Raw genomic sequence first — 60,948 nt, 5'->3', positions numbered from 1 at the left:
ACAAATTTCTAACAAAATCTTCTGGACATTGGCTGCACAAATCCACAAGGGACATCATGATTTTAGCAAATGAAGCTGGATTCGTATTAAGTAAGTACAAATATTATTCCTCTTGAGGTACTACATCATCAGCAGCTAGATATTTTGGTCTTCTGAACTAATTCTTTCCATTCTTTTCTTCTACTCTGTACAAATTAACCAATTATTTTCATAGATTTAAATCTTTCTGGATATCATCTTCCTATCCAGGTTTCGGTGTTTCTATTTAAATACCTTTTTTTTTTAATTGATCTCTCATCTTTCATTTGACGTATATGCCCAAACAGGTGAACTTCCAAAGCTTTAGTATGGTATTATGTTTTTGTATTCAGTGAAACATTATTTAGCATGTCAACTCTGTGCCAATTTCACAGAGTGCCTCCACTCTGTTCTGTATGTGGCCAGATGTTCCCAGTTGACAACCCACATCTACAGGAAGTCTTTCACGATCCTATTTTTCCATATACTCCTTCGTCTTCATGGGGGTATTTTCATTTGAAAGTATTTAAATATACCTTCTTTACACGTTAGCTATTATCCATGCACACAACATATTTTTGTATTGGATTAATTAACTGATTTCATTATTAGTTTTGATTTTCTGTGTAATATCCAGTTCATTAGTTGGTCCAAATATTCTCTTTAAAAGTGTTTCCCACTCCCCGAATATCAATAGTTTCTGTTCCTCTGCTTCTTTTAAGACTCGAGTTTTCACTACATTTTATAAAATTAAGTCTATCTTATTACAAAGAATGTTTTTTGTATGAAATTCAGAAAACGAACATTTTTAATGCTAAGGGTGATTTAGTGTGTTCTAAAGCATTTATTTGTTTTATGTTTTTGCATTTGTGTTGAGTCATGTTCATATTATGTTTCCGTATTTGTGTTATTGTTTTGTAATTGTGTTGTATGATTTGTTTGCATGGCGTGTTGTGTTTTGTTTTGTATTTGTTGCTTTTTGTGTAAATTGTGTTTACTCTTGTACTGTACAAACATTACCAAGGGTATCTGCTCAATTGAATTGAATTAGGTCACACAAAAACTAAGCCAATTGTTCTAAAGAAAGGAGTCATGCAAGGATCTCCTCTGTCGCCAGCTTTATATAATTTAGCAACAGATCATATTTTAAATGAGTTATGCGAGCAGACAATAACATCAACTTTTGGATTTGAACTTGTACCAGGACTGCCTCCTTTAACTGTTCTCGGCTTTGCTGACAATACCGTAATTATTGGTAAAGACGAAGTTTCCGCTATTGAACTGACAAGAATGGCTGATCAAAGATTTACAGACATTGGGCTAAAATTAAATCCTAATAAATCCGTAATTATAAATATCTCCAAAGGTAAGCTTGTCGACACAATCTCAGTATATATCCTGATTTTGAAATTAAATCTATTGGTACAAACGACTCTATTCGCTATCTGGGAGTAAAACTTCTCTGACTCAATAGTTTTCAATCCCCAGTCAACATTGAAAGATCTAAATAATAAACTTGAAACTCTTACCTCGTCACCTTTTCTTCATGCAGACCAGAAATATTGTGTTCTAAATACCTCCATCTGTCCTTCCTTAATATATTAATTTCAAACCATCCCTTCTGAACTTATACCAAAAAAGTTCTTGGATGACGCTGACAAATTAATAAAAAGTGCACTGAAAGAGGTACTGAATCTGCCTACAGACATTCCTAATGCATGATTTATAGTCCCAGGAAGTACAAAGGACTAGGAATTTTTCGAACAAAATGGGAAGCACTACTACAACAAATTAATGCCCTTCGATGTTTACACAAATCTCAAAACCCATACATCATACAAACACGTCAGGTTCATGAGTAGAGCGTTAGATGTGCCCAATCTCTGAACATTGTTCCAGAAGATGCCTTATTTCATAAAAATGAACGTTTCTTAAATGTTACAAAGATTCGTAACCTTCTGAGGAACAGAGAATTTGATATTTGGTGTCGTCATCCACAGAAAGGGAAAGGCGTAGTTTTATTTAAACAATATCCTGGTGCCAAAAAATGGATTTGTAAACACGAAGGTCTCTCCAACAGCGAATGGCGTGATGGCATTAAAATGGTTGGAAATGTTGCTGCAGTACGTGCTGTGCTGGGAAGATCTCAGGACAACCGTTGTAGGCATTGCCACAACGAGGTTGAAACTCTTGCACATGTCCTGGGATCCTGTCCGCACGGCGAAGCTCTGCGAAACGCTAGACACCACCAAGTACGATCAATTATAGCCACTGCCCTTAAAGATGCCGATTATAACACCTTTGAAGAAGTACATGGTATCTCCGTCACTGGCAGTACACAGCGCATAGATATAATAGCTTTCAAGGAATCTACAAGATCTGGATACATAATTGATCCCACTGTGCGTTTCGAAAAGGATGAGGAACAGCCAGCAGAAGTAGATAATGAAAAAAAGAATATCTACAATCCTACCATTCACTAAAAAAGAATATCTACAATCCTACCATTCACTATTACCTCAAAAAATACCAGCTAAAAGAGCTTGAAGTAATCAGACTTCTGGTTGGAGCAAGAGGTACCGCTACTCTCTTCATGAAAGATGTGTTTAAGAGGCTTGGAATACCTACATCTATTATTCCGATTGTAACCTTAGCTGCATTGAAAGGATCAATTGCTCTCCTGAAGAATCACCTATATTCGAAATTAAACTAAGTTCAGTAGCATTCTTTACTTTTTTGTAACACTTGCCTTTCTAACAATAGGTATATTTCCACTAATCTCAAAAAAATTATTTGCAGCTATGTACTTGTAAGAATTTCATTGTTAAAACAAAATTAATGGTTTTTCATGAACTTGTAAAAAATTTCTATGGTTAAGCTTAAGTACTCTTTGTCCCTTGTGGCAGCTCACAAATGGTGAGAAGATATATAAATTTATAAAATGTAATAAATCATTCATTCATTCATATCTTGGATACTATTAATGATATCTAGTAATTATTTCACAACAAGAAAGAGAAATAATTATTCTATAAAGAATACGAATTAATTAAAAAATATTATTTATTTACGCATAAAGCTGTACCTCTTCCTCTTTTACGGGGAAAAAAAAAGAGAGGGGAAAGATGGGAAAAGTTCATTTTAAGTAAATAAATGTTGGCACTTAAAAAAAAAAAAAGCATTAGGAATGCTGGAAATATGTACTACTGTAGCAGTATCGAAACTGATTATATATTTTGTATTATGACAACGTAAAACATGTTCCAATAATTGAAAAATATATTTTTAACATTTAAGCTATGATGCATATAAAATCAATAGTGAACACAAAAGTTGCCTTTTATTTTCTTTCTCATCATATTTAAACAATTTTAAATTACACAATATTAAAGATGAACGTAATAAATATATATATGCGATACCATAAACGTTGTACTAACAAGATGGCCTCGATTTGACAAGTTAATGAATATAAAATATAGATCGTGTAAAAGCACTAGCGAGAACTTCTCAATTAATTTGAAAAATCAACATGGGAAACAAGCCTAAAGAGCATCGAGAAAGAAATTATCACAGAACGTTTTAAAATAAAGACAATTATAATATATAAATATATCGTATATGCATTGTAAAACCATCAATTATTGCTTTCTTTCCTAGTTTTAAAAGTTCACACAGCACAGTTAGGCTAACAAACCACAAGTGAAAGATATGCTATAAAGTTGAACATTTGAAAGCCAATGAAGGTTTTTTTCAGATTTATGAGCATCATTTTCAAAAACATTATAATTATTTTTAGATTCGTGCACTATAAAGAAATGGAATGACAATAAAGCCATTTTGGCACAAAGAGCGAAATGTGTACAACAATGCAAAATATGGAAGCTGATATCAAGGAGTTAATAATTGTGCAAATTATACAAGGGATTATAATTAAATTGACGATGTTCAGCATGACACAGCACGGACTGTAATGATCATAGGAGTGTGAAATCTCGTAGGTATGCTAATTAAGCAATGCACTCGCGATTTATGCAAAAAAAATAGTTCCAAGTCTTGCCACCAGCTGAAAATTTGGCGCTGTAAGCAGTCAGGACGTGGTATGGGTGCAGGAAAAAGGCAAGAAAGATCAAACACATGAACACCTCACGGGCCTGTTATGTGTATAGTGATAGGGACCTGCTTGTGATTCCAGCTTTGAAGAATGCAATTGTGACCACACTATTATTTAGATGCAAGATGGGGTAACACCACATGTCGCTCGCCAGGTGAAAGATTTGCTGTGAGAAACTTTCAGTAACGACCAATCATCTCTAGACAATTTCCAGATGTGTGCCATTCAAGATCGCCCGACCTAAATCCATGTGACTTCTGGTTGTGGGAATATTTGAAAGATCATGTCTATCAGGGACATATCCGGTCTCTGCCTGATCTAAAGGATCTAAAGACTAACATACGACATGTCATTCTGATTTCACCAGATATGCTGCGAGTAACTGTTGTCCATGTCGTGTTACGAATGCAACATGTTGCTGAGGAGGGAGGCCATGTTGAACAGTGTTTGTAACCATAGTTCCTAGTAAACGTGCCAGAACCATCGTTATCATGTGTTTGATCTTTCCTGCATTTTTCCTGAGCCCATACCACGCTCTGACTGCTTACAGCGCCATATTTCCACCTGGTGGCAAGATTTGGACCTAATTAATGTTTTTATAATTCGCGAGCGCATTGCTTAATTAGCATATCTACGATCATTACAGTCCATGCTGTGCCATGCTGAACACAGTCAGTTTAATTATAACCACCTGATATTTCCGATAGATTAACATAGATGTTTCAACATTACTGTCACAACACAATACGAGAAATATAGTAAAGCAGCATATCACAATTAGAAATAGGCGTGCATGTGAAAACTTGCATTATTTGATTTGTTTTCTACTCTCTTCCATTCACCTCAATACTGATAATAAATAATCTAAAATACAGTATAATAGTGTGGTCACAATATATAATGTAGGTAAAAAGCAGTTTAATTGTTATGCATTTCAAATATTCTGAACTTCTTTTCATTAAAAACAGTGTCTACAAAACGATAAAATCATTGTGATGTTAGTTTTGGACACTTCATCCATATGTCGAAACAAAGTGTCCGATGTTTCATAACTATACATTGCATTCAGGACCACCCACAGGAATTGTGGGTCTTTCCACAAGCATATTTTGTCTCAACAATATTTTAACGAGTGTTTAAATTCATTATCATTACTAAAACAACAACTTACGAAATGTTATTACTATATGACAACCTTGTTCGTTACTGAAACTGAAATATTATTTGGGCAAGGGAAATTTAAAAAAACCCTCTAATTATAAACGTGTTCAATAATCAGTCTTACGGACAGTAAAAACATGAGATGCAATTTTAAAAATGCAGGCATAATTTAGTGAAAATATTTAAAACATAATTATTTATATTTAACACAAATTATTAACATATAGATGTAACTAAGTCAGTGTAGTCTAATTCTTATAGTATCATAACTGAAACATCACATTTATAGAAGATCTTGAGAAGAACTTTAGTCTTAAGCCTTCAATAGTAGCCTACGTCTTAAAAATTGCTGAACAAGTGAATTATTATTTCAATAATTTGTGATTTAACAGAATTCTTCTTTGAAGTAGAAAAAGTTTCGTGAATATGTTGTGTCTTCCTCGCCATAAAAAATTTATAAAACTCGGGCTGGGCACTCCCACTCAAGTGATGTACCCTCATGGGCGGCCCTGTTGGATTTGTTACATCCAGATATGCATGTTGGCATATACAAGATCATGGACACAGTCCTGAATACGAAACCAATAAGTAATTCCAAAGTATTAGGAATTTCAACACTAGGTTCAAACACACATAAACTACACAACCACCACTGATAAAATTCGTTGTAATTCTTAAAATGTCATAGACATTTCAACTTGTTTCTTTCTCCAACATAACAACTTACTTTTCCTCTACAATTGATATACATAGTAAACAGAACTTCGCTACTATTACTATCTCTCAATTTTTCCTATCTGCAGCTACATTAACACAAGAATTATAGAGCTACCGGCGTAGCTCGGTCAGTTAAGCGCTTGCCTGCCGATCTGAAGTTGCGCTCAGGTGCGGGTTCGATTTCCGCTTGGGCTGATTACCTGGTTGGGTTTTTTCCGAGGTTTTCCCCAACCATAAGGCAAATATCAGGTAATCTATGGAGAATCCTCGGCCTCATCTCGCCAAATATCATATCGCTATCACTAATTCCATCGACGCTAAATAACCTTGTAGTTGATACAGCATCGTTAAATAATCAAGTAAAAAAAAGAAATACAGCATACAATTATAGTAGGAATTGAACGAAGAACATGTTTCTATCTACAGTACCTTTGTGTCGGCATGTCTGCTGATAAAAAAAATTACATCTAGTCATATAACGAAGTTTTATTTATTTTGTATTACTAAGTTCAGTAATATGTTTCAACACTATTTACATATAACACAGTCACAACAGCGACCTGCTCTTTACAATATAACATGACTAGCCATAACTAGACATAGAATGCTTTACATCTCTTTAATTACTTTTAAACAGAAGACATTTTGAATTTAAAATCGTTCATCAAGGAATATAAAATAGAAGCTAAAGGAAAAGTCTCACATTTCAATGCCCTTAATTTTTCTTTTAATGAGCTGTCTTTGAAAAATAAATTTATTCAACCTAAACTTTAAATATCTAAGAAAACAGATGTAAACTGATACCATTACAGTTGCTTTAAGCTTTTAGTAGTCAATTATGTAACTACAGAATCGCCATTTTTCTGTCAGCTGTCATCAGCTGCCATAATGATTCTCTTATTTGTGAATTTGTAGCTACTGGTGTGATAATTTGAGATGGAGGCATATTACTCGTTGTCTGTTCTCTTCAACACCCGTACTGAGAGATACGAGATGTGATATTCTTGGAAACTTTCCTCTCGAAATATCAATTATAATTCTAGGAAATCTCTGGATCCCAAAATGCTGCTATCTGCAGCCATGGTTAATAAGACGTGCCTAAGTTACTGTTCTACAGATTCTACTCTGCGCAGAAGAATCAAGCGACAGATCGCCAAGGAGCAACGAGAACGTCTCAACTCATTCACAGTGACTGTTGACAGATAAGATCGCAACAATTTACGACCATTCACGTCGGTGAATGTTCATCGTAGAGTAACATTTACACCTGTATCGAACTGACCATCTCTGCATCGCGGAAACTTCACCTATCATCTCAGCATTGATTAACATAGTTTGTCCAGGACCGGCACACTTTCAGCAACAAGTGATCTGTCAGGTTACGGTTGCATCTCTATCACAAGCACAAGGAGAGAAAAAGAAGAAGAAATTGGTGAAGTAGGCTGGTAAGAGCACCAGATTACCCGTGACAAGAATGAGACTGTAAAAGGAATTAGTAAAATATATCGAGACAATGGCGAGAATGGAACAATGAAAATGAAGAACTAGATTAATAAAATAATTGTTGGTGATAAATAGTTTAGAATGATGGCATGAATGAAGAGTTTTCTAGTTTTTATTTAGTCTCACTTACTTGAAGTTCTAAATAAATTCAATGTTTCTAGTAATTCATGTATGTGAATAAAATTTGTACATAACTAATGTTAGCCTATGAGACAATGTATGTGTTTGAAAATACAAATGAGGCGTATAGTTGCAAAATCAGATACATAACTTTTTTTTCGAAAAACAACTCCAATAGATTCTATGAGATTCCTCGCTAATATTAACAGCATCAAAATGACAATAGAAGAAAAAGCACTGATTCAATATGAAAAACTTATTAGATTACCAGGAAACAATTGGCATTCATACAGTCCTCTCTGTAGATTGAAAACTCAAAAAAGTTTCATATCCATTGTTCAAGAATTAAAACAGAAAATCAATATCCCGAATTTAAAAGAAAACCTACAAATTAAACCAAACCCTTTAACTCTATTAAATATAGAATATAATCTAAATTTAACAGAAGAAATACTGAAATCAGAAGTAAACACTGAAATACTAAAACAATTGTCTTTAGAGACGATTAATATTAGATACCCTCCACAAAACTGGCTTCATTTATACACTGACGGATCCTTGATCTCCAGAGAACAAGGTGCCAGTGCAGGTGTTACGTGCTGTCTCTTCTCACTTTATAGATCTCTTGGGTATGGAACAACAAGTTTTGATGGAGAAATCATTGCAATAAGTGAAAGTCTCAGGAATCTTCTATGCCACATCAGTAAATTTAGGAATGCAGTTATATTGTCAGACTCCAAAGCAGCTATTCTATCAATAGTCTCTAAACACACACCTTCATCTCAAACAGCAGAAATAACTAAAATGCTCTCTCAATTAATATCACTTAATAAAAGAATTGTATTCCAATGGATACCATCCCATTGTGGAATCCTGGGAAACGAGAATGCGGATGCTTTAGCAAAGAAGGGCAGCACTGCTACTTACAAACCTGTTACCAAATCTACATATTACTCTGTAAAAAGATTTATTAAATCTACATACTTAGACTTCAACAAACAAAATTTGATAACACAATCCCAAGGGAAAAAATGGAACTCTCTGCATCAAAATCCACAGTTAATTCCCGATTTACCACGAAAATCGTCTGTAGCTGCATTTAGATTGGCAAAAGGCCATGATTGTTTGGCCAAACACCTGCATAAAATTGGAATATATCAGTCCCCTAACTGTCCATTGTGCAACTCAAACCAAGAAATGGATTCGGAACACCTCAAAATCTGTGCTTCAGTGGCTGGTCATGATAATATCTTTGAAAAATATTGGAGTGCAAGAGGTCAAATGACTTTATTGTCAAACGCCTGGCATTAGAAAACAACAACAACTTTTTTTTCGAAAATGAGTTAATGTTATATTTCATAACTTCATATGATTCTACAACTGCTATAGCACTGTTATGTTCCAAAGCCAGATACATCACATGGATTTGTATGATGAAAGAATAGTTTTGGTTGCAAATCCTTGGTTCTTTGCAAACGTTTTTCCTTCATACTGAAAAATTATGCTTTAGTGATGTATCTGATTTTGCAACTAAACGCCTCAAATGTAAGTGCAATCTGTATTTTACGTAGTTCGTAACTAAAGAATAGAAACTAGACACTTCTGAATTGTTAAATAGCTATAAACTTGAACTTTAACATAGTAAAAAGGACACTTAATAATACAAAAGTAGTTTTGCTTTCATTATTTCAAATATTATTAAAGCATACAGTTTACATGTAGATAAGAATAAAAATTATAGAAATGTAAAATTAATTCCCGTAATTCTTCCAAATACGATCCTGTAAAAACTGTTTCAAATGTATCTTTTGTAATAATTATATAAACGCATGTAAAATAAGAATGCAACTGAATATAAATGTATTTCTTACAATAATAACTGACTTTAGTGAAAATTTAAAGGTTATAAAAAGAGTGTTCTAATACATATGAAAACGTTTCAAACTTTCAAAATTAAATATTCTTTTTCTTAAAATGAGGAGAGAGTACATGCTTTTAGCTTAGATATACAGAAATAAGTAGTTTTAAAATGAAGAGAGAATATATATTTTAAGCTAGCACAAACACATGGTGCAAGAGAGTCTTTTTAGATATTAATGAACAAAAAAGTGTAACATTTTACTCCTTTGTCAGAGGTTTTCGAAAAAATAAATATTTTGTATTAAAATTTTGAGTGCAAATTCTGCGAAATTGCTTAAACATACAAGCTGCTTTTCAGGACAGTGTACAGTACGCTATTTATAACTATGTTTTATTAGTAATTCGGTCACGGATAGTATGGGTTTCGATTTTTCATCTAAAAAAATTGCGAATTCTACTTATTGACTGTAGTAACAGTGCCTTTGGTAAACTGGCAATGCTCCAGTAAGTGTACCTCAGGAAAATTACACTCACCCCTCTGCAAGTGAGTAAAGTGAAGGAGTATGTACTGATATTTATGCCCTGTAACGTTGCTACATTTTACATTAGATTTTGTATCAAAAACATTATTTGGCAAAATTTTCTCATAATGATCTGACTTGTAACTAGTATGAATTAATGTATTACATTTGTTTTACATTATATTAACAACTGGGTTATTTAAAGTAACTGAATGATACAGTTCTAATCTGTTCCTTAAAAGCAAAAGTTTGTCAAATGAATAACTGTCTTAAAGACAAAGGACAAATTAAATTACATGTAAGTATTTTACAAGACTAACGCGTTTTTTTTTTCCGGAGAAATCAAATCACTGAAAATGAATCAGAGCTACATAAATATAAAATACTCAATACTTTATATTATTACTCCGAGTAACATTACTAGAATGTTGACACTTTCACAACCCATTCTCTCAAATAAAACCACGTACTATTTGATGATAATTACTTTTGTTTATCCTAAACTCCTAGATAACTTTTCAGATACCTCTTGCTGACGGATTAAATTCCAATACAGTCCTCTCTGGATCTTCAGGGATTCATGAGTACCCATCTGGAAAAAAGAAAAAGGTAATTTTTCATTTCAAATTTTACAGTATATTTCAACATAAGCACCTTAATCACATCAATACTTTATAATATTCCATTACTGAATTGACAGCTTAACTCTAATAAAAATATATATATTGTGACAGCGACGTGAGATTCGAACTCACGACCAGCGTCCCACATGAAAGCAGATCGCACAGGCTGCACGGAACATTGAGTGACGTCGCGCGGTGGAGAGAAGAGAGAGGGTGTATTACGTCACGCGACGAGTTTGCGCGCGCATCTGATGCTGGTAGAGAGGAGAGGGCTCTGGATTTCTCTGGAATGCCATCTCTAGAGACGGGTGGAACCCTCGAGATTACGTCACTGTGGTTATAAATTACGGTCGCGAAGGAACGACAGCAGTTTCAGAGTTTTCAGTTATTCAGTCAGAAAGCCAGAGCAAGCAAGCCAGCCGGAGTTCGACTCGAGTGTGCGTCCGCATCTGCGTCAGCATCCGAAGGCCTGAGTTCGAGTGCAGTGGACCGCAGTTGGAGGGACCCGAGTTCGAGTACAGTGAACTGTCTCTGAAGGTCTGTGGTTCGAGATACCGTGAACTCGAGTGACTGAGATAGAAGAACTGTGAACTGAGAACTGGTAGTTCTGATTTGTAAATAGTGCTTTGTAAATATTAGTTAAGATTAACAGTTCATTGTTGTGCGTAATAGTCCAAGTAAATTGTCATTGTCGTCGGTGGAGTGCTATAACGAATACGGTGTTGAATGGAGATCCAATTGTTGACGAGAGCGTTTAACGTGAATTGTAGAAAGGAATTATTGTTGTAACGAATAAATTACATTGTTGTTACTAATAAAATTCACATTGGTGTCAGAACCGGGACATTATCGACAATGGAGAACCTACAGCTGATCCTGCAAGCCATCGCGGAACTGAAAAACGACCTAAGTGCAGTAAAAGCAGAAATGAAGAACGATATCAGTGAAGTAAAAGATAACATGAACGACATGAACAGGCACATCAGTGAGGTTAAGAACGACATAAGTGATGTTAAAACGGTGATGAAAAGTGACATAAGTGAAGTGAAAGGCGACATAAGTGAAGTGAAAACGGAGATGAAAAGTGACATAAGCGGAGTGAAAGATGACGTCACTACGCAAATTGAAAGCGTTTCAGCCCACGTAGATGGAATTGTCGCCATCGTGAAAGACGAACTCAAAGCCGACCTTGACAACCTAAACAAGAATTTTACAACTATAAACGAGACAGTAACCGAATTGAGACAGGAGGTAGACCATTTCGACGGCAAAATCCGCGATCTCGAGCGCCGTCAAGAGCAGACGAGCGAATTGCTGGACAAGACGAGTGAGGTGATGGAAAAACATGCTGAAGAAAACAAGCACATCCTCGCGTTGGTGGATCGCCAGGCTAGAGAACATAAACAGATAGTTGCCGAGGAGGTTCGACGAGCCATGCAAGAAGCGGCCACAGAGTTGAGGACTCCATATAGTGCCCCTGCGGAACCATCGGCTTCAGCCAGACATCACAACGTCAAGACGCCGAAGTTCGACGGTACGACGTCTTGGGCGATATTCCGTCGCCAGTTCGAGGCCATCGCAGAGCACAATGGGTGGACGCCAGCAGAGAAAACTACTCAGCTGCTGGCCGCGCTTCAGGGACAGGCGTCGGAGATTCTTCACAGCGTTCCAGAAGATGGGACAGCCGCTGAGATAATGGCGGCCTTGGAGGGACGTTATGGTGACCATCAACTTGCTGCAGCATTTAGGACCCAACTAAAAACGAGGGTCCAACAGTCAGGCGAGTCCCTGCAAGAATTCGCGATGGCGGTGGAACAACTGGCCCATAAGGCGCTCAGGGGCCTACCTAATGACTTTATCGCTGGAGAGGCGGCCTACACCTTCGGCAGCGGAGTTCGAGACCCGGAAATAAAGCAACAGCTACTCTTGGCAGAGCATCGCACCATCAATGCAGCTCTGGCGGCGGCCCTCAGGATGGAGGCAGCCAAGTTGACGGCGAACGTCTCGGCATCGCACCGGATTAGGAGCGTCGCGGCGGCCGACGTCGAGGAACGTCAACCGAAATCACCCGAGCGACGAAGACGAGGAGTGCCCACCTGCTGGTCCTGCGGCGAGCCTGGACACCTGAGGAGGGACTGTGACCGATCTGGTCACAAACAGGAAAACTAAAAGGGGCCGATGCGATGAGGGGCACGTCGGCGCCGTCATCACCATCCCCTCGGCTGATTTTGAAGACGGTTAACAGAAGATGCGACGATGGGCTGATTGCTGACGGATGGATAAGAGGCCGCCCATGCAGAGTACTGGTAGACACCGGGGCGTCGCTCACTATCGCCAGACCGGAAGTCGTGCGTGGACTACCTGGGAGGACGCCGCTGCGCCAGTATGAGCTACGTACTGCCTCAGGCGAGAACCTGCCCATCCAAAAAGAGGTTTTCCTGGACTTGACCTTGGGAAAGAGGAGACTGGAGATGTGGGTGTTCGTCGCCAACATCACTGAAGACGTCATCCTGGGACTCGACGCCATGCGGATCTTCGATGCAACGGTGGACGTCCGGCGCCGTATCCTCCGTTTTGGTCAGGATGAAGTGTTCCTGAGGGACGTCGAAGACCAACCCATGGCCGGCAGACTCACCTTGGAGAATCAAGTGACAATCCCAGCAGGCTGCGAGATGGTGGTGACGGCAAGACTGGACGGACAACCTAAGAGAAACCTGCTCCTCGATTCGCAAACAACTCCGATAGATGGGGTTTATGTGGCCAGATCCCTACTCCCGAATCAGAAGGTGGTACTGGTGAGGGTCCTGAATGTCACCAATCGGGACAAGGAGGTACCTAGTGGAACTGTACTAGGTAACGTCGAGCCGGTGGTGTCTGTGACGTCGCTGGCAGAAAACGAGGAGTGTCACCGACCACGTCCAGATCTAGACCCACCACTGAAAGAGCTGGCTCGAGAATTGCCGGCGAATTTAAGCAAAAGAGAAAGAAGACAAGTCCACGATCTACTGACAGAGTTTCAGGACGTGTTCAGTCTGTCTGAAAACGACTACGGGAGAACGGATAAAGTTCAGCACCGCATTGACACCGGAAATGCTCGCCCAATCAGACAACCTCCTCGACGCGTCCCTCTAGCTAAACAGAGGGAGATTGACAGCCAACTGGAGGGCATGAAAGCAAGAGGGATCATCGAGGAATCCGACAGCCCTTGGTCATCACCTGTAGTGCTGGTGAAGAAGAAGAATGGGGACCTGCGTTTCTGCGTGGACTACAGAAGACTGAATGACGTCACCAGGAAAGACTGCTTTCCCCTCCCACGAATTGACGACACCTTGGACACCCTGGCCGGAGCAGAGTGGTTCTCGACGTTGGATCTCAAGTCAGGATACTGGCAGGTGGCGCTACATCCTGAGGACAAGGAGAAAACGGCATTCTCTACAGGCCAGGGACTATGGCAGTTCACCGTTATGCCGTTCGGCCTCTGCAACGCCCCGGCTACATTCCAGAGACTAATGGAGTCCGTAATGAGAGGCCTGACATACGACACCTGTTTGCTGTACCTTGATGACGTCATCGTGGTGGGCAAGACTTTCGGCGAACAGCTGTTGAACCTGAGGAAAGTGTTCGAGAGACTGCGACAAGCCAGACTGAAGTTGAACCCGAAGAAATGTCATCTATTCCAGAAGAAGGTCAACTACTTGGGACACGTAGTAGGGACCAACGGAGTGGCCACGGACCCGGAGAAGCTACAAGCCGTCAGAGGATGGCCGAGACCGAGGGACAAGCAGGAGCTGCGCCGCTTTCTCGGCCTCTGCACTTATTACAGAAGGTTCGTAGCTGGGTACGCCAACATCGCTAAGCCTCTAACCCAGCTGACCGAGGAGAAACGACAATTCCAGTGGACAGACGAGGCGGAGTCATCCTTCCAGTCGCTGAAAGAGGCGCTCTGCACTGCTCCTGTACTGGGATATCCCATCCCTGGAAGGAAGTTCACGCTCGACACGGACGCTAGCAACGTAGGCATCGGCGGAGTACTCTCTCAGGAACAGGACGGGCAAGAGAGGGTGATTGCCTACTTCAGCCGAACATTGTCCAAGGCTGAGAGAAACTACTGCGTGACCCGTAGAGAACTTCTTGCCATTGTGGAAGCCCTGAAGCATTTCCACAAATATTTGTATGGCCAGGAGTTTCATCTGAGGACAGACCATTCTGCACTCACCTGGCTATTGGGCTTCAAGAATCTGGAGGGGCAGACCGCCCGTTGGGTTCAACGTCTGCAGGAGTACAACTTCACCTCTGAACACCGACAAGGGAAGAAACATTCCAACGCTGATGCCCTATCACGACGTCCGTGCCCGGATGGCTGCAAACACTGCCTGAAAGTAGAAGAGCGGGATGGCGCCCACGCAATCCGAGCAATTGCCGCCCAGCCGAGCCCAGGATGGGATAACGCCGCCATAAGGAGGGAGCAGCTGGAGGACCCAAACATTGGACAGCTACTACGTGATGTGGAGTCCGGCCAGAGACCAGTATGGGCCGATATCGCCAACCGTAGCACCACTTACAAGAGCTACTGGGCCCAGTGGGAATCCTTCACTGTCAAGGACGGTATCCTGAAGAGGATTTGGGAGTCGGCCGATGGAAGGACCCGCATAGAACAACTTGTCCTGCCCAGGAGCAAGGTGAAGGAAGTGCTGGAGGAGACTCATGCTGGAGTGACTGGAGGCCACCTGGGAGCCAACAGGACGCTGGACAAGTTAAGGCAGAGGTTCTATTGGTTGCATCAGAGAACCGACACGGAACAATGGTGCCGAAGATGCGACACCTGTGCAGCCAGTCGCGGACCAAGGACCCGCAGCAGGGGAGCCATGCAGCAGTACAACGTGGGAGCTCCTTTTGAGAGGATCGCCATCGACGTTGCTGGACCGTTCCCGGTCACGGATCGCGGGAACCGCTACCTGCTAGTCGCCATGGATTACTTCACAAAATGGCCAGAGGTGTACGCGATTCCCAACCAAGAGGCTTCGACGGTGGCCGACGCGCTGCTTGACAAGTTCATCTGCCGATTCGGGGTGCCCCGGGAATTGCATAGCGATCAGGGGCGCAACTTCGAATCCAAACTGATGGGAGAATTGTTCGAGCATCTGGGGGTGCATAAAACCAGGACCACTCCCCTCCACCCACAGTCCGATGGTATGGTGGAACGCTACATCAAAACCTTGGAAGAGCATCTGCGGAAGGTGGTGTCCAACCATCAACGAGACTGGGATGCCAGAGTCCCACTGTTCCTCTTGGCCTACAGAGCTTCGGTCCACGATACAACAGGGATGACACCGGCAAACATGGTCTTCGGGAGAGAGCTGCGCCTGCCCTGTGATCTGCTGTTTGGCACGCCACCCAGCGCCGACCAGCCAGCGAGTGACTATGTGGCAGAACTCACCGAGAAGTTGAATGGAATTCACCAACTGGCCAGAGAGCACCTCAAGATGGCCAGCGACAGGATGAAGGTGCGCTACGACAGATTAGCCAACTCTGCAGGATTCCAGGAGGGTGACCTGGTGTGGCTGTATCGACCTACCAGGACCAAAGGGAAATCACCAAAGCTGCAGCGTGCCTGGGATGGACCATACCGCGTGGTGACCCGGATCAACGACGTGGTGTACCGCATCCAGCGACAACCTCGAGGGAAGATGATGGTGGTGCATCTGGACCGATTAGCAGCCTACCAAGGGACTGCCCGAGACGAGCAGTCCTAAGGAGGGAGCAATGTGACAGCGACGTGAGATTCGAACTCACGACCAGCGTCCCACATGAAAGCAGATCGCACAGGCTGCACGGAACATTGAGTGACGTCGCGCGGTGGGGAGAAGAGAGAGGGTGTATTACGTCACGCGACGAGTTTGCGCGCGCATCTGATGCTGGTAGAGAGGAGAGGGCTCTGGATTTCTCTGGAATGCCATCTCTAGAGACGGGTGGAACCCTCGAGATTACGTCACTGTGGTTATAAATTACGGTCGCGAAGGAACGACAGCAGTTTCAGAGTTTTCAGTTATTCAGTCAGAAAGCCAGAGCAAGCAAGCCAGCCGGAGTTCGACTCGAGTGTGCGTCCGCATCTGCGTCAGCATCCGAAGGCCTGAGTTCGAGTGCAGTGGACCGCAGTTGGAGGGACCTGAGTTCGAGTGCAGTGGACCGCAGTTGGAGGGACCCGAGTTCGAGTACAGTGAACTGTCTCTGAAGGTCTGTGGTTCGAGATACCGTGAACTCGAGTGACTGAGATAGAAGAACTGTGAACTGAGAACTGGTAGTTCTGATTTGTAAATAGTGCTTTGTAAATATTAGTTAAGATTAACAGTTCATTGTTGTGCGTAATAGTCCAAGTAAATTGTCATTGTCGTCGGTGGAGTGCTATAACGAATACGGTGTTGAATGGAGATCCAATTGTTGACGAGAGCGTTTAACGTGAATTGTAGAAAGGAATTATTGTTGTAACGAATAAATTACATTGTTGTTACTAATAAAATTCACAATATATATATATATATATATATATATATATATATATATATATACACAATTAAAAGGGTTCACTATTCATACATTACAGTCTTCAATGTATTGCCTAATTATCTTAAAGCTTTGCAGGATTTAAGAGAAAACATTCTGAACAGAATTAATCAAATTTCTTCATATTCATACCTTCTACAAAACAGATGAATTGTTTATGTTTGTAAATTGACTACATATATACACAATTTTGAGACATTTAGAGTTTTAGTAGAATTTTTCTAACTTGTCTCTGAATTCACCAAGATCAAAATCAATTGGAACACATTATTCCTCATTTATTAAAGAAACTCTCTGCAAATGTTGAAAAGTTTTTATGGAAAAGAAATGATGAAAAACCAATATACATAGAGAGCTATTACATCTCCATTTCCACAAGTCCTATACCAGATCATGATCATCAATATCTTCTAAATTGTTCTCACTACTGTCGTCTGAAGTTTTTGGAAGTTTCCTTGCTTTTATTAGATGGTTCTTTTATATCTTGACCTTAATACTTCCCGGTTATTGAATATTCAACAAATGCTGCTTTGAGATAAATCCCTTCAGCTTCTTTCATACATTTAAAGGGTTGATACACATACTTATCTCAGATGAAACAAAGATTGCACCTGAGTTCTATTCTATGATTGAAAATTTGTTTCAAAACTTCTAAAGAGTCTCTGAACAATGTCAACTTCACAACACAGGACTATGTTTTTTTTAGTAGGTTATTTTACGATGCTTTATCAACATCTTAGGTTATTTAGCGTCTGAATGAGATGAAGATGATAATGTCAGTGAAATGAGTCTGGAGTCCAGAACCGAAAGTTACCCAGCATTTGCTCATATGGGGTTGAGGAAAAACCCCGAAAAAACCTCAACCAGGTAACTTGCCCTGACCGGGAATCGAACCTGGGCCACCTGGTTTCGCGGCTAGATGCGCTAACTGTTACTCCATAGGGGTGGACAGGACTATGTTGTGAACTTTTCTAGCAATCCTTGATATTTCGCTTTATTTCTTCCATTTGAAGAGACAGATTTAGTTTTGAAGTACTAGTGATGAGTAATTTGTCATTACAGCTTTTACAGTACAAGATGATGTCACTCAACGAATGTCCACCAAAACAATGATAATGTCAGTAATCATGACTCAGTATGGCATGTCAGCTGCTCTTGTATTAGCCAAAATGAATGCAGGTAGCAGACATTCAAGCTTTCAATATTGGTAAAGACAGCTCCCTTATCCACTGAGAAGATTTATTCAGTAGAAACACCATAATTATTAATGACTTCATATTACAAAATGGAGCTATCTCACACTTCATTTGTGCAATAAAGTAATAGAAGACTGTTCTACCTTCCATAATATGCTACTAACTCACTTTTTTAAACTAACCCTTTCAATTGTATAAAAAAATGTAATTATATTTTTTTCTTACCTCTATTATCACGCCATCATGCAGCACAACTATCATGTCTGCATTCTGAACTGTACTAAGTCTGTGAGCAATAACCAGGACTGTTCGGCCTTTACTGACATTGTCTAGAGAAGTCTGCACAATCTTCTCTGATTCAGCATCAAGTGCACTGTAAAAAAACAAATAGGAATAAAACAAATATATATGAGGAGCATCGTAATTCAAAATGTATTAAGTCCACCTGGGGACAAAATTTATGTTGATACTTTTTCTTACTTTATCTTTCATGCTGCTAAGTCCGATTTTTTTTCAAGGCATCATATTTGTAAACCATAAAAAAGTGCTAAAAAGTAATGAAAACTTGTTCAGTTTACGAATAATTCTGTTTTTCGTCATTCCTGTAAAAATACTGTTTCTTGGACATAATACGATTTGAAATGATGTTCCTCATATAGTTTAAAGGAATTTCCTCAGTGACTGGGTGGTACGTTTGTCATTAGATCAGAGGGGTTCCGCAGGAGGAAAATTGGACAATGCTGCGCACCTGTATTTTTTACTTATGCGCGGGGTACTTGAGAAAATATGGTAATTCTTTCTTCAATTCAAGAATATGAACTGCTTTCCTGAACTTTTTGAAAATTTGTGAAATTTATTTTTTATTGCCTGGCTCCCATTGAAGTGGTGAAAGAATGTTTTCAATGGAGGGAGTGTAGTAGTCAGATAAAAGAAACAAGACTGCTAGTCTCTTCTGTGAAGAGAATATTTCTTACACAGTGCAACTTAAAAAAAATTAAATATTTAGATTTTCATAATGATCTAAATTAAAATTCACTTCCCCTTATGAAATTTCAGCAAATGAAAAATACTTAACTTGTGACATGAAATGAAAAACAAAAGAAAGCACTGTAATTCTTTTTCCATGAAATGATCTGTAAAAAGTTAAAACATTTGCATGAAAAAAGTTCTTACAATTGTTATTTATATGCTTCAATTACTACACAACACGAAACGAAATACTGTGGAAATTCCACAAAGATAGTAGAATTTAATGTTCGTAAAGGTAAAGGTATCCCCGGTCGGCACCACGCTCTGACCGCCTTTTACCCCTGGGAAAGACCCGGTACTCAATTTTATAGGAGGCTGAGTGAACCTCGGGGCCATTCTGAAAGTTTGGCAACGAGAAAAAATCCTATTACCACCTGGGATCGAACCCCGGACCTTCCAGTCCGTAGCCAGCTGCTCTACCAACTGAGCTACTCGGCCGCCCATTTAATGTTCGTAATTAGCAATATAATAGATTTTTTTTATTTTTACATCAAGAATCAAGATAAAAGCAAAAACAGACTCTAAGCAACATTCAAAACTTAATTCAGTGTATTGTATTATGATTATTAGTTAAATCTAACCCTTTTACATTGCCCTTGGTTCCTAAATTTGAGAATTTGCATTTAGCATTTTTATGCAGAAAAATATAGTCTTTGCAAAATAACTGAGAAATTAGAGACAGAAATATTACAGCAACCATCTAAAATTATCATCGTAATACTAATAAATTTCAAAATATCTATTGCATAATTATTTGAAAGTGGAAAGTTGTTTACAACGAAAATATTATAGTAAAAGACCTAGTCACAAATAACGATTTTCTTAAACACAACTCATGGTTCTTAACCAGGGACGATTTCTCAGAGCATGCTATGCTTGCTGCGCAAGCCCAATATTTTCGTAGAATGTGTATTTCTCAAAATGGGATTACGTACACTAAAATTTATTTTGATTTTTGGAATATTGTATAGGTGTAATACCATCCGCAGGTTGCACACCGCAAGTATCGCAACGCTTGCTTGTTTCTCGGAGCTACAGAAAAGACATAGAAATAGCGAGAATATGATGAGCGCCTAAGTGCCTTCCTCCTTAGTCCGTCCTAGGTGCTCTGGTCCAAGAGCTACACCAACGACTATTTAACGTTACACAGAGCAGTATTGACAGCGGGAATGTGCTGTGATTTGCGAGTGCAATGTAATTGCATGAGCGGAATGCATGTGTTAGCTGCTGCATGTATTATTAATTCTTAAACATTAATTTGAAGTATTGCAATGAGTTCGGAATTGTGTGTTATTGAAACCCCATTATTATATCCATTTTCCCGAAGGACTATTCAAGAGAAGACAGACATTATAAAGAATATGTGCGCTCGTTCAGTGCAGCTCAATACAACAATGTGCATTGGTTGGCAGTGTCGAAAAAAACTAAATAAACTGTTTTGTTGGCCATGTTTGTTATATTATATCGAACTTCTACATCTGATAAGTGAATATGATCCATGACTCATAATGATTTCATAATTATAAAATAAATTATTTATGTGGGTCTGATTATTTTTATTAATTATGAATTATTATACCCTCCCATCTTCCCCTACGAATAAAAGAGCAAGCCTAACTTTCGTGACTAGCATTCGCCCCTGTTCTTAACGAACTTAATCCAGGAATCTGAAATGTATGACTGTAGGTCATATGTTTCAACGAATTCTCTTGTCCTTTTACAGAAGATTTGTGTTAGTATTTAAACAGCATTTATATGTTGGACCTGTTACCAAAAGCTGCAAATACCCTAAGATTTTGTGCCTTGCTGACCATGATAAAAGTCTAAATCATACTTAACTAACCCTGAAATTAACTACACTACCATACACACGTGTAAGAATGACTGACAACACAAACTGATAAAAAAATACCTTGTGGCTTCATCAAGAATTAAAATGGAAGGGTTCTTGAGAAGAGCTCTTGCAATTGCAATACGTTGCTTTTGTCCTCCTGAAACAGTGACTCCTCTTTCACCGACTACTGTTGAATAACCCTCTGGGAAACTCTGGATAAATTCGTCAGCATTTGCTAATTTCGCTGCTTCTATAACCTAAAAAAATGTAACCAGTTTAAACAATATGTAAGCCTATAATATTATTATCACACAAATTTTCACTAGTATGATGTTAAAAATTTAATATAATTTTATTTTAAATAAAGTATTCACCACAATAAAATGCTATTATACATTTTATCGAATTCATGAACTACAACAGTATGTGTAAATGTAACCCAGTTAATTTCTAAATGTTGGTGATGAGTTCACAAAGCTCACACATTATTTTTACATAAGATAACACAAATAAACTTAAACTGAGAAATAAACATTTTAATCATATATAAGCCTCAAACATTGATAACAATTGGTAAAATAATCACAGCAAAATCGTGACTCGTAAATGTTATCACAGTAATTACCATTATTTCATTACAACAATAACGAAGGGATTTAACGGTATAATCCTTATCTCTTTCTGAATTTTATATGTATCAGAAGCCTGAAAATCTAGTGATGACTGGGAACCATTTTGAAACAGATAAAGTTTTAAATACTAAAACTTAATCTGTTTCATCACCTCAGCCTCACAAATTTTGCTGAATTATAGACTAACTGAATATTAGTATAGAACCAAATATAAATATCAACCAGCTTTTAGAGAACTTCTTACTTACTTATTAGGGAAACAGCCTTATCATTGAACCTAGCCTTCATTTGATCTGTTATTGTACGAATTTCATCTGTTAAGTGGAATTCATTACCCCTGAAAACATTTTATTATGAATGATTCATCACTAGATCATCATAATTATTGTATCTACAAATTTTTTGGCAGATTTGAAAGTGTTGCCAATTACCTTCTTTTATTAAAAGGGGACGGACGGACATTATGTCCAGAGCACAAATGAAGGTAAGATTCTGATGCTTTCAAATTCCGTCAACCATCTCCCAATTTCCATTAAGTGACCCAGGAAATTCCAAGGCTGAGTATGTAGTTACACCATACCAGTGTTGTCATTTCTACGTGATCAGTCTGTTTCTAGTGTTCGAACAGTGAATGTACTGTATAAAAATGTCAAAGCGTAAAGTGTTTTCTTTGGAAGATAAGACGAATATTATAAGTGACATTGAACGTAGTCTTTCGCAAGCAGACATGGATCGACAGCATAGTTTAAGTAAATCAACTGTGAGTAACAGTATACAGTGTAATCCATTCCACAAAAATAAATATTTTAATTACTGTATAGTATTTTATTTTCTTGTTCACAATTTTATTCATTCCTGTCATTTAAGATTAGGGGAGAGACACTTCGGATTTAGTGAACCTAAGATATAGTGAAAGAAATATGCAAGTCTGCAGAGGTTCACTATATCCGGAGTTGACTGTATATATTTATGTTATATGTTAAAATGTTCATGTAAAATGTATATTGTAAGATGAATGTAATGTTTGATTGAAGAGAAACCCTCAGAATCGAGGAGCATTCTCAATTAATAAAAATAATTTATTTTATGTATAACATCTAAATGCCTTTTCTAGAATAAAAATGAAAAATAATTTTTTTAAGTTGTTGTTGTTTTCTAATGCCAGGCATTTGACAATAAAGTCATTTGACCTCTTGCACTCCAATATTTTTCAAAGATATTATCATGACCAGCCACTGAAGCACAGATTTTGAGGTGTTCCGAATCCATTTCTTAGTTTGAGTTGCACAATGGGCAGTTAGGGGACTGATATATGCCAATTCTATGCAGGTGTTTGGCCAAACAATCATGGCCTGTTGCCAATCTAAATGCAGCTACAGACGATTTTCGTGGTAAATCGGGAATTAACTGTGGATTTTGATGCAGGGAGTTCCATTTTTTCCCTTGGGATTGAGTTATCAAATTTTGTTTGTTGAAGTCTAAGTATGTAGATTTAATAAATCTCTTCACAGAGTAATACGTAGATTTAGTAACAGGTCTGTAAGTAGCAGTGCTGCCCTTCTTTGCTAAAGCATCCGCATTCTCGTTTCCCAGGATTCCACAATGGGATGGTATCCATTGGAATACAATTCTTTTATTAAGTGATATTAATTGAGAGAGCATTTTAGTTATTTCTGCTGTTTGAGATGAAGGTGTGTGTTTAGAGACGATTGATAGAATAGCTGCTTTGGAGTCTGACAATATAAATGCATTCCTAAATTTATTGATGTGGCATAGAAGATTCCTGAGACTTTCACTTATTGGAATGATTTCACCATCAAAACTTGTTGTTCCATATCCAAGAGATCTAAGTTAGACAAGGTGATGGTGGTTCCGGTATATTTGAACACTAGATTAACACAAAAAAATTAAGGCAAAACTGCAGCAGCCGAAATGAGATTCCTAAGAAGTGAAATATAGGTACCAGGCTATATGCCTTACAAAGAGTAACAAAGATAGCATATATAAATAATATAGGTTAATCAAGATGCAATCATAATGACAATGGTGACTCATGACTAGTGATGGACTATAGCAATTTCCTTACAATCTGTCATTAGGTTTGAACCTATGAACGTCTATTTCACTAACCACTTGTCCTTTGAAGACAAACATTTTCTTAAAAGTTTACAAATAGATTTTCGAAAAAAATGGCACTGTTACAGTAAAAACGAATGAGTAAAATAATTTTTCTGTTCAAAATAAATTATGGCACATACACAGTAATTTAACATTACCTCATTGTCACTAGCGCCAGGTTTTCCATATCGAATGTTTTCCATAATACTAGCAGCAAATAACACTGGCTCTTGATTTATGAAACCAATACAACTCCCACGCAACCAGGAAGGATCCAACTCACGAATATCTACCCCACTAACAGTGACGGATCCTTCGTTAACATCATAAAACCTGAAAAACAAATATCACATTTCTTCCATACATGTAAAAGGCTACATACATACCTTCCATTGTTCAGGTGAAAAGTACGACTGATTTGCTACATAAAAAGATAAATTATATATCATATCTGCTAAGAATCTCTAAGTAGAAACTTAATACACATTTCGATGTTGGTCTTGTCAACTTTTACAGCAGGTGTAACAAGCATTATAATATACTGAGTACATGCAGACAAGAAATGAAGCAAAGTCGACCACGTCTCTCACGCTGGCAACTTATATTCTGTTTCAAAGATGAATGAAAGTGTCTCTTATTGTAACTGTAAGTTTATTAAGATGAAATGGTAATCCTACTTACTAAACACTAAAACTTATTTTCCATGTCTCTGAATTCACTGAATATGAATACGAAGATGTGAAAAGTAGACAATCAGGATATAAAATAGGAAAAAGGCAGTTTGTGTCATCAGTTTATCTAAAGATAAAATACGATGATGAGTCCTACATAAAAGAATTGAAACAAACTCAATGGTCCTTACAAGATGTGTCCGAAAACAAAAGAGGGAAGAGAGAGAGAGAGAGATGGGGGGAGGGGGGAGAGAGAGAGAGGAAGAGCTAGATAGGAGGGAGGGATGGTGGTAGGAAAACAGTGGGAATAAACAGACAGACTGAAAAAGTTAACACATTGGGACAATATACAGAGACTTTTTTATTAGGTTTGTACAGTGAAGAATGTACACAGTTTCTACTTTCGCAGGTATTCTCTCAATATCTGGCACTGTTTTATTAGCAGCAGAAAGTCTTACTATGGAGAGGAGATTTTCGTCTGAAATTCAGGCTCTCGATCCAGATAAAGAATTAAATTCATTTCTGACGAACTGATCAGCACATCTTATTGTCATACGACCTGGCACCCACACTAATGCGACCTTACTATCTTTTGTCAGTTCCAAGAGGAGCAGAATAGACTCCTCTTGGTCAGTTCAGAGATGATTTCACAACATTTACCGGACAAGCTTAGAATAAAAAATAGTAGCACTCAGAACTTTTTATACTACTTGACTATCTACCATTATAAATATAAAGTATATAGTCTCTCAAATTGAAAGTAGTTTGATGAAGCTGAGTACAATCCAACCTGAAGTGTGCAATATTGTCATGTACCGATAGTATCCAGCTACTCATGCTATAAATGGGTGTTATTATGGAAATTAGTCCTTGTATTATAAATGTGCTTGACATTGGCTCGAAATATTGTTACCTATGTCATATAAATTACCTTAAAGAGTGATGTAAAATATCACATATTTATTGGATAGTTTTAAACATACCTTTCCAAAAGAGCTGCTACCGTTGATTTTCCATTGCCTGAAGAACCAACAATGGCTACTGTTTTTCCAGCAGGCAAATGAAGGTTAAAATTCCTCAACACAACCTATTAAGAATATAGTATTATGATCATATGACAAAATCAATACTTGAAAGAGCATAGAATATACAATTACTGCTTAGATGACAATACAATACAATACAAAGAACTGACATACGAATTTGTAAAAATATATAGAATTTTTGTAGCATTAATTTGTTTTGGAATATGTACATAATCATAACAACCATCCTATGAAAACTTTAGTACACGTACACTACAACTGCAAATATTCCTCAAATTGGTCACAAATAATTTGGAAAAGTATTAAATATACCATGCATCATTTTACATATTACATAGATAATGTCATTAATTTCAAGGAATTATTCTTTGAGATATTTCAAACAAAAACGTTTAATACAATTTTGCTCGTTTTTACTTCCTTTTCGAGAAAAAAATTATTTTATCTGAAACATTTCATAGCGTGTTTTCAGAAAGCCATTGATTTAATTCCCAATATGCTCAGTCAATTTAAGAGAGCAGTGTATTACGATAATAATTGATTGAAGGGATTTTAGTTTTGTCCTTCAAATGTGCAGAAATTTGATCCGAAAAATGTTAACATATTAAAATTCCTTTGCAGAACGAAAAGTTACATTTGTTCGGATCAAATTTCTGCACATTTAAAGGACAAAACTGAAATTATTTAAATAATTTATTATCATAATATAGGTCATTCATTATCTAGTGAAACCAAATTCTTGTGTGCGCTATAGCATATAGTAAGAACCTCATGGTAGAGGTAAGTGGGCTCGCTTGCTATGAGTAGAAGAGTAGTGAGGAAGGGAAGTTTCTCAGTCCACTTTCTTCTTCACCTGATGTGCAGACAGATTCATGAGATACCAAATGGTCTATACTCTGTTCTCTTAAATTGACTTTGCATACTGGGAATTAAATCCATGACTTTCCCAAAACATACCATGAAATGTTTTATATAAAACAATTTTTATCTTGAAAAGAAAGCAAGAACAAGCAAAATTGTATTAAACTTTTTTGTTTTAAATATCTCAAAGAATAACCCCTTGAAATTAATGACATTACTTACAGTTCGTTCTGTATATTCAATACACAGCACTAGGCTATATTTATTCATTTCAGAATATTTATCTGCGTCTTCCAAACTAATGTATAGAATCATTGTACATTTATGAAAGTCTGTTGGATGTTACATCATTAAAAATTAACATATATTTGTAGAAATATTTTTTTTAGTAGGTTATTTTAAGACGCTTTATCAACAGCTTAGGTTATTTAGCGTCTGAATGAGATGAAGGTGATAATGTCAGTGAAATGAGTCCGAGGTTCAACACCGAAACTTACCCAAGCATTTGCTCATATATTGGGTTGAGGGAAAACCCCGGAAAAAAACCTCAACCAGGTAACTTGCCCCGACCGGGAATCGAATCCAGGCCACCTGGTTTTCCACAGGTGTGGATAGAAATATTTTTAATTAACTGGCATACAATTAGGAGTTTTTATTCTAAAGTTATATTCGAACAAACTGTAAGAAATGTTTCGTAACTGACGTTTAAAATCTTAGACTTCCCCTTTTAGCAATATCGTACCCCACTACAGAAAAATTTAAATTCTCAAATTTTGAATTTATTTCAATAATGTTTTCTTCCACTCTATACATAGACAAGCCTCTTGCTTTCGTCATTAAATTTCTAACTAAAAATTATTATTAGAATTCAAAATGCAATTGGTATTATTATACTTTATTTTCTCATTATTCGAGCTTACCTGCTGTGGTCTTGTAGGATATGAAAATGTAACATTGTTGAATGTGACATCAGCGATGAGTGTGTGGTATGGAATTTTTTTACCTCCTGTGATAGGCATAGAGGATTCCAAGTTTATAAACTGGAAAATAATTAATATAACGTAACATTAGTGTACTATATAATACAACCTACCAGAGAAAAAGTCTTTATGTTTAGAGAACATAAGTACAATACCTACTCGTAGTTAATAGTAAAGTAATTATACATATTATAATTGGTAGTAATGTGAATTATTCAAAAGAATATAAATTATTTCTGAAGTAGCCTACAGAAATATTTGTGCAATCCAAATTTATTGAAGTACAGGGTACAGCACAGAAACAGGCGATTTTAAGAACAACTGAGGGGAGATAAATTGCGATCACATTCTGTTATCAATACAATGCCATTTAGTCATCATGTAAAGGTAGAGCAGTACACTACGTGGTTTTGTAATTAAAACTTTTACAACAACGTATTTCGTCGTCATTTTAATTTATATCCTGTCCCAACTGCTCATGCGATTAAAACATGGGTTACCATCTTCGAGAAAAGTGGTTCGACACTGAAGAAAAAATCTCCAAAGAAAAGAATAACAATGTGTACTCCAGAAAACAATGTTCCAGAGGATATAGACAGCATACATCAGAGATGTGAAGAATGTGTGTGTGAATGGTAGTCACTTAAAGAACGTCCTTTTCAAGAAATACCGTATTTTCTCGAATACCCCACACCCTCGAATAAGCCATGCACCCCACTTTTGAGAGGGGGAAAAAAAAATAATAATAAAAAATATAAAAATAAAATAAATACGATAAAATAAAAGGAACTCAAATTACAAAAAAATAAAACTTTCAACAAATGTATTAATGACAAATTACGAACAAGTAAATACAAATACAGTCCAGTTAACAAATAAAATTTTATCCTGGACAGATTATGGTATATGAAAGTCATTTGTAATGTTATGTAATCACACACAAAACGATATTTTGAAGAATGTCCACTTACTTCAAACACTCTTGCTCCTGCTCCCAGACCTCTCACGACATGACCAAACAGAAGAGAGAGTTGTGTCAGAGAGCGTTGAATAGTTTGTGTTGCCACAAGAAATGACATCAGATCACCAGGTGACACCTGGCTGGTTGATAGCAAGTAACCTCCCATGTACAGGGTTGTCAAAACCATTCCATTAAGGAACAGGTTTGTTCCTGCCTAAAATACAAGAATGAAAGTATTTATAATATATTACAAGGAGAACAGAAAAAAGTAGTCTGATTACTGTTAAATATACTGTATAATGGTTTTAGTCTATGTACAGTAAGGTAGATTAAATACAATTCGAAATAAATTGTAGCTTACATTAGATATTGTTAGTTGAATGGCTAGAGAGCTGGAATTCAATAGTGGTGATCCTGCTTCAAATTCCAGGAGTTAAAAACAGAATTTATGGTGGAAAAAGATTGTGTTTGAGGCTAGATTTTGTGAGATACTGCTGTTTCTGCTGTCATTACGTCATCATCATCCTCATCATTACAATCATTGTCGTCATTATCATCATCACATCATCATCCTAGTGCAATGTAGATGCTTAATGTATGGTAGACAATGTCTTAGATGAAAAAGTAATTTATAACTTTGATCTATTCCTCAGAAAAGAGAAAATATGTTGTTTGTTGTTATTGTTTTCTAATGCCAGGCATTTGACAATGAAGTCATTTGACCTCTTGCACTCCAATATTTTTCAAAGATATTATCATGACCAGCCACTGAAGCACAGATTTTGAGATGTTTCGAATCCATATCTTGGTTTGAGTTGCACAATGGACAGTTATACCGCCAGCATTCCATAAAAGAGAAAATATGGATCAACACTAACAAAACAAAAAATCTGTTTCAACATGATTAAACACAAAAATTTTCTTTCAAGAATTTTAAATGCATTTTTTAACAAATTATTTTTGTTTATACTCACTCAGAATATGACATCTTTCTATGGCTTAAAATTTTCTTTCAAAAAAATTTTCTTTACCATAAATTAGTGAAGGAATCGGTAGAACTAGACAAAAGATTTGAGGAATTAAGAACTGCAGACTACTTTTTTTCAGACACTTTGATTTCGAGATCTTACACTGGATATTCTTGTAATATCATATCCAATTTCCATTTATGAGGAATCTTCAGCGATTTCAGAATAAAAACTAATGCGTGTTAATGCAAATTTTCTTAAAAATATGAAAGATGTGTGGTGGCACCAGGACATCAGTTCCAAATCTTCTATGACAAAGGTAAATGATTATTGTAATTGTAATTTGCATGAGCAATCTATGTACTTGATTTAGAAGTTATGAATATCCGACTCTCTTGGTAAGGGAAACAGCATGCTTCCAGTTGCCATGCACGATAGCACACTCACAGATGAATGTCTATTTGTAAGCCCTGTGTATATCATCACTGTAGTCGGCCTGGATAGCGCAGTCGTTAATAGCACTGGGCTTCTGTGCTCGAGGTTGTCGGTTTGATTCCGGCCCAGGTCGATGGGGTTTAAATGTGTTAAATGCGACATGCTCATGTCAGTAGATTTACTGGCATGTCAAAGAACTCCTGCAGGACAAAATCCTGACACACCAGTGATGCTGATATAACTTCGGCAGTTGCGAAAGTCATTAAATAAACCATAATTTAACAAATTTTCAACACTGTAGTTCTTTTATTCAAATTGTGTGATAATGCAAATGATTGTATGTAAGTGATAACAGCATTAATATGAATGTACTGTAAGTAAAGTGGATTACCTCACCATGTGAGACTCAGCAAGCTCTTCCTACTTAGGAGGCCTTAACCATTAATGGGACATAGAAAGCTCATTCAAGTTATAATATTACTCTGAAGCAGGCCAAGTCAAAAATGTTGTCAATGACATGTATCAAACCTGCCAGAAAATAGAGAAATGCACTCAAGACAATGTGTATGTTTTCCATTCAAATTATGACTCTTGGTCTTCACAGACAATACCTGGAATAAGCCAATGCCAAAACCAAGTTTCTGATTAAGAAGGCTTGCTTTGTCAGATTCCTGGCAGAATAATTCACACTCTTGATGTTCCATGGCAAAGGCTCGAACAGTTCGTATGTTACTAATAGCTTCTTCACCTACACTTGTTGCCTTAGCACTCTGCAAAAGCAAAAATGTCATCAAAACATTATTTATTTCAATTTGTTTATAACATAACGTATATTACACAAAAAATGGAAATAGAATGCAGATATTAAGAAAATCCTTCTGACACGAGGCAGATCTACCAGTGGCGGCTATTCAAGTGAAGTAGGTGAAGACCATCTTCACCCCTTTTTTTCGTTCTTTAATAAAATAATTATATTTTATCAATGAATTAAAATAAAATGCATTCCTCACTAAACCATATTTCGCTCTACTTTTTAATCTGTCTTGTTCGGCTTAATCCACTCAGTTAATCTCCTTCTGGAGTACTTCAGAAGACTCCCTTACCAGTCAGGCCACATGACTACCTGACAAGGTAGTGAGGGATGTGAATGCTGAAGATTCAAAGGAGACTTTCCTTTTTGCTTTCAGTAAATAAATTCGGTTGCCATGACAACGACTTGCTTACTGTGAACTGCCGACCCTTTCTGTGAGGCTGTTATGAAGGTTTGGTAAAGAGGAATTCACCCACTTTCTCTGTTCTTGGAAGAAAAAATCGCTCTCTCATACAAACATTGCACCAGGGTAGCGAACTGTAATATTTTGCAACTAAATAAGAAAACATACAATATTGTGTAAAGAAATTAAATATTGTGTAAATTTGAGATATAACATATATATTTCGGTATTTTTTTTAACATTAGCATCTCTTGAACATAATGTTTTATGTAGATTTTGAAATATTTTGAGTACTATGTAATAAAGAAAGTTGACATAAAATTTGAAACTATGTTTAAGATATCTCACCTGCGCTGACCAATAACTTCATTTATAGTTTACCGGTATATGTATTCTTGTCATGATAAGAGCAGTGAAGTGTTACGGTGTTAGCAAGTGTATTAATACAATGAAAACATGAATCAGTTAAACAATTTAGTGTGTAATCTTTTGGCGACAACGTTCTTTCGTTATTCCACAGAAGATAAAAAAGATATTTTAAGATACGGCAGAAAGACACATCGCATTAATATAACTGTGGAGCGAAGTGTAAGATAAAAGATTTGAAAGCAATCTGAGAAACGTAACTTTTTCCCTATGGATTTGTTTGTGGTGTTTGATTTTTTTTTTCTATTCAACAGAATATTACTTTGATTTATGTGTAGCTGCATAATTTTACTATATATTGGAAGTCGCACCTTTTGAAATTGATTTAAAATATCGATAGCTACAGTTTATGAATATGATTGTGATTTTGAATTTTGTTATGTTGTTGTTGTTTTCTAATGCCAGGCATTTGACAATGAAGTCATTTGACCTCTTGCACTCCAATATTTTTCAAAAATATTATCATGACCAGCCAATGAAGCACAGATTTTGAGATGTTCCGAATCCATTTCTTGGTTTGAGTTGCACAATGGACAGTTAGGGAACTGATATATTCCAATTCTATGCAGGTGTTTGGCCAAACAATCATGGCCTGTTGCCAATCTAAATGCAGCTACAGACGATTTTCGTAGTAAATCGGGAATTAACTGTGGATTTTGATGCAGAGAGTTCCATTTTTTCCCTTGGGAATGTGTTATTAAATTTTGTTTGTTGAAATCTAAGTATGTAGATTTAATAAATCTTTTCACAGAGTAATACGTAGATTTAGTAACAGGTCTGTAAGTAGCTGTGCTGCCCTTCTTTGCTAAAGCATCCGCATTCTCATTTCCCAGGATTCCACAATGGGATGGTATCCATTGGAATACAATTCTTTTATTGGCAAAAACGTATTACGGCGAACGCAAGTAGGGGAAGTTATCCCCACCCGTGCCGCTCGGCACCTCGCTCGCATCCTCTCTCTCTCTACTGTCTCTCTCTACTATCTGTCCCGCTTCGATGGATCACTGCCTACCACATTGTAATACGCATTAGACAACTGTCCACAACCACAATGCAATACGCATTAGACAACTGTCCACAACATGTACTGACACAACACAACACAACACAATGTAATGTGGTTTGCCTACCACATTGTAATATGCATTAGACAATACGCATTAGACAACTGTCCACAACCACAATGCAATACGCATTAGACAACTGTCCACAACATGTACTGACACAACACAACACAATGTAATGTGTTTTTCATTAAACAACACTCACCTGTTAACTTTGCACATCCTCGAAGTAACACAATAGTCTTTTTTTCCCACAGGTTGGACACTCGTAATGGCTAGCAAGTAGTCCATGCTCCTCATAGTTCCTTACCGTATCCGCCTTCAAATTCTCCCTGGACATTTTCAGGAAGAAGTACACGTCTTCGGTACGGATCATCACTACACGTGGTTACGTCTGTACACGAAATTGGACACGGACACAATGAAGCTCCGCGCATTAACACTTATGCCACCCCCGTAGTCAACCCCTACCAAGCGACATTCACAAGCCCACCAGTTTCTACCCACGCTATTCGGTCATTGTCCCCTTCTACAATACGTTATGGCAGTTCCCTTAAACATAAATAGATGCATTTTCCCTTCTACCCCAACTCGCCTCGGTAGCCGAGAGGTCTAAAGCGTGATCAAAAAGCGTGCGTTTAGGTTTAGTTACGAACTTTCTCGGATCGCATCTCCCCTCCTGCGAAGTCGTAAGAAAAAAAAAAAAAAGAGAGAGAGACATGAAGCAAGAACAGAGGAGAGGCTGGAGAGAGAAAGGAGAGAGAGAGAGAGACTGACAGGACGAAGTTCCTCTTTTGCTTAGTAGATGTCGTTACTCTTTTTGTTCCACTTCCCTACACTAGATGTCACCCCACCCTAAACCCCTATTTCCACTCTTTCCCGCTAGGGTGTGTGGTGAGCTTGTAGGGGAAAAGTGGAAAGGGGACGTGGGCGGAGCTTTGCGTTCGCCGTATTACGTTTTTCCCCTTTTATTGAGTAATATTAATTGAGAGAGCATTTTAGTTATTTCTGCTGTTTGAGATGAAGGTGTGTGTTTAGAGACTATTGATAGAATAGCTGCTTTGGAGTCTGACAATATAACTGCATTCCTAAATTTATTGATGTGGCATAGAAGATTCCTGAGACTTTCACTTATTGCAATGATTTCACCATCAAAACTTGTTTTTCCATATCCAAGAGATCTATAAAGTGAGAAGAGACAGCACGTAACACCTGCACCGGCACCTTGTTCTCTGGAGATCAAGGATCCGTCAGTGTATAAATGAAGCCAGTTTTGTGGAGGGTACCTAATATTAATTGACTCTAAAGACAATTATTTCAGTATTTCAGTGTTTACTTCTGATTTCAGTATTTCTTCTGTTAAATTTAGATTATATTCTATATTTAATAGAGTTAAAGGGTTTGGTTTAATTTGTAAGTTTTCTTTTAAATTCGGGATATTGATTTTCTGTTTTAATTCTTGAACAATGGATATGAAACTTTTTTGAGTTTTCAATCTACAGAGAGGACTGTATGAATGCCAATTGTTTCCTGGTAATCTGATAAGTTTTTCATATTGAATCAGTGCTTTTTCCTCTATTGTCATTTTGATGCTGTTAATATTAGTGAGGAATCTCATAGAATCTATTGCAGTTGTTTTGATTCCACCAGTAATGAATCTGAGAGCTTGGTTTTGAACATATTCTATGTCGTTTATGAAAGGTGAAGTAATCAAAATTTCTCCACAGTATGTCAGCACTGGCTGTATAAACATTTTGTATGTAGTGTTCAAAGTAATCCTAGAGCATCCCCATTTCTTTCCTGCTAGTCTTTTTAGAAGGGAGAATCTTTTACGAGCTTTTTCAGAAATGTATTTCAAATGGTTGCTCCATGTTAACTTACTATCGAAAATAACTCCAAGATATTTGGATTCATAAGTCCTAGGAAGGTGTTGGCCATTGTATTGGATATTGAATTCTCTTTCTTTTTTACCGAGTGAAAATATTTGGTAGTTACTTTTGCTTAAATTGAGTGTCATCAAATTTGATGTATTCCATTCATGTAGTTGATTTAGAGCTTTAAGAGCAGAATTTTGAATTTTGTCTCTATGTCCGGAAGTCCACAAAACTATATCATCTGCAAATAGTGCTGTTTTCATGTTTGATTCCTCTAATAGGGAGGGTAAGTCATTTATATAAATATTGAATAAAGTTGTGCTGACGACAGCGCCCTGAGGTAGACCTCGATATGTTTGTCTGTAACTAGAAAGTGAGTTATTGAATTTAGTGGCAATGAATCTTTGACTAAGGAATTCTGATATCCATCTGAACATATTGCTGGAGATACCTAATTTCTGGAGTTTTAGTAATAATTTATTTCTCCAAACAGAGTCATATGCTAACTGAAAGTCAATAAATATTGCCAAGGTATCTTCTTTCTTGTTAAATCTGTCTTTTACTTCTTGGCCGAGGCGTATGACTTGTTCATTGGTAGAGTGTAGTTGTCGAAAGCCGGCTTGTCGTGGTGATAAAAGATTTTGGGATTCTAAATACCAAGTTAATCTGTTGGAGATCATGGACTCCATGGTTTTTGCTATCATGCTTAATAGTGCTATTGGTCGATAACTATTAACATCATGAGCAGGTTTCCCTTTTTTGTGAATTGGTACAATGATTGCTTTTTTTCCAAGCTGCAGGAATTGAGGTGTTCCATGATAAATTGAAAATGGATAAAAGTACAGACTTGGCTTTTTCCCCCAGATGTTTAAAAAATTCGGAATGAATGTTGTCGGGGCCAGGAGATTTCTTGGTTTTTAAATTTTGTATAGCTAGAGTTAATTCTTTGGAAGTAAAATTTTGATGAAATATTTCAGGTTTTGTACTAGTAATATTGTTTTTATTATTTTTATGTAATTCTCTTTTGATAAATTTGTCAGTTTTTTTGGTATTGGGATGTAATCTGTGAGAGTTTGAGTAGTGTTTATTAAATGCGTTTGCTATATCTCTACTATCTGTTAGTGTTTTGTTATTATGAATAATAGGTTGGCTAGTATTTTCCTGTGTAAAATTTTGTTATGAGTAAGTAATACTTCTTCATTTCTTGTGCACTCTTTTAATTTGATATTTTGTATAAAATGTTGCGTTAGATTTTTGTCTTTTTATATCATGTGAACTTGTGGTATATATTGTGTGGAAGTTTTGTTGAATTCTTCGGGGTTAAAGGGACATAACCTCCGAAAACGTTGCAAATTTGTATGTATTTTATGCTGTAATTTTCATGAAATTTAAGAAAATAGTGAATATGTTACATTAATCCAATATGGCCACTGTACAGCTTACAAAATCGTTTGCAACGCCATCAATGACGTCACGGCCAACCATCGATTCTAGGAAATTACCCAAAAATCTATTGGCCTTCACCTAATTTATCTGGCACGAGCTGCCACTGATTTATCTGTTTTGTTATAAAACCCGTCCATCTGTAATGTGATGAAACGTTGTCTATGACAAGTTCATTGAAATTTGGAGATGCTAACAGATGTTTTTCAATAAAGCACACTGCGGGTGTGGAAAGTCACCTTCTTTCAGCATAAATATTATTTATTCAATAATAAAATACAGAAGCACTCTTCTGCTTCCCCAGTGATCATCATCACTATTATCTGCATGAGTCTCAAAGTCTCTGGTATTACTAAATTGCTTTCATAAATATTGTTTAGCAAAGTTAACGTGCCTGATGCATGTACAAGATATGTTTAATTGTATGGCACATTCAGTTCATAGAATAATACCTAAGATTTCAGTTTAAACAAGTCAATTGAAGTTTTTAATTCCTTTCAGAGAAAATAATACCGACATATCAGCCTAGAGAAACCTGTCAGTCTAAAGCAGGAGACAAGGTGTCACGGGGATAGAGGAGAGAGTGCTCTAGAATGATATTTGAGGAGCAAAAATTCTCTTAATTTTAGGACTCACTGTGATATTAAAACGTTTTTCATATTTCTGAAGAGACAGTTCATGTCAGAGTTTTCACTTACATTCCATGAGTGCTATAAACACTATTTTATACTAAAAAGTTGCGTACACCAGTACAAAGTCGTCAATAAAGCCTACCTGTGCTTGAGCGTCTCTAGACAGCTTACGAAGCAATGATCCTATCACAGTTCCTGTTATAATCACAGTTGGAACAATTAAAAGCATTGTCCAGGTCATTTGCGGTGAAATGAGGAATAGAGACATTCCACAACCAGCTATCTGTGAACATATTACAATTCAAGCAATTACATGATCAAATATAAATGTAGAAAATTATTACAATGTAAAATATACAGTTTCTAATCCTACCTGTGCTACACTGCGTAATCCCTGGGAAATACAAAGCTTGAAAGAACTCTTGAAATCCTGGATATCAGATGTAAGTCTGTAAACAATATCAAAGTAATAGACAATTTATTCCCTGTAGAATAAAATTAAATATGTAATAACTTTCGAAAATTATTTTTTCTTAGTTTGTTGTAGGTATTTAAGAGAAAGAATACATACTGTAATTTTTTAATAAAAATAATAAAAATCATACATGATTATACCAAATTTCATCTAAAAAAAGTATGAAATAAAAGAGACTCATTTGACCATTTTCAATATCCTTTTTTTCGAGAATATCAAAGATATATAATTTAATCACTGATAAATAATATTTATCTTAAATGTAATATGAAAAGTAAACTGAAATCTACAATGTCAATAATGTTGTAATTATATTAAATTTTAACATAAAAGTGCCCTCCTACTATTTGTCCTTGAATCAAATAATAAAAGTGAACTTAAAAAGTTACTGTGTTTTAAAAGCTTACAAATTAGTAATTATAATTAGGTTTAGGGAAGTAGTTACAGTTGTATTACGTAAACTGTACACTTCTGGAAACAAACAAATGTTTGCAATGTAAGTACAGCTCACATCTAAAACAGCAGATCTATTTGGTTTCTTTTAGATGTTTCCAAAAGCTATTAAAAAGTAACCAGAAAATGATAGTGTCACTATACTATATTATTCCCTTTGGGATCCCTAAATAATGTTTGAGCTGGAATACAAATATTTAATATGAAAAGTGCTTTTCGAGTGAAAAATTTACCAAACAAATTACCACATTTATAAACAAATTTCATGTTTTGTGATAGTTTCCTCAATTAATATTAGAGCATAATGTGACACGGTCACGTGTTCGATCCCTATTTTGTTTTTATACGTATGATGGTGATGGTGGTGAAAGTAACTAATTTATTTGCAACTGCTAGACTTCAGTAAACGATATTTCGTTGGTAAAAGTACAAAACCATGTAAATCCTGAAAAACCAACATTTTTAGGAATGCAATAAAACTGTTCTGTGTTAAATTTGTTTGACATCTAAACAAAAGTATGATTCATGAAATTATGTTAAATGATTCTGAAATAATTTTATGAATCATACTTTTGTTCATATGTCAACAAATTTAAGACATTAACATTCCTGAAAAACGTTAGTTCTCAGGACTAACGAGGTTTTGCATCTTTGCCAGTGATTTAAAAATATTATGCCACAGCATCATGGAACGTATCTAAATATCTGTCTAAAATCTAGATAATAGATCAGTTTATGAAATTAAACTTATCTAAATCGTTTCTATTTAGATTATATTTAATTAATATTTTCAGTATTTCACTAAAATACTATAATTACACTTGTTATTTCTCAAACAAATTATCGCATGACGTGCATATGAAACATCTTAAAATCAAATCAAATTACGGAAGTTTTAATCAAAGAGATTCATTTAATTAAATACAGTCTGTGTAGAATACTTGTAATATTTCAGTGCCTCTTAGTTATAACAAAACTTCGTACGAAAGAATGTATATGAACATACAGAAGCATTGTACTGTAATATTTCTAACTACTGCTCCGTCTCATATTTATTTATTTACTTCTTGAAGAATGCAGTGGTTAGTAATGAGCATCAGGAAAATTCTGGAAAGTTGTCTCAAGGAGAATGTGAAGAAATCTCAGAAGGACCTGGTTATGTGGCTATGCCAATCTGATTCTTGTCCTGATAAATGGGATAGATATGAATACGATATCAAATTTTCCCAACTCAAACATTCCTTTTATTGATTACATAGTAGCAGTAGTTAAAAGTTCTGAATCTTTTTATAGAATAGACTTTCCCAGGTTTCAAAGTGATGAACGTGTTGCTCTACCATGTAAGGTACTCAGGCATGAGTGAGAGAGGCTCATTTGTCTGCTTTAGAAAGTCTATTTTGAAAGATGCTGGACATATTATTTATCTGGCTATGTTTATATAACAATATATTCAGAAGTGATATTATAAATGACACAAATCACTTTTCTGAATTTTGTATTTAAGATAGTTATAGTCCGACCATCGGATCTGTGCCCCAGTAAGCTATGCGAACTGAACCTTAATTCCTTTTCCGCCTCGGCAATTCATTTCTCTCCCTGTATTTCTATTTCTCTCTTTCTATCCCTCTCTCTTTCTCTCCCCCACTACTCACAATTTTGAGCCTTCTTGCGGGACAGTTTATTTGCACTTGCAGTCCAGTGTTGTCAACTCAACATGAATACTGTAGCACGGAGTGGTGAAAGAAATATTATTAAGCAAGTAATAGCATTTTGCATAAGTCAATCAGCGTCATTAGACCTACTTAAATTAAATTATGAATAAGTAATAATTATACATTATTATAAGCAATATTCAAGAGACATGACACTGTTTGACGGAAGTTTGGCAACATCCCTATTCGGCAAGTTTCGTGGCCTGCTGTTTGACATAGTGAGAGAGAAACGGATGGAATGGGGTGAGTAGAGGCGTTAACTTTTCCAAGAAGGGGCATAGATCCAATGGTCCGACAATATAAGTTTACTGTAGTTGTAAAACTTTAGTCACAGAGGCACCCTTTGGCAGTCTGTTTGAATCTTTTGAATCCATCTAGATATAGACATCAACTCCTCCCCCCTTTCCCCGGTTTCTGGAAGTGTACAGCAGAGAATTTAAATAAGATTCAATCATTAAGAATAAGTGTTTAAATTTATGGTTAGAAATTAATGTTTGCAAAATACTGAAAAACTAGATGTTAAGTTACTTTCAGTCACATTCAAATTATAGGTAGAGCTAACACGATAATAGTTATCGTCAGAATGCAAAATTCATATTGTAGCTCTATATTTAATATTCTGGAATAAATGTGAAAGTGACATTGTTTGACGATTTTACATTTATTTCATTGTGCAAATATATTTTACATGCATATTTTCACATATCTGCAAAAATGTATTTTCTTAATACTTGCTCTACTATTGAAAGCTTAGTGTTACTAAGAAAGTGACAGTTTTATTTTAAAGAAATGGCTATTGAAAAACAATCTTAATAATTTTAGTACTGATACTTGATGCTTACGTAAATGTGGCAAACTATTACTTTCCATTTCTGTAATAAGTGGATACTGCTAATGTTTTGTGTTGTAGAAAGAATATTTTCATTGTATAAAACATTCTTCAGTGACAAATGTGGTGGTTTTACAGAAGAAAATCTCAAAATGTTTTTCATAACACACTGCAACAACAGAAAGTAAGATAGGTTTATTAATTTTAATTGCATAGTTAGAGTCTGTCTCATGAAAGAGTATCATATCAGTGAATTTTCCTGTGTCCCAGCAAATGTCAAAGCCTGAGAACCTTATTTTCCTTCATTTGCATTACAGAGACATCATAACAAAGCAAAGGCAAATATTTAAGGATTAATTCTTAAATAATGTCGATATTGTTCAAATCCGAGTATTATATGTGAATAACTAGAGGCAAAAATGAAGTTAACCTTATACTTTTTGTTTAGACACATTTATTTAATCAATGAAAAAAAATGCTGTTATCAAACTTGAAAATTAGTTATACATTTATTTAATCAATGGAAAAAAAATGTTATCAAACTTTAAAATTAGATTACTTTCTTTGTTAATAGAAGCTGTTGAGAAAGATGCACCTCCTGCCCTTACACAGGCTCACAAATCTGTAATAAATTCTAACACTCATACAGTTCATCTTGTATCATACCCTGTGTTACACTATTAATTTCATTTTCCAAAGCCTCTAATATGTACGGATTAATTCTGTATAATTTTTGCTTCAAGATTTCCCACATTGTTCATGTTGTTCGCTAATGTCCTTGGCTTCGATGTTCTCCATTTGCCATCTTTTATACCAATAGTACTCTTCTACCTGATAATCTTCATCAGAATCAATCTTCATGGCTTGACACGTAAAAAGAAAGTATTTATTCACTATTTGCCGATTTTAGCTTTATAGACAATAAGGAATGGAATATTTCGCGATCACGAATTTCGTGATTTTTGAGAAAAATATTTCTCAACACCTAATTACCGTAAAAATATACATTCATCAATTCTTTTATTCCTAATTTGAACTGGCGAAACTTCGCGAAATCCGTATTATGCCGCGAATCTCCTATATTTTTGCGAAAAACACGTGACTTTTAAGCAGTTAGCAAGCAGTATGCCGAATTTTAAATTTTTTGTAGTACGATCTATAGTTGTAGCATATATGAGATCTGCTATTGAATATATAGTTATTGATTCCCTTTCATTCAAATATCTGGTATAAATATATTCTTGGCTGGAGCTTTGTTTGGGTGTCACAGGGGAACCAGAGCTCCCAGAGAAAACCCCAGTGTTACCTGGGTCACGGGTTTGCCCAAGTTATAAATCCAGTATACACTACAGGATTTTAAGTCCAATGCTCTAACCACTAGACCACCTTGGCAGCTATGCCAGAGAAGGGCATCATTTATGAGTATAGAAATCACAAATAGGTATTCAAATTTTGTGAACAAGGAATCATAATACAATATATTCCATTTGTTTTAATGTCAAAGCACTTTATTAGAAATGTAACTTAACATAAAAGTCTGTAACACACCTCCTTGTTGGTATATGAGGATTGGTCTCTAATATTTTGAATTTTTTTAAACATATAAAAGATACGAATTTTTCTTCTCCATAAATATCTTAATGAGAAATTGCATCTCACCAAGATCATATCACACTCAGTAACTGAAGGAAAGACACTAGTTGTTTAGTTTGTAAGTTCACACATTGCAGACCGCAGCTAGGTAGTCAAAGGAGATAAAAGAAGCAAAATAAATCATTACCTACTCCTTTTGGTGACAGGTTATGCAACTGGGAAATTCACCGATGCAACAATTTGCCATTTTTCAAACATAGCTGCCCATTTCACTTTTGTGTAGTATCTGGGATGTAATCATAAATCGACTTCATGGTTTAGACAAATCCTAAATATCATTAGCACTTCTCAAGCCTTCATACAACTTGCTGTTCCTCTCAGTATTTTAGTAGAGTGATTTCAGGGTGTGTAATGAATGCTACAATAGTTTAACGTTACACTGGTGGTTCTGAAATCTAAAGCAGAGCATACCATAACAATTTGTAGAAGAGAAGATTGACAGCTGAAACATTATTCAATACTATAACTATGTATAGGAAAGGAAAGGGAAGTAATGATACATTAAAACACCTTTATAATCACCTGTTCACAAGTTCTCCTGTCCTTTGTCTGTCGAAGAAAGCAATATCTTGTTTCATGATGGACTCAAATAACTCCTGCCTCAACTGGGTTGCCACCCTTTCGCCTACGCATGATAAAAGGTAGATGTACATGAAAGTGAAGCTAGCCTATATGAAAAGAAATTAGCATACAATGTATGTTGTAATACTTCATACTTATTAACTACTGTGGCATGCTCTGTAATTCAAACTACAGCATCACTAAGTGTGATTATTTCAAGTAAACAGTATTCCAAAAGTATCTTCTCTCAAATTGTTTAAATTTTTAACTACATGTAGTTGGAACATTAACCCCAACTTGAACTATGCAATTTTTGGGTTATACCTATCCCAATTAACCTTGCATTATATTTAATATATGTCTAATAATGACAAAGTACCAATAATACACATAAGTTAATAAACCCCTTATCAAATTAAATGTCATTTACTTATAGGTATATAATGAATGACTTTCCTACAAGAAATAAAATTATATAATATTCGAGTAGGTAATATAATCTTAATTCAATCTCACCTGAGCAACATACATGTACATCAGTTGAAAAACTGGCAGCTTGACGTGTTCCCTGAACAACGTACTACTGCCTTCACGAGTATATTTTACTACCACATTAATTACATTTCCTAAAATTTGAGGTATCTGAATGTTCAACAGGGCAACTGCAAGTGCTCCCTGTAATCCAGAAAAGAAACTCAGTTGAAAGTTCACAATTATGATTAACGTCATCAATAAAATTTTACAAAAAAAAAAAGAAAGAAAGAAAAGAAATTATGTGTACAATCGATACTCTATTCAGTTCTTTTTCTCATTGGTCTATTTATTTATAGTTAGATAAGTAAAATCATTAAGAAGTGTTAGTACTGATTTCTCATTATGTAACAAATCTTTAATTTCAATCGCCTCATAAATTATAGTCCCGTCACTCTAATTTCCAGCAGCCAATCACGTTGCAGGTTGGCTACATTTAAACGTGTGCATCTTGTGATTCACTGATGAAGACGTTATGCATTTCCTAACGCTCGATAAATACTTAATATAGTCGCCTGCCATTTTGGGCTCTTTCGCTGGCGTTCGCAGAAAGCACACGAAGACGTTATTTGCTGCTCAATTATTTGCTGAATTACAGTGCGTTTGATTTATTATCATAGGAGCTACAACATGATAATGTTTAACAGTGTGGCAAATAGATCCGTCTGGTAGCTCAGCAACGAAAGAACAAATATGGCGAACGATACTACCTACCTAGACTTTATAGAGCCTTCACTTCCTAAGACGTAAGCAAAGAGCAGGAGTCACGCTGGGAATAACAGCGTCGCAACTATAGTTTCAATTATGGTATACTAAACAAAAAAACTGTTAAAAGAAACCGACTAAATGTGGTGACAGACTTGAGATTAAAGATAACTAATATTAATCCTAAATATAAAGACATTTTGAGCACAAGAAAACGGTTCCATCATTCTTGTTGAAGTACATTTCCAGGTCATTTGGTTTCTTTTGTACAGACTGTAAAATTTGTCCTTTGTCAGAAGAGAGCCAATTGTTGATCCATAGGTTTGTAAAATGAGACTTTACTGAAGCAAAAGCACTGGATAGAGATATCACTTGAAGAGGTCTTGGTTGCAAATGTAAATTAAAATTAAACGAATTAAGTAAATTAAAATCATCAGTACCAGTTGCAGAAGACACAGCCCTGCAGTATACATTGACTACACCCCAACTCTGGCTACTAGCAACAGGCATCTATAATGAACACCGATCAAAATACCCCTCATTTCTCGTGAAAGACAACTAAATAGACTACAGTGGATTATAGTGAACTTTATGTTGTCAGCAAACAGCTGGATAAATTAAGAAGATTGATTGATTCTTGTTGAAGTAGTGAAACTTTTAAAAAATATACTGGATTTCTTTTTCAGTACAACAATATTATACGAAGAAAGTATTAAAAGTAGAGTATTGTTTTGCTTTACTATTTTTAATAACTCTGTTGTAATATATCAATGAAAGCCTACTTTTTTTCAAGACAGTATCATATTATAATTGTTTCGTTTAATTTATTCAAATATGCAGTCAATATTAATTCAATTTTGGAAAATATAACAAATATGACTACTCATATTCACTTAACATTCACCCAAAATCTAACCTACCTGTAATTTCATTGACAACTTTGAAGGGATCTGCGAAAATACTGATCTATGAAAAGGGGATCCGCAGTGCAATTAAGTTTGTAAACCACTGGATTATCTTGAGAGGGAAATTGTGTACCATTACAAAATGTTGTTAATTTGCTGCTTCAGTGAGGGAAGAGGTGAGAGAATGAAAGCTATTACAACAGATGGGTAACATAGGCCTATATGGAGATGGACGAAAGGAAAATGTGGTACCAAGCTGTGCTTGCTCAGTAACTCAGCAGTGTCATTAACTCTGTTGTGGTAACTTGTACTTGGTTGAACAGCAAAACTTCGTGCGATTGGATCACTGCTGACTAGAAAAAAAAAAACTAAATGTAAACATGTTCTCAATGAAGACAAATTGGAGGAGATAAGTGCTTGTTTAGAAGCCAGCCCCAGACAGAGTGTATACTAACAATTCACATAATATACGAAATGAATTTAAAGGCAATATTCGTATAGAAATCATCAACATCTCAGAACAAGAACTTCACTATGTGTCTACCAACATTTTAAAATAATGCAAGAAACAGCATTTCGAGACTACCTACTTTGAATTAAGGTAAGTAAGTGCAGATTTTTGTATTCATAAAAATGGCAATTGCTTAACCACGAATCAGTGCAACACTTTCCACCACCAAGACCTTGGCAAAGTCAGCAGAAAAGCTCATTCTAACTCACATATGCATTGTTACAAGTACCAAATCTATAGGCCAATGTTATTTGTTTTGAAACGTATTACAAACATTTAGAAATCCATTAAAAAATGCACTCTGCAAATACAGGCTTAGGCCTAATTCATACAGTGTTATCTTGCTTAACACTTTTTTTTTGTTACGATATGTACAGTCTCAGAAAAAAGTTTTGTTTCACAGATATTTTAATAAGTCCCAGAAAAGAGGCAGTGTGCATGATCAGAAGACAAGCGATCTGGTTCACAAGAGAAGGACTAGTTGAGGTAATAAAATTATTTTGTTTCATTGTATGTCTGATCATGTGCACCTCCTTTCTGAGACTTATAAAGTATCTGTGCGACAAAACTCTTTTCTAAGACTGCATCTGTTGAAATTTATCCCAAGGATCAAGCTTAACCTAAACTAATGAACATAATTTAAGTAAATTTCACTTTTTTAATTAAAAAAAACAAAATTGCCACTAATTTATCATTATAGCAGTACTTATAGTAGCGAAGCTGTTATTCCCGGCGTGACTCCTCCTCTTTGCTTACGTCTTAGGAAGTCAAGGCTCTATAAAGTCTAGGTAGGTTGTATCGTTCGCCATTTTTGCTCTTTCTTTGCCGAGCTACCAGACGAGGGATCTATTTGCCACAATGTTAAACATTATCATGTCGTAGCTCCTATGATAATAAATCAAACGCACTGTAATTCAGAAAATAATTGAGCGGCAAATAAAGTCCTCGTGTGCTTTCTGCAAACGCAAACGAAAGAGCCAAAATGGCGGGCGATTATATTAAGTATTTATCGAGCCTTAGGAAATGTATAACTTCTTCATCAGCAAATCACAAGACGCACACGTTTAAATGTAGCCGACCTGTAACGTGATTGGCTGCCAGAAATTAGAGCGACGGGACTATAACTACCGTACTGAAACTACCACGCAATATTTTCCTCTATTTTTATTTTAAAGAAACTAAATTATTGTAGGTTTGTAAAATATAGGCTACCTACTGCAACAGATGCCAGAAGATACCAAAAGTGTGGTCCCAGAAGAACAAAAAATTTGCTCCAATCAAACTTTGGATCATTTTTAACATTTTCTTCATATTTCAACCCTGTTATTCTTGTTTTGTGTGGAGCTTCACAAAATACTGATAATCTGCCAGCACATATCTTCACTCCACATGTTGTTCCAATACCAAAACAGAACTTGTAGAAAATATGTTGAGGTTTCCTTTCTGTCTGTGTTTGGTTTCTTTTGACAAAGTTACACAACTTCTGTCTATCCACTGTAAATTGTTCTTTCACAATCCTTAAACTGGATGAAAATGATTTGTTGCACCAAAGGTCTGCAGCATTCCTATAGAAAAAATGAAAATGAAATTAATAGTCTGGTTTGTCATCAAAAGTAGGCCTAGTCTATTAAATAGTTCATAAAAGAACTGAGAATGTTGAATATGTGTAAGCATGAACGTGACACCACGAAAAAAGTAATTAAATCACTAATAAGGTCTATATAAGGAAGATGGCGTAAAAACTGGGAGATGTGTGTATACCGGTATACCACCTGTCTATAATTTTTAAATTGTTAACTCAGTGCTTAAGTGATTTGTCTTATATTGCAAGTCTATGCAGCAATGCTTACATGTATAATACCGGTGTTCAATTTTTTGCGAATATCCAGATTATAACAGTAACAAGGTCAGCTTAGGTTTATTTAGGCCTCTATAAAAAACAGGTAAATGGACACAAAGCAAATTTTATTATGTAATTTGTATTTTTTTTTTTCCTCATTTCTTGCATTCTTGGCACCAATCTCTAGAATACACGTAAGCAAACTGTCCCAGCATTAACTTAGTGACGGTGCAGTGTCCAGCCTTGAGACAAAGGAGAGGAGAAACAAGGGAAGATTAGCAAAGATGGCTATGCAATGTATTCCGAATAATTATTCCTGAACCAAAAACGGGAAAATTTCAGTAGGGTATACAGTCAACACTGTCAACAATTTATCTTAAAACACTAAAAAGAGATTTGTCTGTGTTTGTCTAATCCATATAATTACGCTGACGGAAGGACACTTTTCAGTACCAATAATTTATTTTGTGTGCACAAGTTTGGAATTTTGGAGGAAGGGAAGGAAAGTAACCGTGTTCTGAAGTTTAACTCCAAAAACTTTGGCTAGCTTAGTAGATGTTGAGCCTAAGTCAAAATGAGTAGGCCTAATAGGCCTATGTTTGATCATCGAATAAAACCGGTTATTTTCCCTCAATTCAAAAATTGTACTTTCCTTTAAAAAAAAACCAGTAAATGAAAGATATTAAGTATTTTTCCTTGAAGAACGATTACTTCACAGACTTCTCTGTGAAATTCGCCTATCTGTAGCCTATTTCAGAATCGTTTCTTAAGATATAATTGTCAGTGAGGAATCCATATTCTGAAATTTCCCATGGTTTGGATTGGGGGATGTGGAAACATTGCAGTAAGTAATCGTAATATTCTGAAGTTGTTCCAAGATTTTTTTGTTAGCTTGAGAATGAGTTAAGTACCTACTGAGCATGGAAAAAATTGTTGTAAGTTAGGCCTAAGTCAGAAGAGGTTAGGTTGAATGAGATTAATGGAAATGGAAGTTTTTAAAAAGAATTCCAATCTCACTCATCAAGACTGAGATCCCGTCTCCAGTGACGAAAGCTACCGGAATATAGTTTAATACTTATAACTACATCGAAGTTCATTACAAAAATATTAAGAATAAAATTTTACTTTACATATAGCGTATTTGCTCACCTACAGAAAATGCCGTACGTTGGTTGGCATAACTTGGTAAATCGCCACATTTTTTGTTAATAAATATATTTACACTATTAACATAATTAAATTCATAACAACATAACCTCAAAATTAAATGAACTAGGAGAGACCACACAAAATTTCATGCGGTCTCATGGGACATCGATCGAGAGTCAGTAATACCAACGTAACTTGTGTTTACATCAATAATGTTGAATTTGTGGTTGTTGCCAACATAATACGCGTATTTCACTATAAAATTCAGTGTTGTCCATCACAGTCTAATTAGACTGTGTTGTCGATGCTGACTGAGGAGGATCGCGAGATGATTTACAAAATAAAATAAAAATGCCTTATTACGTACATTTATTTTGCAGTTAGGAACATAAAGAACACAATTTTTTTTTTTTTACTAATGGCGGGTAGCCAACTTGATTGTTCATCATTCACTCATATGTAAACAGTTCCGAATCAAAAGTGGGTCGCGCCTTCAAAAATTTTGGGAAACCACTGTTCACGTCGCTAATATATTGTGAGGCTTCTCCCAGTCCCAACTCAACTTCATAGTCTATCCATTAAGATGATCGGACTTTCTAGTTAACACCATGAGGAATCTGCTTCTTATTAGAATTTTATTATTCGGCCTCCTTTGATCAATTTCACCCCTGACAAGTACATTAAATTTTATTTTATTAAAGGCCATCAGACGTCACAAGGAAAGAGCGTAACAGTAAAGAAGAAAATGCAGAAGAAATGGCTATGTTGTGGAAAATCTTCTAATATTCTGGGTATCGGCACCGGTTTATAATTTAGTAAATGCCTTTGTTGCAAACCAGATTGTTATTTGGTTAACCCAAATTGAACCAGATTATATATAGATTTAATTTGTGTATATTTTTTCTGAAATGTGCATTAAGATGTGAAAATAAATAAGGGTTAATTATTTTTCAACATGATTTGTTTTGCGAACACAATTTAGGCCTTGAATACCCGGTGAGCTTCGAGTAGGCTAATCACTTCCCAGTCTGCTCCAAAAAATTTTACATAGCCTACAGTTCCATCACCTTTTTCTAAACATATATATATATATATACAGGGTGTTTAAAAAATACGGGGCATAATTTCAGGTATGTATTTCCCACATGTAGACAATCAAAATAGTTCATTACAACATGTGTCCGGAAATGCTTCATTTCCGAGTTATGGCCTTCACAACATTGAAATTCACCGGAACGTTTTTCTTTCCGCAGATCGTTGTCATTACAGAAGATGTTCAAAATGTCCACCTCCTGCTGGAATACAGACCTCACATCGATGTCTCATTGACCTGCGAACACGATCCCAAACTCCAGAAGTTAGATTTAGATTTAGATTAGATTTTTTTATTTATTTAACCTGGTAGAGATAAGGCCGTCAGGCCTTCTCTGCCCCTCTACCAGGGGATTACAACTATAACATGAACAATAAGATTACAATTAATATTAAATTTACAATTACAATTACAATAAAAATTAAAGTACGACAAGAATACCTGATTAATGAAAGCTAGACATTTTATCATAGAAGTTAAGAACAAAGAATATTTTTGTATTTACTAAATTACAAATTAAACCTACAATAACAAAATTCTATAGTGATGAAATTACCGGATATTGAGATATTTTGTGGTAGATTAAAAGAACTATTTACAAGAAACCATGCCTGAACGAGTCTCAATTACTGACCAAGTGCCTAGTAAGTTTGCGTTTGAATTGAATTTTATTTCGACAGTCCCTGATGCTAGCAGGTAGCGAGTTCCAGAGTCTTGGGAGGGCTATTGTGAAAGAGGATGAGTATGAGGAGGTGCGATGGGATGGTATTGTTAGTATTGTTTCATGGCGAGAGCGTGTGTTCAGATTGTGGTGGGAAGAAAGGTAAGTGAAGCGAGACGACAGGTACGAAGGAATAGAAGAGTTCAAGATTTCGAAGAGAAAGAGAAGTGAATGTAAATTTCTTTTCTTATCTAGTTTAAGCCAACCTATTGCTTCCAGGGATGGGGTAATATGATCATATTTACGAACATTGCTTACAAAACGTACACACAAATTATGAGCACGTTGAAGTTTCATTTTGTTGTCGCTGGAAAGGTCAGTCAGTAAAATGTCAGCATAGTCAAAATAGGGAAATACAAGGGTCTGCACAAGGGACTTTTTTAAGCAAGAGGGAAGATGAACATTTATCCTTTTTAGCACATGAATAATAGAATATACTTTTCTGCAGGTTTCTGTGATTTGCATGTCCCAGTTGAGATTATTATCCATGTGAATGCCAAGATTTTTTACCGAAGAACTGAAAGGGATATGCACTGTACTTACTTTAACGGGGGAAATGTCGAGGTGCTTTACAGCGTCGGTTTGCCGTTTGTGTCCTAATATGATTGCTTGTGTCTTTCCAGGATTGATATTAAGATGGAATTTCTTTGTCCATGTCACAATCGAGTCAATGTCTTCGTTCAATTTATCTATAGCGTCATTTATTCGATCTAAGCGGGAAGAGATGTAGCATTGAAGGTCGTCAGCATACAAGTGATAGTTACAATGCCTTACATGAGATGTAATATCACTGACATATATTGTGAACAACAATGGTCCGAGTACCGAACCCTGTGGTATACCTGATGTTATGTTAAGCCAGGAAGAGCTTCGATTCCCGGATACAACACATTGTTGTCTTTCCCGTAAGTAGGATTCGAACCAACTCACAGCAGTCTCTGACAAATGCAGATTTCTCAATTTATGGGTGAGCAGGTCGAAATTTACAGAGTTGAAAGCTTTGCTAAGGTCAAGAAGTGTTAGTATTGTTACTTTATTAGAGTCGATTGCTTCACGAATGTCTTCGGTCACTTTAAGTAGAGCAGTGCTTGTGTTGTGTCCAGCTCTGAAACCTGACTGATACTTGTCGAATAGTTTGTGTTCGTTCATGTAGTTAGTAATTTGTCTGTGTACGATTCTTTCCAGTGCTTTTGATATGGCTGGCAGGATACTGATTGGTCTATAGTCGTTCGGGTCGGTGGGAACTTTGACTTTTGGAAGAGGAAGAACGAAAGCTTGCTTCCATATTTTAGGGAAAGTTGAAGTGATTAAGGAACTATTGAATATGTGTGCAATTGTAGGTATTGCTATGTCTTGTATTTTCTGTATTGCGTATGTCCTCAGAACATGCCACAATTCGATTCCGAAGGGATTCCAAATCAGGCACCGGAGACGAATAAACCAATGATTTTAAATGGCCCCACAAGTAGAAATCGAGAGGGTTCAGATCAGGTGAGCGTGGAGGCCAAGCAATTGGGCCACCTCTACCTATCCATCGATCAGGAAACCTTCGATCCAAGTACCGGCGAGCCGTACGACTGAATTGTGCAGGAGCGCCATCATGCAAGAAGTGAATGTGTTGACGATTGATTAGTGGAGCGTCTTCTAAAACATGAGGTATGGTGTTTTCCAGGGAGTTTATGTACGCCTGCCCCGTAAGTCTGTTTACAAGTACATGGGGTCCAACTAATCGATCACCAATGATACCGGCCCACATGTTGAGAGAGAACCGCACCTGGTGATGAGATGGAACAGTTGCACGTGGGTTTTCATACGCCCATACATGCTGATTGTGGAAATTTGTTATGCCATCTCGTGTGAACTGTGCTTCATCTGTAAATAATACTAAGGCAGGAAAGTTCGGATTTACACCACACTGCTGCAAGAACCACTGACAGAACCTAACTCGTGCAGGGTAATCTGCTGGTGACAGGGCCTGTACACGTTGCAAATGATAAGGATACAATTGATACTCTTTCAACTCAACAGTCTACAGACAGTCGTATGAGGAACATTGACTTGCAACGCTACCCTTCGTCTGCTGATAGAAGGAGTCATGTTCACAGCCTCCAGAATCTCCTCCTGTACTTCTGGAGTTGTAGATCTTGGTCGTCCCCTTCCCAAACCAGGAGAGTTAAATTTTCCATACTCGCACAGACGGTAATGGAGACGTACAAATGTCTTCCGATCTGGACATTGTCGCTTGGGTACCTCTCCTGGTACAAACGACGAGCCAGCGCAGCATTGCCGTCCGCCTTACCGTACACGAAGTGTATCTCTGCCAGCTCTTGATTTGAATACATGTCGCATAGTCTAACGCCTACACAACATTGAATGTAATCTTCGCCTCGGAATGAACTGTCAGAGTGCCCTCTTAATGTCTCCTTTGACGGCAACGACCTACGGAAAGAAAAACGTTCCGGTGAATTTCAATGTTGTGAAGGCCATAACTCGGAAATAAAGCATTTCCGGACACATGTTGTAATGAACTATTTTGATTGTCTACATGTGGGAAATACATACCTGAAATTATGCCCGGTATTTTTTAAACACCCTGTATATGCATACATGATATGAGGAGCATCGTTTCAAATCGTATTATGTCCAAACAGCAATACGATATTTTACAGAAATCACGAAAAGCTGAATTACTCGTAAACCGGAAAAGTTTTCAAAACAAGAAAATTTTGAATAAAGAAAAAAAGGTTGTTACAATGCTTCAGGTGTGTCTGTAGGAACTTGCAAAATTTAAATTATTTCTTATTTATATTTCATGGAATTAAAGGTAATCTTTTGAACAATACATTTTGATCCAAACATGACAGATAATTGTGTGTACACATTTCAGATCAAATCAAGAAGTTCCCTTCGTGCTCCGATTACACATCTTCCATAGGTATACGAAGGTTAGATTTTTATTAGTTTAGGGTTTTTATTAACGAAGTCCACGCATACGCATTTATCATCTCACAGTCAAACTGTTCCTGTAGCGAGTCGCACGTGCCATAGGATGCGATCCAGCAGGCAGTGTTATCAATCGATGTTATATGACTACATGACAGGACGCATGTAAAATGTAAAAGTTTCTAGTCAATCGTTTGTTATTTTTGTTGCTCATTTTTTAAATTAACAATCAATAGTTTCGTAAAATTGATTACATTCAGTTAACAACCAGCGCTATCGTTTTGTGGACTCTAAATAAATTATTTATTAGAAATGTAATGACTGGATATTTTCTCTAGATAGTAATTTTCACTCTCTGGTACTGTACATGTGTACTTAAAAATAATCTCCGCGAATTTAATTAAGTTATGGAAAAATGATATGGTTGAACAAATGGAAAGTAAGTAACGACTATTGCAATGGAAGGGAATGTTATGCATCGCTTTTAAATAGTAAAATTTGTGAATATATTGGACTTGTTTGTTAACATAAGACAATTAATTTCTTAACATTTTCAGAAAATCGTATACTTCCGTTGTTTTTTCTGCCGTAACTGCCCAGAGGGCTAAATTATGACGAGGAGCAGAAAATCTCTTCAGTACATTGCTAGTATATCAGGTACGTATCTGTAGGGCACTTGCACATAATTAATATAGGTCTATGTACCTTTTTTAGCCCTTATGAAGCATACGAAGTAACGATGTTTACTTTGTGTATAGAAACTAATTAAGATTAATATTTGATTTCATGAGATAATTGAAAATGCATGTCTGTAGCACGAAGATCACTGACTTAGCATTACAATGCAACCATTAACTTACTGTATAATTAGGAAATTACATTTATTTATTCGATTTAAAGAACACTTGGCCCAATTATATCTTGGTCAAGTGGATGATTCAAATTGAAAGAAACTCGAAGGGTGATGATCTCAAAAAATTTTCTCTCGAGCGAGGGGGAAAGAATAAAACAGCGAGGGAGATTGCTGGATGACATTAATAAGCCACTTACTCACTTAAAATGGCTTTTAGATGACCCGAAAGTTCATTGCCGCCCTCACATAAGCCTGCCATCGGTCCCTATCCTGAGCAAGATTAATCCAGTCTCTACCATTATATCCCACCTCCCTCAAATCCATTTTAATGTTATCCTCTCATCTACGTTTCGGCCTCCCCAAAGGTCTTTTTCCCTTAGATCCCCCAACTACCACTCTAGATGCATTTCTGGTTTCATCCATACGTGCTACATGCCATACTCATCTCAAGTGTCTGGATTTTGAAATTCAGAACATAAATGTTTCAGTTTTGATAATTCAGGATGTGTCATTTTTACGAACTGGAGATATTTTTAACTGTAATGTATGGGAGATGCATCAGAAACTATATAAACTGAGGATTATTGCCATCTTTTGTATCTGGGGAAAATATTTAAATACTATCTTCCTCTTTTTCATTTTTTTATGATTATAGTTTACGTTCCATAATATTAAACGAGAGAAGACAGAAGAAAAGTGTACATACCCAATTTGTAGCCTATACCTGCTACGTTTATTAAAAATTCAATTTATGCGATTTATACTGTCGAATACTTATTGCTTATGATCTGATGAATAACAAAAAGGTAATAGATATCTGTTCGTCCATTTTTATAATCTATTCACAAACAACAATCGACTTTCGAGAGATTACTATTGAGGTAGAAACATTTCTGAGAGTATTCTCCGCGATTTGATTCTCAAAAGATTCCCTGGGTAAGCATTCGAACTGTTCTGTCGATAGAGACTATCGTGAAAAATCTGGAAAGTACACTTAGGTTAGGCCCACATTGCAGCAGATAGTCAGGGGTTGTTTGAAACAAAATATTTATTGACATTCCAAACAACTTCAACACACACTGTAACAAATAACAAACTAAAAGGATACTGGACCCACATTGCGGCAAACAAACTGCGGGGGGTTGGAACAAAATGTTTACTGATATTTCAAACAACTCACTGCCCAACACTATTCAGTTGTACAATTATAAAACTGAGCTAAACTCCATGGCGGTACAGCTACACACAAGGTCGGGAACCTGACATCTAGTAGTCAACTGCGTAAGTACCAGACAGGATAGGGATCATTAACCTTACTATTGGCTAGTAGTATAGTAGAAAGAGGTGCAGGGACTGGATGGACAGTATACCCACCACTATACTAAAAGCCAGGTTATGAACCGACTAAACAGGAAGTAGTTGGCATGGCGAGAGGAAAGTGCGGGTTAGAGGGGTAACCTGTGCAGCGATGACACGTTGAGTATGGCGGGGCGGAGGGGGGAAGGAGAACGGAGCTTTTCATTGGACCTCACGTGAAAATGTCGTCTGCTAACGAAAATCTGGCAACGGAATCACGGAGACAGTGTAGCCAAACTTCCCAGTTCCTTTGGAGCACCACGTGCATTACGAGTCGCATTTCGTACCAGCGTCATTAGCTAGTGCTTTCTTAAAAACAGTAATTTTAATTACTAATATTGTTGATAGTGTTATCGAGAACTATATACCGTAGTTATTTTAAACATATCGGTGACAAACGCTGAACATGCTTTGAATCTCGCGCCACTATGTGGCAACAGAACTCAGAAAGCGAGCAACAGAACGTTGCTTCCGGTTTAGTCGGTTCATAACGTGGCTTTTAGTATAGCAAGAGGTATTGCCAATGCCGGAGCCATCAGTTGATTTAGCAATATTCTCATTATATCTAGCAGGTGTATCCTCAATTCTAGGAGCTGTTAATTTTATTTCTACAACAAACACCAATTAACATGAAACCAGAACGAATTCCCACAGATATATGAAATTAATAACCATGTTATACAAATTAACTCTAAGACCTCATAATACAAAAATAAAAGATGATTCATTACCGGTAGGGAGTATAAAGCTAATCTGGAAGGGTTGTAAAGAAGAGAACAAAAAGTAATACTGGGTTGACTACTGCGCATGGGTGGATTTTAGGACTGTGGAATACAAACGCAACAATCGACGAATATCATGCTGTTAAGAATCAATTTTCTATGTTATGTAATTTGATGAACCATGACATATTTTTCAGTAAATCAAAGGACATTTTCTGTGAAGACTTTATTTAAAAACCGGGAAAATTCCGCAGACATAAAGAATTTTTATAACTGAGTTTCGAGTTTCAAAACATGGAAGAATTACCAAACGGGATATGATTTTAAAATGGGTCAACCATTTTTCCTATTAATACTAGTGTCAATTGATCATTTCATGGCAGTATTACACGTTCCGTTAAAATGCCCGAGAACATCGAACAAGTGCGAACTGCCGTGACAAGAACTCCGACGTTATCAGCAGTAAAACAGTCTCTGGCGTTGAATATTCCGACTCTGAAGAAATGCGCAGAACTTGGGATAAATAATCCTCCCTTTCAACAAGACGGTGCAACGGCGTACCGCAAGTGAAGGCTTGACTACCCTCAGAACCATATTTTCTAGTCGACTGATTTCAAGATTTGGGGACATCACTTGGCCAGCAAGATCTCCGGATCTGGGTGTACAGTATGAGACTATTTAAAGTTCAGAATTGTCCTCGTACTACAAAATAGCTTTAACGCATCGGAGAGCAAATAAGAAACGCTGATTGTGAGGTATTTCAGAGCGTAGAGTGGAGTGTTACTCTGGGTCTAGTCTTTAGTGTTTGAATTGTAATGGGGGACATTTAACCCAAGTTATTTGGAGAAAGTGAACAAGATAGCTAAATAGCATACTTTTAAGTTTGTTTCCATCAAATAGTGTACTTTGTGCGCATTGCTATGGTCTTACAGAACCATTCTAATCCACCAGCCAACCTTGCGTTATTAGTACCACATTTTAATGACTTGGTACCGAATTTATAAATTAACCTCTCAATTGAATTTAATATAATTTACGAACAATGACCTAATGTTTTAAAAAAAAATATCACCTATTAATTTCAGAAGAAAATTCAGTCAATATGTCGTATTAATTGACATAATTTTTGCGTCATTTTTCGGTATAAGTTTCAGCTTCTTTAGCACGTAGGAGTTAGCTGATAATAACCAGGCTTCGAGACTTTGGACCCGATACAATAAGTTTACTGTGCATACACTATAGGTTGTTGACTCGCTGCAGGTAGATAGAGATGTGTTGAGGTAACAACGTTGCTATTTAGAGTAGAGTACGGTAGTATGGGGAAACAAACATATGTACATTCTGAAAGTATATATACATTACACAATGATAATGTCAAAAGAATATGAAAAGCATTTTTATTCTCCTGTCTTTTATAAGCATTTGTGTTTAATTAGCATGGTGTTAATGGTGGAAATAAATATGTAGCAATTTTAATTTTTTCATTTATCCTATTGGTCGTCTTTAGGAAGTGCAGTTACAGTACCGAATTGCAATGTACCTACTACAAGATACATTCTCAGTGTCTGAAATGTAAATCTTTTTCAGTTATCTGCCAAAGTTTGTACTGTAGAAAGCTGCGCTGTACATCGCATGACGTGATAGGAGCAAAAGGAAAAAACCTAACATCATTGCAGTCTCTAAGAGACAGTCCTTTATTCCCGGGAGACTCTATGTCCACTAATTTGCTGTTTATGTTACACAATGTTCCATATCTGTTATTTTTTCATAAAATTGATTTCTACTTCTGTTTTACACGTTCAGTAACCGGTGTACTTGGTGTCTCATTAATTCTCTGCTTCATTTTCTAAATTAATTTGAGGGCTTCTGGCATCTCTTGCTCTAACTTTTCTAACCGTGTAATAGTTTCGGACACAAAGACTGGGTGACTCTGTCTCAAATTCTGTTCAACTTTGCAATAAAATTGAGTAATTAGTTCGCAAACTAAAGACAACACAACATGGAGATAAATTATGAAACAGATTTAACGTGTTGGCATATGCAAGTGGCAGTCTAAATCGTTGAAAATGGAAATCAAATAAAATGTTCAACTGAGCAGTCAGGCTTACACAATAATTCAGAAGAAAGATAAAAAGAGAAAGGAAAAAGAAACAAAAAACCTTGTTATAACACGCTATCCTGATATTCCTAACAATATTAAAATTGGTAGATCACAGTTTGGAAAGGTTAACAAGTTTAACTACTTCTTAGTACACTATTGACCTCAATGATATAAAAGACAACAGAATCTAGAAGGTAAATAACTGTTATCATTCTCTTATAAACACATTCAAAAGTATATCACTTTTCCGTAAAATTAAATTAGATATTTAAAAATCATTAATAATTACAAGAACACTCCCGAGTACAAGCTTTGGCTCTTTTCGGGAGTGAGCTAATTATACAAGATGTATCACGAGGTTTTCCCCCGGTTTATTGAGGTGATTCCTGGTGTTATTTGGAACAAAAAAAAAGTAAATACAGTAATGGGGTGACATTCATAATTAAGGAGTTACGGCAATTTGGAAAAAAGCGGAAAAAAAAACTTTTTATTTGAGGATGTCATTGACAAAAATGAAAATCATAGTTGGAATACAAACAAGTGTTTCATTTTGTACCAGTCTCTTGCATGTAGAGTGGATTTAAAGTAAGTGTTCAAAATTTCCTCCCTGCATCTGAAGGCAAAGATTCGCACGGGTGTGAACCGCGTGTGTAGCAATGTACACAGGAGATAACATCAGTAAACAACGACTGCAGTATCAACAACGTGCTTGTTGTTATGGGAAAGTACACTCGCTTCGCTTATCTACTGCTTACTGTTTGATCGTTACAGTCCTCCCACCACACATCGTTAGTCCTGCGCAACCATGTCTAGCGCTACATACACCATGGCGTGTTTCGAAAATCTGTTGTAACTCCTTCATTATGAATGTCACCCCATTACTGTATTTACATTTTTTGTTCCAAATAACACCAGGAATCACCTACATAAACTGGGGGAAAACCTCGTGATACACCCTGTATATTATGTAATTTGAATTTTTAAATAAATTTATTATTATTATGATTATTATTTTGTAAAATGCCAAATAATAACACGTACATCATTAAAATACAGGCCCTGATAATAACAATAATAGGCTACTACTCGTAATGTCGTAATGTATTTTATGACATTTTGATTTTCTTAAGAAGATATTACACTGTAAATACCTCTGATTGAGATTCTGGCTGATATGTACCTACGTCTATTATCAGGAAGTACATCTCATTTGACAATATGTGCCAGAGGAAAAATAATTGTTTGTATGTATTTGAAGTCTGATTAATGTAATATGTAGCTAATCGACGATGAGTGCAATGAAGGGGGAAAGAAACTGGCCATCCTACCCCATTATCTCCTGGCCTAGTTGCCTCATAAGTGATGCCTTGTTGGTATCACTGTGAGGTTCAGACCTGTCTTCTGATAGTTGACTAAACAACAGCACTGTAAAATTTTTCTGTTTCAATTTCAGCTTCGTTGACATTCTTCATGGCCGGTTCATTCACATGCTGGACGTCTCCTGCCATTCCCAAATTGATGGCCGAGAATCCTGACTTTACACCGGATAAAATCTCATGGATAGTGGCTTGTTTATCAGTCGGCAGCATACTGGCCCCTCTGCCGGTGGGTCATTTGATGAACAAACTTGGAAGGAAACCACTTCTCATATTCACTGCAATACCGTTCTTAGTTGGCTGGGGACTCATCTTCACAGGCTCTCTGATTGGACTTTGCTTCTCACGTGCCATCGGTGGACTTGGAATTGGCATCGCAATTACAGTATGTCCAGTTTACATAGTAGAAATATCAGAAGATGACATCCGCGGCATATTGGGTACAATGATGCAGTTATTACAAAATCTGGGCACACTTTTTGCATTTTGTTTGGGACCATATGTATCGTATCAGTACCTAGCTCTTTCTTCGTCTGTAGTGCCAGTTGTATTTATTGTGGTAATGTTATGGGTTCCAGAAACACCATATTTTCTAATGATGAAGGATCGTAAAGCCAAAGCTGAAAAATCATTAATGAGACTCCGTGGTGGAAACGAAATTAGAGCTGTACAGTCTGAATTGGATAAAATAGAAAGATACGTCCACATAGCAGTGACATATAAAACTAGCATCATCGACCTTTTTTTCACGAGAGGAAACAAAAAAGCTATGTTCATAATTGCATTTTTAGTCATTTTGCAACAATTTAGTGGTGTTATGGCAATATTATCTTACGCTGAGGAAATATTTGCAAAAACTGGAAGTTCTTTGGACCCTAGTGTTCAGGCGATGGTACTAGGTGGAGTGCAACTACTGGCAAGTGTATTTTCATCAATGCTGGTGGACAGACTTGGAAGAAAACCGCTTCTTTTGATGTCTACAGCCGGTGTAGCAGCATCTCTATCCATCGAAGGCTTATACTTCTATATTATAATAAATAACATGGCAAAAAAGTCGTCCACCGAATGGATCCCACTATCTGCTCTAATTGTATTCTTTATCATGTATTGCATAGGTCTAGGCTCACTTCCTATAACTATGACAGGAGAACTATTTTCTACTAAAGTGAAGGGCATGGCGTCATCTATTGCATCGATGTTTACTGCAGTTGGGTTCTTTATCGTGACTAAACTGTATCAAGTTATGACTTCATCCTGGGGTATATATTTCTCATTTTGGGTGTTTTCTTTATGTTGTGTATTTGGTACAGTTTTCATTTTTTTTATGGTCCCAGAGACGAAAGGCAAATCGCTACCTCAGATTCACAAAGAACTCATCGGTGGAGGTTCACTCGATCTTAACAACTTCCGACGTGACTTTTTACCACGTGAAGCCACAGAAGATGTCGAAGAAGGCGGAAGTATTGAAATGAGTTTGAACAGCAGTTTGAGCAGTTGGGAGCAGTTTGAGTCTTCAAGACGAGAATAATCATAATGAATACATTTCAAAAAAACAGTGAGGAGTTCGTAGTAAGGAAGACTCTTCTATGACGCAAGACGTATTTCATTCGCCCTATTGTGTGCAGATATACGTGTGCACTTAATAAATATCCATAATAATACTAACTCTTATTTGTACGATGGCTATAATCATTTCGAAAGAACATAATATTTTTATTACTGTACATTGTTGTGTACAAGGCATGTTAACAAACACGTTATTTTTAAAGAGATATGTTCCAGATAATGCTTTCTGTTGGAAACAGTCTGACTGTGAAAGGCTAAAGCATATCTTCATATCCTGATTAGTCTAAGCAACATTTGAAGTGGACAGAAAC

At 36.5% G+C, this 60,948-nt stretch overlaps 2 protein-coding genes across 3 annotated transcripts; one reads left to right on the top strand and one right to left on the bottom strand.

Annotated features, from left to right (window-relative positions):
• Nucleotides 1–3,340: 3,340 nt before the first annotated feature.
• On the bottom strand, nt 3,341–48,104 carry LOC138693076 (mitochondrial potassium channel ATP-binding subunit). 2 transcript variants are annotated; one of them, XM_069816659.1, is made up of 14 exons: nt 47,907–48,104; nt 46,134–46,482; nt 42,782–42,940; nt 42,227–42,372; nt 36,956–37,031; nt 36,725–36,865; nt 30,541–30,699; nt 28,537–28,740; nt 27,506–27,625; nt 25,662–25,765; nt 24,166–24,340; nt 21,336–21,514; nt 18,620–18,767; nt 3,341–10,606 (listed from the first exon to the last, which is right to left on the bottom strand). In XM_069816659.1, the coding sequence occupies exons 1-14, from the start codon at nt 47,954–47,956 to the stop codon at nt 10,508–10,510; spliced, it is 2,109 nt and encodes a 702-aa protein (XP_069672760.1). In that variant the 5' UTR covers nt 47,957–48,104; the 3' UTR covers nt 3,341–10,507. The 2 variants fall into 2 exon arrangements, with proteins under 2 accessions (XP_069672760.1, XP_069672761.1); XM_069816660.1 differs by lacking the exon at nt 47,907–48,104 and having other exon boundaries at nt 46,130–46,266.
• Nucleotides 48,105–52,938: 4,834 nt separating this feature from the next.
• LOC138692667 (facilitated trehalose transporter Tret1-like) lies at nt 52,939–60,716 on the top strand. Its single transcript, XM_069815783.1, has 2 exons — nt 52,939–53,320; nt 59,149–60,716. The coding sequence occupies exons 1-2, from the start codon at nt 53,275–53,277 to the stop codon at nt 60,597–60,599; spliced, it is 1,497 nt and encodes a 498-aa protein (XP_069671884.1). The 5' UTR covers nt 52,939–53,274; the 3' UTR covers nt 60,600–60,716.
• Nucleotides 60,717–60,948: the final 232 nt, after the last annotated feature.

The sequence above is a fragment of the Periplaneta americana genome, chromosome 17, assembly GCF_040183065.1.
Source record: "Periplaneta americana isolate PAMFEO1 chromosome 17, P.americana_PAMFEO1_priV1, whole genome shotgun sequence".
Taxonomy (NCBI): domain Eukaryota; kingdom Metazoa; phylum Arthropoda; class Insecta; order Blattodea; family Blattidae; genus Periplaneta; species Periplaneta americana.
This window is presented reverse-complemented; position numbering and strand designations above follow the sequence as displayed.

Bases quoted from the DNA above. Each gene is read 5' to 3' on its own strand.
- LOC138693076 (XM_069816659.1), bottom strand. From the start codon at position 47,956: ATGTGGCGATTTACCAAGTTATGCCAACCAACGTACGGCATTTTCTGT. The intron at 42,373-42,781 runs GTGAGATTGAAT...CTTTTCATATAG, and splicing joins TGTACATGTATGTTGCTCAG to GCTAGCTTCACTTTCATGTA. The intron at 18,768-21,335 runs GTATTTTTTTAT...GTTTTTTTACAG, and splicing joins ATTCTTGATGAAGCCACAAG to TGCACTTGATGCTGAATCAG.
- LOC138692667 (XM_069815783.1), top strand. From the start codon at position 53,275: ATGACGAGGAGCAGAAAATCTCTTCAGTACATTGCTAGTATATCAG. The intron at 53,321-59,148 runs GTACGTATCTGT...TTTCAATTTCAG, and splicing joins GTACATTGCTAGTATATCAG to CTTCGTTGACATTCTTCATG.